The sequence below is a fragment of the Muscardinus avellanarius genome, assembly GCF_963383645.1.
Source record: "Muscardinus avellanarius genome assembly, chromosome: 11".
Taxonomy (NCBI): domain Eukaryota; kingdom Metazoa; phylum Chordata; class Mammalia; order Rodentia; family Gliridae; genus Muscardinus; species Muscardinus avellanarius.
In genome coordinates, this window is record NC_137797.1 from 96,812,741 (window position 1) to 96,884,829 (window position 72,089).

Here is a 72,089-nt window from a genome sequence, read left to right on the forward strand (position 1 = left end):
CATTATATATTTTATCTATGTCTTATATGTAAAAGGTGATTTTCTTGCTCGTGCTGTCTAGTCCGGTCTTGGTTTTTCTGCACTCTTATACCCTCTGGTTTTTAATTGGGTCATTTAGACATTTACATTTTGTTTAATTCCTCTGAGTTTAAATTTACCATCTTGCTACCAGTTTCTGTTTATTCCATCTGTTCTTTGTTTGCTTTTTTACTCTTTTCTGCCCTTTGAGTTAATTGAATAATTTGTATAATTCCATTTTATTACCATCATTGAGTTATTATGTATTCCTCTTGTTTTGAAGGAGTCACTTCAGTGTTTATAATATCCATCTTTAATTTTCACAAGCTACCTTACATAAAATTACATCTTTTCCTCTATAGTATAAGAAATATCCAATATCATACTTCTACTTCTCTCTCCTTTCTTTTGTGTTCCTGTTGTCATACATATTATTGCTATGTATTTTATTAACTTCCTGGTGTATTTTATTTTTGCTTTAAATATTCAATAACCTATATAGGAAATTTAAAAATATCAGAGAAGGTATCTTTTATACTTACCCACATATTTTCTATCTTCAGCACTCTTTGCTTCTTTTTATAGATCCGAATTTACATTTGTTATCGCCTTCCTTTTTGCCTGAAGAACTTCATAAGAGTTCTTTTCTTCTAGTGCAATTCTGCTGTGATGGATTCTTTTGGCTTTTAGTTTTCTGAAAAAAATTCCTATTTTGACTTTATCTTTCTGCCTTTTAAGAATTTTAAAGGAGCTCAACATAGAATCTACCCCTTAACAAATTTTTAAGTGTACAATATAACATTGTTCCTATAAGCACAACACGCTGCAGATCTCCAGAACTTAATTAGCTTGCATAACTGAAATTTTATACCTGTCAAACAGCCAGCCCTTTCTCCCTCCCCCGGCCTTTGGCGACCACCATTCTACTCTCTGCTTCTCTGTGTCTGACTGTTTAATACTTCGTGTATATGATATCATGCAGTATTTGTTTTTCAGGGCTATGCCTATTTCTGAAGATAATTTCTTCACGGTTTATCCATGTTATCACATACAGCAGGATTTTAAGGCAGAATAATACTCCATTACACACACACACACACACACACACACACACACACACACACACACCATATTTTCCTTTTTCACACATCCATCCATGAGCATTTAGGTTGTTTCCACATCTTGGCTGTTGTACTTTAATAAACATGAGAGTATGAACATCATTTTGAGATCCTGATTCCAATTCTTTTCATACTCAGATACTCAGAGGTGGGATTCCTGTACGATATGTTATCCCTATTTTATATGCTTGAAGAAACTTTATACTGTTTTTATAGAAGCTGCACTAGTTTGCATTTCCAACAATAGCATACATGGGTTCCAGTGTCTCCACATCCTAACATTATCTCCTCTTCTTCTTCTTCTCCTTCTCCTTCTCCTTCTCCTTCTCCTTCTCCTTCTCCTTCTCCTTCTCCTCCTTCTCCTCCTTCTTATTATTATTATTATTTTGGAAGTACTAGGGTTGAAACCCGGGGGAACTTTGCCTCTGAGCCCTATTTATTATTCTTTTATTTTGAAACAGGTCTCACTGAGTTGCGAAGGGCCTCACTAAGTAGCTGAGGCTGTCTGAAAACCCTGATCCTCCTGTCTCAGCCTCCCGAATGCTGGGATTACAAGCGTGTGCCACCATGCACGGCATTTATTTATTTATTTATTTATTTATTTATTTATTTATTTATTGCAGTACTAGGGATTGAACCCAGGGGCATTCTACCTCCGAGCTACACCCTCAGCCCTATTTAGTTTTAGTTGTTGTTTTTTTTTTTTTTAAATAGGGTCTCACTGAGTTGCGAAGGGCCTTACTAAGTAACTGAGGCTGTCTGCGAACCATGATCCTCCAGTCTCTGCCTCCCGAATGCTGGAATTACAAGCGTGCGCCACCACACCCAGCCTCCGTAATCCATTTTGAGTTGATGTTTTGATACAGGGTAAAGTAGAAACCCGATTTTGTTTTTTTGCACGTGGATATGTGGTCTTCCCAACATCTCTGTTGAAAAGATTATCCTTTTCCATTTGTGTATTCCTGACAAGGTTACTAAAGATCAGACTATGTATGCTTGAGCTTGTTCCTGGAGTTTCTATTCTGTTCCACTGTTCTGCATTTCTTTATTTTGTTGTTGTTGTTGTGATTGTTCCTGGGGATTGAACCCAGGGCCTCACACATGCTAGGCAAGTGCTCTATTACCAAGCCTCATTCCCAATCCTATTACTTCTGTCTTTACGCCAATATAATGGGTTGTTTTGTTTGAGACAAAGTTTTATGTTATTGTTCAACTTGCTCTTGAACTCCTGCGCTATCGTGATTCTCCCACCTCAGCCTCCCAAGGTGCATACTAATAGCATGTGCCTCCTTGCCTGGCTATCATACTGTTTTAATTACTGTGGATTTGTAAAATATTTTGATATCAAGAAGTATGATACCTCCAGCTTTTTATTTCTCAAGATTATTTTGGTTATGTGGGTACATCGTGACTGCATATGAATTTTAGAATTTCTTTCTACTGCTGTAAATAAAAATGCCGTGGGGATTTTGATGGAGCTAGCACTGAATGCACAAATTGCTTTGAGTAGTGTAGACATTTTAACAATTCTAAGTATTCTAATTTAAAAGCATAAGACATTATTCTGTATATTTGTGTCTCCTTTATTTCATTAATGTCTTATGTTTCTAGTATATAAGCCTTTTACCTCCTTAGTTAAATTTGCTCCTAGGCATTTTATTCAATTTGACAGCACTGTAAGTGAGATTTCTTAATTTCCCTTTTGGAAAGTGTGCTTCTAGGGTATAAAAATAGAACTGATTTTGCCCGGTGTGGTGGCATACACTTTGTAATCCCAGCACTTGGTAGGCTGAGACAGGAGGATCCGGGTTTGCAGACAGCCTCAGCTACTTAGGCCCTCCTCAACTTAGTGAGACCCTGTTTCAAAATAAAGAATAAAAAATTGGGCTATGGGTGTAGCTCAGAGGTAGTCCCTGGGCTCAATCCCAAGCACCACACACACACACACACACACACACACACACACACACACACACGTGTGTGTGTGTGTATAATTTTTATATGGAGACTTTCTATCTTGCAACTTTAATCCCTGTACTTGGGAGATTGAAACAGGAGCATCTCAGGTTCCAGGCCAGCCTCAATAACTCAGTGAGGCCCCCAGCAACTTAGTGAGACCCTGTTTCAAAATAAAAAAATAAATAAAATAAAATAGGTCTGGTATGTAGCTTGAAGGTAAAATGCCGTTTGATTTGTCCTGGGATATGGTTAAGTCCCTAGCAGTCATGGTTATTCCTTTAGAGCCTTTCTTCTCAGTTGATAGAATGGATCCAGAGGAAACCTCCACTAAAAAGGCACAACCCAAGCCGGGAGTGGTGGCCCACACTTGTAATCCCAGCGCTTGGGAGGCTGAGACAGGAGGACCGCACAGGTTCGAAGCCAGCCTCAGCTACTTAGTGAGGCTCTCAGCAGCTTAGTGAGACCCTGTTTCCAAATCAAGTATAAAATAGGGCTAGGAGTATAGCCTAGAGGTAGAAAAGCCTCTGGGTTCCACCCCCAATACCAAAAAAAAAGTAAAAAAATAAAAGGTACAACCCTTTTAAAACCTTTACTCACTGTCCTGTGTGTCACAGTTTTTCTTTTCCATTCTGGTTGCTGGACTAGGAACTATTCCCAGTCTTAAGTGAGATTTCGAATTACTTGACCTACTTCTTTTGGAAAATGATTTCCTCAGCCATGTGGAGTTTTTTTCCACATAAATGCAGATCTGTACTTACTTAGCCAAAAAATTGAGGAGATGCCTCCTGCAGTTGTCTGGAGCCTCTGCTTTGGGTAGCCACCTCCTCTTCGGCTCTCTGAACTGCAAATTCCAGAAGCCTCGCCTCCCTGAATTCTGTTCTCTGTCTCCAGGCCTTAATGAGACTGCTGAATTCCCTTACCACACTGCTGTCGCCCATCAACCACCTCTCGTCAGTAGGCTAGGGCAATCACAGGGCTCACCCCCTTTGTTTCTTTTCTTTCAGGGTATCACCATCTTGTACTGCCTGTATTCCGATGTCTTCTAATTGTTTGGTGCTGGAGGACAATGGCCAGGGCAGGTGATCTTACTTTATATGTCTTACACACACATGAATTCTCACGCTAGTCCACTGGAATAAATACTGTTATCATTAAGCTCATATATAGATAAGGAAACTGGACAGGGAGAGTGTATTAGCTTTTTGTTGTTGTTGTTATTGTTGTTGTTGTCATAGCCAAAATATTGGACAAAAACAACTTAGAGAAGGAAAGACTTACTTGGCTCACAGTTTCAGAGGTTCAGTCCATGGTCAGCTGCTACAAGGAAGAAGCATCATGGCGGTAGGAGATGGAGGAGGAAAGTTGTTCGGCTCATGGCAGTTGGGAAGCAAAGAGAGAGAGGAGGGGCCGGGATGAATGTGGTCCTCAAGGCCACGCCCCCGCCTCCGAACCTCGCCGCACTAGCGATCGCACATTCAATACTTGAGATTCGGGAGGACATTCTGGATCTAAACCATAACAAAGACGTTTAAAATTTCACCTGAAAACTTATGCCTCTGGAAAGTGAGTCAGGGTATGATCCCAGGAAATCTGGCCCATGCTTTTGAGCACTGTACTTAAATTGCCTCTCATGGAAGTCTTAGAAATTCAAAAGTCTCTAAAGCACACTCAGATAATTGAAAAAAGGAGTCAGATATAGACCTGATCTCAGATTTAAAGTGAAAAGCTATCAGCAATTGGGTAGGAGTTATTTTCATGCCTACAGAATGGTTTTGGCCTTGACTGAATGTAGACCAGGTGTGGGCTGGAGGGAGAGGGGGAAGATAGTCCATAAATACTAAGAGACACCACTGCCGGGGTAGGCGGGAGCTGAGGCATGCTTCCAATAGAGAAGAGTGCCCCTTGCACTGACCTTGACAGCATCGGCATTCCAAAGAGTGATGCGTTCAATTTGCCCAGCAAGGCCGAGAGTCAGCGGTTTGCAGGACAGACATGACTGTCCAGAGAGCAAATCAGAGAGGACACTTTGCAATTAGAGAGGCTGCTGTGGAGGCAAGAGAGTCAGCATCTATAGAAAAAGAAGTAACCGCTGACCCATTAGAATGGTTACTATCTCACAACTAAAGGTAACAGACCCAACTCCTGGCTCATTCTCCTTCCCCTTGAGGAAGCCGCATCTCACTGTGATCCTCTTAGGCCCAGCCCCTTCTGACAGTGGATGGGGGTCTTTGCAGTCCATCACACCTATTGCTTTGCCTCTAAAAACATCAGCCTTTGACTCTCCAGAAGTGCCAAGAGTTCAGGGGGTACATGTCATTTTGCATAGTCAATTTTTATCTCTACCCTTTCAAAATTAAGATCCCTATTGAGTGACCTACGTTTTCATAGCTGATTTTTTTTTTCTCTCAACTGCTTATGGGCTGAATTCCTCAGCTAAATATTCACTCTGTGCTGGGCACTTACTCAGCTGAAAACCTCTCAGCCTCCTGCATATTTTTCCACAATGGGCTTTGTAACACCTTGTCTGGCTTATCTCATGCCTTGGAGGCAGACTGCATTTTGTAGCTCTCTTCCAAGAGATGTGTTCATGTAAACCTATAGCGTCTAGGTGCCGGTGCCTCTCTTAGTCAATCTGTTTTCCTTTTGTGTGATGATGTTTTGGGCTTCTTTCCATCCTTGGGATGAAAAATATACTTTTCCATCTGTGCCAGTTATTAATTTATTGTCTTTCAGCTCCAAACCCACCTGCTTTATCCTGCTTTGTAAAACCGGAGCTGGACTCGGCAGGCCGTATTTCTCTCTTGCCAGCTGGCTCAGGGTGAGGTTTTGACAATAAGGAGTATGGAAGGGACAACGCAGGGCTGGGTGAGGAAAGCAGCCCTCCGCTCCCTCCAGCTTTCTGTTTTTCTGCGTAGTGGCAGGCCATCGGCATGCGGCTAGCCGAGCCAGGGCTCACAGCAGTGTCGGGCTGTCTTTTGCTGCGTGACAGTGGATGCCCTCAGCACCAGTTCCACAGGTAGCATGTGTCTCTGACAGCAGGAACGCTGAAGTCTGAACCCAGCCTTGAAGGGCCCTGGGCATCTAACTTCCTTGCTTCGTTTGTTGCTTCCTCTACGGTCCTCAGCAGCACCCCTCGCCCATCCTAATAGCCCGGCCAGGCAGCCTTTGGGGCAGGAGCAGTCCCTAGTTGAGTCAGAGTATGCATCTGACAGATGGGAGCTTATTCATAGACTAAGCATCAATCCATGAGGTATCCAGACAAGAGGACAGCTGTCCAATAAAAGTAATAGGAATTCACTAAGCCAATCAGAATAGAGGTTGGAGAAGAGCAAGGGAATGGATGAGTGAGGGCCCAAAGAAAGAAGAGCCAGTATGCAAGATGAGAAAATCTATCATGAGAGCCACTCTGAAGACTTACGTCTGTACCTGATGTTTCCTCGGCTCCAATTTTCGCGTAGTCTACGATAAACTTCTTTCTCTTGAGATAGTGACGGTAAACTGCTGTTTGCAAACAGAACGCACACATGTGCCATACACACAATCAAATAAATGAGAGATCCTACTCATCTAACAAATCAGGTGCCGGTGTGATTAGGGAAAACACAAGGCTGAGAAGTACCTGCTCTCCTAGAAGTCCCAGGGAATGCTGGGAGGGCTTGATATAGAGAAGAGGCGAAATATCGCTCAGATGTGCATATAGATAAGGAACAAAATATCACTCAGATGTGCATATAGATTAGGGACAATACATCACTCAAGAAATGGTCCCATGATGGTAAACTAATGAGACGGAGCAACTTTCTCCTTTTTTTTTACTTGCAGGTGTTGGACTCCACTTAACACTTGGCATAATATGAATGTTCTAGAGATTACAATCACAGAAAGGTAGAAGGAACACAGGAAGCAGAAAGTCATTAAAAGCAAGGCATTTAATTTTTAGGGCATTATGAGCACAAACACCGTGTTTTAAAAATATTTAAATGTGTAGTCTTTATGTCTGTGTGAAAGTGCACATACATACCATGTGCACATATATTAAAGACAATTAAAGACATACTGAAGCAAAATGGATCTGCCATATCTCTGTTTTGAAGACCACTGGCCAACTCCCTTTTGATGGATCACAGACTCCAGTTTTCCATTATTTCTACATATTGTGAATGGCTAAATTACACTTAACCAAAAGTTTGGGTCCCCATGAAAGAGGACAAAGGGTGCTGGAAGTGTAAGAAGTGGGCACCAGGAGATAAAAATACAATAGAAACCCCAAATCATAATTGGGACAATCAGCTAGAAGGCTTCCTAGAACAAACTTACTGGAAAGCATTCATTGGCTCAGGATCTGTCAATCTTAGTGCTAACAATAAGCTGAAGATTCACTGCGCCCCCTAGTGGAACTCAGTGGCTTCCTTACAAAATAGATTCACACATCCAATGGGTGGGCAGATGACAATTATTTCTCTTGTTTAAAGAATTCCCAGTGCCTTTTTCTCCTCCAAGGCCTCTAGCTCCCTATAAATATACACGACTGTATACAAGAATCCCTAACTGAGGAGAATAAGTATTGGCACAAGGATCTGCCCCAAAATATTTCACTCTCTCCTTGGTCATTCCAACTAGCTATGACTTTTATTTCCAGGCACACGCCTGCCTTTGCTGAGAAAAATATGAGTGACCTAGTGGTGATGTTACCATGAAGGGATTATTACAGGTGAGTAGTGGAATAGTGCTATTCATTCACAAATATTTTTTAAGCCTAGCAGGTGCTGGGCCCTGCGTTAAATATTTAGTACTTATAGCCTAGGTTGTGTCCTAAGCATTTCATAGCATTTCATACATACCACCTCCTTTAACCTTAGATAAAGGTGTTTTTGATGTGTAAACTGAAGTACAAAGGGGCCAGACAGCTGGCTAGTGCTAGAGGCAGAACTTTGGCTGCAGAGTCTATATTCCTATCCATGATACCAGGCTATGTTAGATACAAACACAGGGAATAGGCTTTATCCTCATAGAACGTAAAAGTCTAGTGAGTGTATTTTCAGAGTTTGTTATCCTTTAAAAATGGGGGCTCCGAGTTCCAGCTCCTTCTGCCCTATAATCCCTTAAACATGGAGATGGCAGTGTCTGGAACCAAGAGAAGAGCTACTGAAAACAAACCTGCCTTCCCTTGTCTGCTTCCTACTGCTGGACAGGCCGATGCAAACTCTAAATGATAACTGGACCGTATTCGTGGGCTTTGTAATAACCAAATTTCAGCTGGCGTCTGCTTTAGGGTTATTGATCCAAGAAAAGGATGTACAACCGAAGCCACACGTTCCCAGTGAATTACACTATAATTGCAAGGAGAATATTTATTACTTTCTGTAAAAGGAGTCTGGGCAGATGATTGCATGTCGTAGAAAGCAGGAGATTCACTGGGAGAAGTCAACACTGGAGGTCTGTGGACAGTGTGCACTACAGGTTTAAGTATTTGCTATGTCAAACACAGCAACTGAATACACACAGTACATCGTGGTCCTTTACATTCCAAGTCCGATTAAAATTTCTCCCACTGTGGGCTAATGGCCCAAGAGGAGAACAAAATGTGAGTGAAGATGTAGAAAATGGATTGTCAAACTATACTGTTGACAGATTAATCCTTTTTTCCAGCGGTTCGGATGCCAGAAAGAGAGAGATGCAAAGTAACTGCGGATGGATGGAAAGCAATGATCAGACTGGATGGAAAGCAATGATCAGACTGGATGGAAAGCAATGATCAGACTGGATGGAAAGCAATGATCAGACTGGATGGAAAGCAATGATCAGACTGGATGGAAAGCAATGATCAGACTCTAAGCATCTCAAGAGCTGCTGGCACCTGCAACCCGGCATCCCAGTAGACAACCTGGGGGACTGCCTGCATTTCATGGGCTCTAAGCAGCAATTGAGAGACGGATATGCAGGCTTGGGCAGCTGGGATCCCAGGGCTGATGCTGAATGTAGGTGGAGAGAGCAGTTCCTCCTACATTAATTTATGTCTTCCTCTTTCCAGGGAACAGAGCTCCCTGCCTCCCATTGGATATTAATGTCTTTGACTTCTCCTCTTCCTTGAAATAGTTTTTATGTTCCGGAGAGAAATCAGATGGTGCTGTCTTTTGGTATTGGGCTTTGGAATCAGACAGATGTGAGTGCATCTGCTTATTAGCTATTTGACCCTGGACTTAGCACAATCTAAGCTCTAGTTTGCTTGTGATGAAGATACATAGGCCATCAAACTAAAAGACTTTGCTGAAATAGTGTGTATAGTTCAGAGACATTATTCTGTTACTAGGAAGCCATATTCACTTATGACTTATAAGATCTGTGCTTCCGAAGGAAGCACATGAAAGGGTCTGGTGACAACACAAGTAAAGCCAGACCACTAAAATGTCAGAGCTGGAAGAGATTTTGAAGATCACCTGGCATAGAAAGGGTGCTTAAAAGAGGAAAAGGAGCCAGGAAGTACTTAGGAAAAGATTCAAATGGAATATCCAAAAATAAGTGGAAACTTCCAGAAACAATACGTTTTTAAATTGACAATGTCTCTGAGCAGCTTGATTAAATTTTGTGCCATCCTGCTCCGTCCCACCTGGTGTGTGAATCATTTCTTCATCCAGAGTATCCCCACTGTATATGTTACCAACTCATTAGTCATTTGGCAGCCATCTTGGTTATTACAGTATCACAGCGCTTTTGGTCAAGTAACCCTTATTTTACGTACATAATAATGGCCCCGGGGTACAAGAGAAATGATGCTGGCGATTTGTATAAGCCAAAGAGAAACCATGAAGAGCTTCCTTTCAGTGGAAAGGTGGAAGGAAAGGGGGAAAAAATAAATTCATATACTGAGGTTGCTAAGATCTACCATAAGAACAAACCTTCTATCTGTGAATTGTAAAGAAGGAAAAAGAAATCCCTGATAATTTTGATGTTGTGCCTCAGACTACAAAGCTGCAGACACAGTATGTCATACGTGCTTAGTTAAAATGGAAAGGGCATTAAATTTGTGGGCCAGAGACATGAACAGAAATCTGCTCCAAGTGATATCAAATCAGGTTCAGTACTATCTGTAGTCTCAAGCATCCACTGGGGCCTCAGAACACAGCCTCTGGGGATGGGGGTACTGTAGTTTAAATCCAATCCATCTTACTCTGTTCTTAATAAATGGAGAGCAGCTGGCTACTGTCTTCTGCATAATAACTCTCTCCAGGGATGGAAAACAGTACTAAGTTCCTCTTGAGCTCTGGACACATTATCCACTGCAGATTGACAAGAAAACAGCACGCAGACATTGTATTCGGTATTCGTGGCAAATGAGTTCCTGTGGGAATGCAGGGACATAGAGGACAGTACACAAGTTGCCTTTGGCCACAGAGAAGATGCTGGGGTGGGCGGCTCCGGGGTGGTCAGAGACTTCCTCCCAGGGACAGTAAGTAGAGAATATCGAAAATGGACTCTGCTGCTGTCTCCTAGGGAACATTTCAGCTCTATTAAAACCCATGGAGCCGGGCGTGGTGGCGCACACTTGTAATCCCCGCACTTGGGAGGCAGAGACAGGAGGATCGCGCAGGTTCAAAGCCAGCCGCGTGCGCTGGTTTAGGAGACCCTGTTTCCAAATAAAAATGTAAAAATAGGTCTGGGAGTGTAGCCCGGAGGTAGAAGGGCTTCCAGGAACCCCAGTACCACCAAAAATAAAATAAAATAAAATAAAATAAAGCATGGAAATTGATGCCAAAGCATCAGTGTTGGAGAACAAGGGAATTCTGCTACCCATCAGATGGTCAGTCACTTTCTTAAGGAGAATGGTAAATGAAAGATAAAGAGAGCCCATCAATAGGCGAATGGGTACAGAAGATGTGTCATACATACCAATCTGAAATTTTACACAGCCATAAAGAAGAACAAAACTAGCCAGGCTTGGTGGTGCATGCTTGTAATCCCAGTACTCGAGAGGCTGAGACAGGAGGATCGTGGTTCACGGACAGCCTTAGCTACTTAGTGAGGTCCTTTGCAACTCAGTGAGACCTTGTTTTAAAATAAGGAATAATAAAAAAAATAGAGCTGATAGTGTAGCTTGGAGGTAAAATGCCCCTGAGTTCCATCCCCAGTAATGAAAAAAAAAAAAAAAAAGAACAAAACTGTGTTATTTGCAGGAAAATGGCTGAAACAAAAGAATATTCTGCTAAGTGGGATCAATCAGTCTCAGAAAGTCAAGGCTCATAAGTTTTCTTTCATATGTGGAAGGTAGAGAGAAATTAGGAAGCACAAGATATTTTATTTATTTATTTATCTATTTATTTATTTTGAGGGCCTGGGGATGGAACCCAGGAGCATTTGACTCTGAACTACACCCCCTACCCTCTTTTTTATTCTTTATTTTGAAACAGGGTCTCACCGAGTTGCAGAGGGCCTCACTCAGTAGCTGAGGCTGTCCGCAAACCACGATCCTCTGGTCTCAGCCTCCCAAATTCTGGGATTACAAGCGCCACCACGCCTGGCTGCACAAGATATTTTAGATAAATGAGAAGAGAGACCAGTAGAATAGTGAAAGGGGGTTCAAGTAGGGAGAAAGTGAGGAAATAAAGAAGGACCGAGAAAAAAGCAGTTCAAATAATGCTCTGTCCATGTATGAAGGTATCACTACCAATCTCAGTAACATGTTTGGGAAGGGAGGAGAGTGCTGTGTGCACATGTTTGTATCATTTTGAACCTTGCTGTGATGTATAATTAGAATGCACCAATAAAAACATTAAGACACTGTATTTTAATTCAAGCCTAATTTAATCTCATACCTTCTGTTTAAAAAGACATACCTAAGAATGTCCCTGGATTAAATCCCCAGTACTGCCAGAAAAAATAATAATAAAATAAATAAATAATAAAAAGAAATACCTACTTATTTATGCTTTCTATTTTATTTATTATGTTATTATCCTTTATATTTTATTATATTATTTATGCTTTCTATTTTATGTATTTTTTGGTGCTTTGACTTCTTGGGAGCCTTGCTAGCCAAGGAGACTGTCCTTCCTGGAGCTAGCTAACTCTTAGAGAATCAAAGGACTTCCCTAAGCCTGCCTTTCATGTGCAGACCAGCCAATCTGAGGACCACATCTCCAACTGCCCCTTTCACTAACTCTGAGATGGCCAGCCAATATTTCCCTGGCACTAAATCACTCCAGGGCCAGATGCAAAACAACCAGAGACCACCCTTGTAGCCTGGAGCCTATTAAAGCTGTTCAGTCACTCACGGTGACCTCCTGGTCCCAGCTATTCCTTCTGTCCCATGGCACGGCATGTATTCTTCTCTTGGGATATGTTGGTACTAAAACTTCTTTCAGTGGCTTCTCCATGTCTGTCATCTTGTCTTACTGATTAAATCAGATCGTGAATATGATAGTCTGCTCTATGCTGCTGTAACAAAAATACCCGAAACTGAGTAATTTATAGAGAACAGGTGTTTATTTCTCACACTTCTGGAGGTTGTAAGTTAAAGTTCAAGGTGCCAGAAACTGATGTGGTGAGGGACTTCTTGCTCAATCCTCACAAAACAGAGGCAAAAGAGAATGAATCCACTTCCATAAACCCTTTTCATAGTGACATACAGATCTTCCCTCAGGACCTAAACACCTCCCATTAAGTCCCACCTTCTAGCACTGTTGCACGTGTTGGAGAACCATCATATGTGCTGGGTTAAGTTCCCAACACATGAAGTTTTAGAGGGTATAAAAAAAAACATTTAAATCAGAGCAGTGGCTAAAAATCTTGCAGTCATTTATTACCTCTTAAATCACTTGGCTACGCCTCAAATGATAGCAATCTTAAATTATAAAATACTGAATATTGTTGGGGTGCTGAGGTAGCAATTTGCAATTCAAAAAAAATGCTTTGTTATTTTAAAGTGTTGGCCAGCAAATGTCCTTGCGCCGTGTCATACTTCTTGATATTTGATAGATATCAGCTATAGAAGGAAACTCATTCATCATTTCTCTAATGGTGTTGAGACACATGAGTCTATTTTGTCCCTCAAGAACTCTGTGCAAAGAAACTGGATTTTTGTCAAGTACAAACAGTGTGCACATGGTATACAAGAGTATCATCCTTTAGTTATCATCAAAACAAAAAAAAAATTCATGAACATTGTTTCAGTCCGAGTTCTCACTGCTTTAATCCAAAATACCTGACGACCACAACTTAGAGGAAGGAAATTTATTTGCTCACAGTTCTGGAGATTTCAGTCCATGTAAAGCCAGGTGAAGTCGGCCATGTTCAGAGCAGGGCAGTGGGATGCAGAGAGAGCATGTGCAGAGGGACTTTGCTCTTACATCATGGAGGCCAGAAGCAGAGAGACAGAAGAAGAGGGACATATGTATAGAGTTTCCAAGACCATATCCCCAAAGACCCTTCCTTGGCAACCAAGCCCCACCTCCAACATGGCTGTCTTGTCTACGACATAAAGGTCTGGGGAACACTCTAAGTACAAACCATAACAGACATGCATCTCAATTTCTTCATCAGAATTTCCATCTTCCTCTCTTGCTTTTCCTCCTTATTTTCCACAGTGCATAGTCAGTATGCCTCAATTCCCACATGAGGTTCTTCCCAGGTCGTTAACATTTAAGATGAAAGAGGTTTGTCCTAATCTACTTTTATTCTCCTGCAGGGGAATCCAAAAGTGTCTCGCTGGTGTTATAGCTTGTCTTCTGAGATCAGACTTACATAAGGACCTTCACATAAAGCAAATCCCATTTTTCAAATGGGGGAAACAAGAGTCTGGTGAAACAAAGGACTTTTATGCTTTTATTGGTGTACTGTGATGATACATAATAGTGAGGTTCAGTGTGATACAAACACACGGAACTAGGTGTGTTTCCTTCCACATCCTGCCCCGCTCCCCTCACCAGTCTCTGTTTGGAAAGTTGGGTATCTTGGTTAAAATTATGCGCTGAAACACAAACTGAACTCAGGATTTTTGACATCTAAACAACCAGTGGGGATCCCAAACAATAACATTTATTACGGACAGAATGCATGTGCCCTCAGCAAACGCACATTGAAGTCCAAACCCTCAGTGAGATGGCACCTGATGAGACTTTGGGTAATTCGGTCATGAGTGTAAAGCCCTCATGAATGGGATTGGTGCACTCACAGGGTAGAAAGGACAGCTTGCTCGCTCTCTGTAATGTGAGGACATACCATGGCCATCTGTAAGTAAAGCTGGCACCATCTGGTGATCACTAGATCACTCGATCTGATGGCACCTTCATCTTGGACTTCTCCCTCTAGAACCCTGAGACATACGTTTCTGTCATTTAAACTACCCAGTCTGTGATATTTTACTATGGCAGCCAAAGCTGAGTAAGACAATGCTCTTTTTAAAAAGGGTAATATATTGCCGGGCGTGGTGGTGCACATTTGTAATCCCCGCGCTTGGGAGGCTGAGACAGGAGGATCGCACGGGTTCGAAGCCAGCCTCAGCTACTTAGTGAGGCTCTCAGCAACTTAGTGAGACCCTGTTTCCAAATAACATATTAAAAAAAATAGGTCTGGGAGTATAGCCCGGAGGTAGAAAGCCTCTGGGTTCCACACCCAGTACCACCAAAAAAAAAAAAAAAAAAAGGGTAATATAACACCAAGGCTAGCAAGAGGTGGAGAGCTGGAGGAAATCATCACTTACTTTTTTCTTCTTTTGGGTGCTGGGGATTGAACCTAGGGCTTTGCAAATGCTAAGCATATATTCTATAATTTATCTGTCTCACCAGTCCCTGAAATAATATTTCAATAGATAATAATAATTAGTAATTTTAAGGTGTGTGTGCGTGTGTGTGTGTGTGTGTGTGTGTGTGTGTGTTTACTGGGTATTGAACCCAGAGGCATTCTAATTCCCAGCTATACCCCCAGGCCTTTTTATTTGTCTTTGTTTTTTTTTTTTTTAAACAGGGTTTCACTAGGTTATTGAGGCTGATCTTGGAACCTGAAATCCTCCTATCTTAGTCTCCCAAGTACTAGGATTACAGGCATGCACCACTTTGCCTAGCTATAAGTCTTCCGATATGAATGTGTTTTCTAATAATGTACTATTATAAATTACATAGTGATTAAATAATACATCCAAGCAGGTCTGAGTTATCTGACCCCAAATGTAATGCATTCTTGAACAACTCCTGCAGTCCTCTCTTTGCCCAAGAGTACAAACACTTTTATCTCCTATCCGGCAGATCGATTTTTGGATGGCACACATGCATGAAGGATGGCTGGTAGACAGCAACAGAATTAAGATAAAAATGTTTCTCAAGGATGGAGGAGTGGATTAATACCAGTAAGATAAAATGTAACAGGAACACTACCTCCTGAGTCGCAGTCCATTTCCCAGTGGAAGGACTTTCAATAATTTATTACATATGGTTTAAACCCTGCATTTTCCAGCCGGGCGTGGTGGCGCACGCTTATAATCCCCGCGCTTGGGAGGCAGAGACAGGAGGATCACGCAGGTTCGAAGCCAGCCGCGCGCGCTGGCTTAGGAGACCCTGTTTCCAAATAAAAAAGTATAAAAAATAGGTCTGGGAGTGTAGCCCGGAGGTAGAAGGGCTTCCAGGAACCCCAGTACCACCAAAAATAAATAAATAAATAAAATAAAAAATAAAATAAAATAAACCCTGCATTTTCCTAAAAATGGGACAATGAACATTTTCTCATGTCATTAAAATATTCCTCTATCTGTGAAAGATCATTTTCACAGGTACATGATTATGTATCTCAAGTTTGTACTATGATATATCTAAGATTCCCCTATTTGTGTCTTGGCGTGATATTTCCAAATATTTACAAATACATTATGCTACAGTGGTCATTCTTTTGTATAAATAAATAGTGTATTACAGCCAAATGTAAATGCCTTTGCTTAGGCTCATCATGCCTAAACACTCATTGTAAGTATATATATTCTATTTTTTCTGGCTTTCTGGTGATTTCTAGAAAAACATTTGGAATTTGTGTGTGTGAGAGAGAGAGAGAGAGAGAGAGAGAGAGAGAGAGAGAGAGAGAGAGAGAGAGAGAGATGGCTATTTGCAAGGGCAATGTGTCCCAGCAGTGCAGCCATCATGGTGTTTGAATCAGGGAGACATTAGTTCCACCGAGAACTGTGATAGCAACATTACATCTGGATTCTGCATCTGTTCTGAATAGGGCTGGGGATGTAGCTCAGGGGGAGAATGCCCCTGGGTTCCATCCCCAGTACTGCAAAAGAGGAAATATCGTGAGCCCCAAACACACTTAATCCACCTACCCTCCTGAACATGCTAGCTTAGCGATCTGTACGCCGCAGAGCATCAGTGTCTTCCCTCATGGTCGTATAGTTGGCTGGGACCTGTGTCTTGCAGATCTTTAGCCTGGGAAAAGACCAAAACCCAAAATTCCAAGTATGGTTCCTACTGAGTGCCTATCACCTTCACACCATCGTTAAGTCAAAAATTTTAAGTCAGGGACCATCTGTAGTGTGCTCCTCCTCCTTCCTGTGACGATACAATGCTACGTGGTTAGGAGAAACGAGGTGAGTGATGTAGGCACTGTGGCACAGAGCTGGGCTACTAGATAAGGGCTACCTCAACATAGGCCCTGTGGTACCACAGCAGCCAATCTGATAACCAAGACTAACGGGCAGGTAAGGTATACAGAGTGGATACACTGAACAGAAGGACGAGTCATGTTCTGGAGAGAAGAGAGCATGGCGGTGTGAGATTTCACCCTGCTACTCAGAATGGTGTGCAACTTAAAACTTATAGAATATTTCAGGAATTTTCAATTTAATATTGTCAGACTGATGTTGACTATATGTAATGAAATTATAGAAAGTAATTAGGGGGTAGGGAGAAGGATTACTGTAATGCCCACCACACTCTGGTAATCTTATCTTCCCTTCCCTTCCCTTCCCTTCCCTTCCCTTCCCTTCCCTTCCCTTCCCTTCCCTTCCCTTCCCTTCCCTTCCCTTCTCTTCTCTCTCTCTCTCTCTCTCTCTCTCTCTCTCTCTCTCTCTCTCTCTCTCTCTCTCTCTCTGCAATACTTGAGATTAAACCCAGGGGCATTATATCTCTGGGCTACATCCCCAGCTCTATTTTATTTTTTATTTGGAAACAGAGTTACCACATTCTGCTGGCCTCAAACTTGTGATCCTCCTGTCTCAGCTTCCCAAGTCCTGGGATTACCTGCGAGCACCACCACTGGGATTACCTGCGAGCCCCACCATGCCTGGCTCTGTCTCCCGGGCTCTTAATCTCTCCAACAACTCTCTACTTACCTAGTCTTAACAAACTGTCCTAACTTCTTAAAAATGTTGGTCTGTTTCCAAAACAAAATCCAAACTCCTTAGATTAGAATATAGAGCCCTTCCCAACCTGGCCCCAGCCGGTCTTCCCAGCTCTGCCCCCCTCCAATTCTTGGGTCTCACTCCCCCCTCCCTCACAACCACACGCCATGGCTGCGCCTGTCCTTTGGGCACACAGACCCTTTTCCAAGCATAGCGTACTGCCAATCTTTCTTTGCTGGGATTGCATTGTCAGTTTTTACTTGTTACCTGGCCTTTTCCTTCAAGATTTATGTAGAACGTTACCCTGCTCTTTGGTTGGCAACATTCGACCCTGTCTCCCAGGGATATCTGATCTTTTGAGCTTCTGTGTCCCCACAATACTAAATTCCTACCGCTGACTGGCCCTTATAACATGGAATCTTTGTTTATTTGTTTACACCTCTGCCTCTTTGCTAAGCTAAGATCTTGAGGGCAAAGACCATACTTTGTTCCTCTGTGAAGTTAGGACTGCACAGCATCTGTCATACGCCTGCGAGAACACAGCGGAGGTCAATCAGGGCTTTTTGTTTATTTGTTTGTTTATTCTTGCGGTGCTGGGGATGGAACCCAGGGGCATTCTACCTCTGAGCTACACCCCCAGCCCTATTTTTTATTCTTTATTTTGAAACAGGGTCTCACTAAGTTGCAGAGGGCCTAAGTAGCTGAGGCTGGCTGGGAACCTGTGATTCTCCTGTCTCAGCCTCCCAAGTACTGGGATTACAATCGTGCGCCACCATGCCCAGCTATATATTTTTTGTTTTGAAGCAGGGTCAATAAACGTTTAATGGTCAAAGCAAGATCTAAAAATTCGACTGTTTAAGACTCATTCTTTGTGTGTGTGTGTGTGTGTGTGTGTGGTACTGGGGGTGGAACCTAGAGGCTTTCTACCTCCGGGTTATACTCCCAGGCCTTTTTAATATTTTATTTGTTAACAGGGTCTCACTAAGTTGCTGAGAGCCTCACTGAGTAGCTGAGGCTGGCTTCGAACCCGTGCGATCCTCCTGTCTCAGCCTCCCAAGAGCGGGGATTACAAGCGTGCGCCACCACGCCCAGCAGACTCATTCTGTAGTGTTAATAACTGAAACCACAAACTAACAAGCCTCCTTCCTTCCTTCTTTTCAGAATGAGAGTAGAATAAAGGATAATAAATATATTGATTTGGTTTGTGTCTGTCCAAAATACTTCAATTTTATCCAATGCTGTTATCACAGCACTTGACATCCAATATTGGAATATACTTATGAACATTTTTCACGGCTAAGTCAATCCAATAGGTAGATATATCTTGTCTTCCCTGGGTTTAAAAGTGTACACTACACCCCTGGCAAGTAAAGGAGCACCATATCCTTAGAACTGGTTTCATGTTAGACTTATTTGCTAGACTCCTCACATACGTGTTTTAAGTCATCAGTTTTCTCCCAATAATTAGTAATTTCAAGAGCAAAGACCCCAAACATTGTGAGGCTTGTAACAAATAAAAATTTTTGTTAAGAAACACACCTTTATCTATGAGTGACAGAACTTGTGTGTATGTTCAGCTCCATTCAGGATCACCCACTGCATCCTCTCCAGTGTGTCCTCACACGGCGGGTGAAGACGCCGGGTCTGTCCGCTGCCTCCTGCAGACCCAGCGGATTAGCCCTGACTTTTCTCGTCTAGTTGAGCCAACAACCACTTAGGCTGCCCTGCCCCACACATTTGGGAGCAATCTCACATTCTAAGCGTCCCTATGGGGGTGCTTTCTGCCTGCGGATGCTATTTAATCTATGAGGATGCATGAGGACAATGGAGAAGTGACCCTGGAACCTATGGCCCCTCTGGTATCATTCCTCCCATTGGGGTGGACTTTTCACAGGTCATCTTTCACAGGTCATCTGGCAGGAGGGAGGGTCAACTTCCTCTAAAGCAAGCCATGCTGCTCTGAAAACACCTTCCATCTCTGCCTCTGTATCCTTTGTTTTCATATATTTTGCATACTGTTTACTTTTTTGTCTATAATCCCTTTTATGGCCCAAGTTTGGAAGCACCGTGAACATACATTTTTTTTTTTACAACATTAGTATCTTATTTCCATTAGGAAGCATTGAGGACGTGTTTGGGGCAGAAGAAGCTGTTTATGACTGGAAGTCAGAGCTGGAAGGAACCTTGAGACCACCGCTCACCTTACAAATGTAGAATGTGGATGAGGAGCCGGGCGTGGTGGCGCACCCTTGTAATCCCCGCGCTTGGGAGGCAGAGACAGGAGGATCGCGCAGGTTCGAAGCCAGCCGCGCGCGCTGGCTTAGGAGACCCTGTTTCCAAATAAAAATATAAAAATGGGTCTGGGAGTGTAGCCCGGAGGTAGAAGGGCTTCCGGGAACCCCAGTACCACCAAGAAATAAAAAAATAAAAAAACAAATGTGGACAAGTAGGAGGAGGTAACCTGCCAAGTTGGTAGAAGAGCAGAGACTGGATTCTGGGTCAGCATAATTATATGTAAAAGCAACAGACATACATGGGTGTTGGAGGCACTGAGATAGCTCCCACCGTAGCCCAGGAGGACTTTGCAGAATCATGCTGGTGGGACACTTAGCTGGAGGCTATGGCAACCTAGATACTGCAGGAGCCCTAGGCAGCTCCTGTCGATCCTGTTGATGTCGGTAATGAAAAGGCACAAGGAGTATCTAACCTCACATTCTCCTTACCTATAACCCTGCCCGCCCCTCAGCACCCAGAAGGTCGTCTGGACTGGATGAGATGCAAGCCATTCTGGAAGCCAGGGCAATGGGCGTTACGGTCTCTGAATTACAGCCCTGTACTTGTTTGCGTGGCTTGGACCCGCTCTGGCTAGGTTTTCTCTCTTGAATCCCAAGTTCCGCATGTTTCCGGAGAGGTGATGGATGGTGGTGAGACCTGATACCACAGCAGTGTGGGGTGATGTGGGGTGGCTTCTCCCAGATCATCTGGGCTTTCCTTTGGCACAAGCCAGCTAGCAACCAGCATATGGCGGACATGGTTCTGACCACTTCGCACACTCACACGGTCCCGGGTCATTCTCACAACAGTATGTGGGAAATGGAGGAAACGGCAGTTTGGAGAAGCTAGTCAATTTCTCTGAAGGTATATTATATATATATTTTTTTAATGAACAGACATTAATGCCAAGATCTTGCATGAATGTCCACAGGGCAGCAGAGTGACATTGAAAGACACATCTCAGTGGACTAGGACCCGATGCATGGGGTCCATGCCTGGCTTGAATACTGAAACACGACCTCTGCATTCGGTTCTTCCTTTCCCACAAAGTGGCAAACTATCTGCTCTCACCTGTGTTTTGTAGGAATGGCATAAAAATCACACCTTTAAAAATGTGGAGTGTACCAGGTTCAATCCCTCAGAAACGTGATGTTGACACGTCCTAGGTTCCACTCGTAAGCTAAGTTGATGGCCCATCTTTTTTGAGGCACACCTTGTGAAGAGTACAAAGTACCACGTCTCAGAGTGCATACGGCGTTAGCATTGTGAGTGTGAGAACTTGATGATCTTGTGTGTAGTAAGGAGGCTGCTGGAACTTGGGGTCTCCGTAATCTGAGGGTGATGTATGGCACCGCCAGGAGGCAGCACCAAAGGCAGATCAGGAGTTGGGGGGATGGCAAGACCCTGGAGGGTGAGGGACTTTGCAGGGTGGTGGTGAAGAAGTAAGGCTTAAAGGGCGACACGTCAGTAAAGGTCTTTGTGTTCACGACTCAAAAAGTGCCCAACTTTTTTTTTTTTTTGCTGAATTAAATCAAATCTCATATGAAGAAAGAAAACAGAATTAGATTTTAGCATGTGATATGGTTATTTAGGAAGAACTCTAAACTGGCAAGATTCATTAGAGTGAGTAGCCGGGCATGGTGGCGCACGCTTGTAATCCCAGTGCTTGGGAGGCTGAGACAGGGGGATCGCGCAGGTTCGAAGCCAGCCTCAGCTACTTAGTGAGGCTCTCAGCAACTTAGTGAGACCCTGTTTCCAAATAAAATAGAAAATAGGGCTGGGAGTGTAGCCCAGAGGTAGAAAGCCCCTAGGTTTCATTCCCAGCACCAATAAATAAATAAATAAAACATAGCGTAGGTTACTATTGGGGAAAGGCCCACTTTTTTCTCACAGTTATTACAAATAGGATAAACACCTACCTAGGGAGCTCTGGCCAGGTGTTTTCCTCCTGATGATAGAAGAACGCACTAGATAATTGTTTATCCTGCTCTCCAAAATTCAGCTCCCAGGCACTGTGTTGGCCCAGCTGAGGTAAGATGCTGCCACCTAGTGGTTGCTGCTCTCATGTTCAATAATAGCCAGTTGTCTAGACACTGACCTAGGAAACCCACTATAATGTGTTCTTTGCCCTGGGACAAAAGAGACCCAAATAATAAAGCCAAATGGAAAATGCGGTCAACATTAAATTGTGTCTTGAATTAAAATATTCTTTTGAGAAGAATTCAGAAGCATAGGCTGTACAGCATTTATTTTTTATTTTATTTTTTGGTGGTACTGGGGGTAGAACCCAGAGGCTTTCTTCCTCCAGGCTACACTCCCAAATCTATTTTTTATTTTATTTGGAAACAGGGTCTCACTAAGTTGCTGAGAGCCTCACTCAGTAGCTGAGGCTGGCTTCGAACCCGCGCGATCCTCCTGTCTCAGCCTCCCAGGTGCGGGGATTACAAGCGTGCGCCACCGCGCCCGGCTATGTTCAGCATTTAAATGTGAGACTCTAGGGTTTGCTACAGCCTCCTGCGTGGACAGTGTAGAGGGAATATGCAGGCGGCATGTTCTGTGCGCTTTTAATGGACAGAATTGGTCTAAGTGTTAAAGATCTAGGCACAAATCAATTTTCTAACATTCATCACTGCCCATGGCAGGCAGGTATTTTCTGTCTTTGGAAATACCAGAAGACCCAGGCCAAAAGCTGAAGAAGACATCAAACTATCAAAATGGTTTATTGTAACAGACAATCTGTATATTTCTTTTCTTTTTCTTTTTCTTTTCTTTTTTTTTTTTTTTTTTGCAGTACTGGGCATGGAACCCAGGGGCATTCGACCTCTGAGCTATACCCTCTGCCCTATTTTTTATTCTTTATTTTGAAACAGGGTCTCACTGAGTTGCAGAGGGCCTCACTAAGTAGCTGAGGCTGTCCGTGAACCGCGATCCTCCGGTCTCAGCCTCCCAAATTCTGGGATTACACGCATGCGCCACCGCGCCCGGCTGTATATTTCTTTATCATATTCGACTCTGATTTCCTTGAAGGTGGGTTTCTTAAGTGTGTTCTATGGTTAGCATAGTGGTTACCTAGTAGATACAGAGGTCTTTTGCTGAATGAATGAATGAATGAATGAATGAATGAATGGAGAGATGGTTCAATAAATGAATGAGTGAATGGACATACTCACTCACACCTTCCATGGAGGATGAAAACCAGCTCAAATAAAAGTCAGATAAGTAGAAAAAGAAAACAACAACAACAAAAAAGAGACCAGCACAGACATATTAGAAGCTGTCCTGGAACCCACAGCTAAGCCGTGTTATTCTGCTGAATAATTCATACCCCAAACCAACCTGAGCTAAGGTTACTGAGACCACAAGAGAATGAGACAAAGCAAGGCCACTTCATAATTTTGTCTAAGAGCAGACAAAACTAAGGGTGCCGTGCCACCCACAGAATGCCAAGCACCCCTTCTCTCAGCCAAAGGGGCGGCGGCTTCTCCTTTACCAATTCCAGCTTGTCCTCAGCTCATCTCCTTTCTGCAGAGATTTATAGACACACCCAACCACAGAACTGCCCCTGCCGTCTGATACCACCCAGCTGCGAGGTCCCCGTTCCCCAGACCTTCCCCCAAATCACCAACCAAAGTGCAAACCCTATCAGGCCCAGTTCCTTCTAACACCCTTTGTACGGAACACCCCACGGGCTCTCTTGGTGTATGTTCTCTCTTGCTGCGGTGAGTAATAAGTCTAACTTACGTAACATGCAGGGTTGCTCCTGATGGTTTGGGGCTAAAAGCCATTGACCAAAGAGGGAAGAGGTGTTCTTGTAACTCCGAGCACGATATGCATCCCGTAAGAATCCTAACTTGGTGAGGGTTGTATTAGGTACAGAACTCTTCTGGAAGCAGGGTCCTAATACCCACTAATAACTGCTGAGGCTTGGGCCAGGTCTATGCTAAGTTTTGCTTCATGTCATTCTCATAATCTTCTGGAGTAGGCACTATTATTACCACAGAGAGGCCTAGGAACCTCCCCAAGGCAAGACAGCTGGTGAGCAGTGAAGCCAGGAATCCACCTGGGCGTCTAACTCCAGAGTCCATGTTTCCATAAAAAGTGTGTTCAAGGTAGAAGGACAGACTGCGTGTGTCCTGGTGGGAGGTAGAAAGGGATGGACTGAGGCACAGAGATGAGGAAGACTGAACCCTTCAACCCAACAAGCGTGTTGTCTTATACGAGGCAGAGGCATGTACCCAGTCCCTTCCCTCCATGTACCCCTCAGAGCTGGACTTGGTTCCCTTAAGGCTGACCCCACCACCACCACACCCACACCCCTTCCAGGACAGGTGCAGTACTCAGGGTGAGACATTTGTGTGGCGTTGACTCTGTTTCCCTGAGTTTTATTTTTATTTTATTTTATTGGTGGCACTGGGGTTCCTGGAAGCCCTTCTACCTCCAGGCTACACTCCCAGACCTATTTTTACATTTTTATTTGGAAACAGTGTCTCCTAAGCCAGCGCACACGGCTGGCTTTGAACCTGCGCGATCCTCCTGTCTCTGCCTCCCAAGCGCGGGGATTACAAGGGTGCGCCACCACGCCCGGCCTACCCTGAGTTTTAATGATAAAAAGGATGTTCCAACCTGCCTTTGCCCATAGCTCGCACTTCTAATTTTCCCAAAGCCTGATGTGTCACAGATGTGCGTGGCCAGGGGATGGACCATCCTTCACCTAAGAACACCCAGGAATTTTGCCATTCCACATCACTTGCGGGGGGGTCTTCCCTCCTTCCCTAGGACAGGCAAAATCCCTTCACCCCAGGCTCTTGGACGAGCTTCCTTTTGACAAACTTGTCAGTCCTACAGCCATTCAGTATGTCCTTCCTGCCAGACTTGCAGTTCCACGACAGCTGGGGCCACGTTTGACGAGTTCAGATGCCGTCTAGAAAAATCTAGCTGTGCTCTACCAGGTCGTTTTTTTCTGAAAAGAGTCTGGGTGGTCGGTCTTTTGTTAATTTTACCTCCCCATGGCAGTGAGTTATCCGAGGTCACACTGAGTTAAACGACAGAGCCAGAAATAAAATTCAGGTGAGCTGGTTCCCAGGATTTGGTGCTTGATTTTTTTTTTTTTTTTCTGGTCTGGGGATGGAACTCAGGGGTATTCGACCTCCAAGCTACACCCCCTGCCCTATTTTATTCTTTATTTGAAACAGGGTCTCACTAAGATGTGGAGAGTCTCACTAAGTAGCTGAGGCTGTCTGCGAACCCCGACTCTAGTCTCAGCCTCCGGAATGCTGGGATTACAAGTGTGCGCCACCACTCCCGGCTGTGCTTGATCTTCTTAAAGGAACCAGAGGAAAAGTGTCTCAAGGCTGAGAGTGTTCATCAAATGCAGGTCTAGAGCTGGGCACAGTGGAGCACACCTGTGGTCCCAGCTACTTGGGAGGCTGAGACGGGAAGGTCACTTGAACTCAGGAGTTTGCAGCCAGTCTGGTCAATATGGTGAGACTCCTGCCTCTAAACTAATGAATTGCATACATAAACAAAAACTCTGGAGGCTTATAATACCTGAAGCTTCTATATGCTATCTATGAGACATGATAGCCTAATGAGCCTTTCAGGAAAAGGTATTTGATAGAGGAACAGAAACACACAAGAAGCATAAGTTGGATTCATAATCACTGTTGCAAAAATGATGTGACCGTATTCTGGACTGTGACTGTCCTCAACTAGAACACCACAGCGACGTCTGCATAAGCCACAGAGCAAGGTGCGGCCTCATGAACAACCCCTTGGGAGCGGGTGCAGCCAAGCTAAGAAGCTGCAGGAAACACTCAGTTCTTCGATCTCATGAGAAACCACTTAAAAATGAATCAGGCCAATGCTGGGTTCTTGGATATACAGCCACACAGCCAGAGACCTCCACGGAGAGCCAAGCACATGGCCTGCAGTGCTGGAGAAAGACAGCCGAGCACTCAGAGCTGAGAAAGGGATGACGTCATCGCAGAGCAGGAGACTCAGACCAGCTATGGCAAGGGCGTCACCGTCTGGGTGTTAGGTGTAACTAAGCCAGCTTTTTACCTGGGGTAAAGTTCAGTACAGGAGGGTACACGGGAAAGAGACCACACGAGTTCTCAGACCCCTGACTAGATCCAGAGACACGAGGAATCTACCTTTCAAAAAGTGGAGGTGAGAAAACTGAGCTTTGAACTAATGTCCTAGGTGTTTCGGGCTTGCCTCTCCCTGTGCCTACCGCCCACCCTAGCCACGCAGCCCCACGTTGTTTCCACTTCTTTGAAATGTTCATTTCTTCCATCGCGTCGCACCAAGCAACACCGTCCACTTCCTCACCGGGAAGTGAGGCAGGCTATCTGTTTCACCGAAACTCTTTCTGTACCTACTGCAAAAGGGTAAGGATTGATAAAACCACTTTGCCCAAGTTTCTAATAACAAATATTTGGGGTTTTTTGTTTTGTTTTGTTTTGCTTTGCAGGGCATGGCGATGTTGCACCCGCAGTCCCAGATACTTGGCGGCTTGTCCAGAAGGATCCCTTGATCCCTGGAGCTGGAGATCAGCCCGAGCTACACCTGAGACCCTGTCTCCTCTTTTTGTAATACTGGGGGTTGAACCCAGGGTTTCACACTTGCTAGGAAAGCACTCTACTCCAGCCTGTCTTTTTTTCTTTTTTGTAGTACTGGAGATTAAACCCTGAGGTGGTTTACCAATGAGCTACATCTCCAGTCTGTACATTAATTAATTAGTTAGCTAATTAATTAATTTGAGATAGAGTATAGCCAAGTTGCCCAAGCAGGTCTTGAATTTAGGGTGCTCCTGCCTCGGCCTCCCAAACTGCTGGGATTATAGGTATGTGCCACCAGGGCTAGCTGGTCTCCTCCTCCCCTCCCTCCTCCTTCTAGATTGAACCAAGGGCCATTCTACCTGAGCTCCAACCCCAGCACTTTTTATTTTGAATCAGTTGATGTGGCTGTTTTTTTTTTTTTAAACGATCCTTGTCTCCACCTCTTAAAAAAGTAAAAAGACTCTATTGATAATGATTTTGTTTTTCTTTCTTTGCTAGTTTTCATTACCTTTTATTTTTCTCTTTTACAAGTACAGAATGTAAAATTTCATCTAGAAATTGACTTTTTGTTTTAAACCAAAGAAAATATTTATTTATTTATTTTTATTTTTTGCGGTTCTGGGGATGGATCCCAGAGGCATTTGACCTCCGAGCTATAACCCCTGCCCAATTTTTTATTCTTTAATTTGAAACAGGGTTTCACTGAGTTGCGGAGGGCCTCACTAAGTAGCTGAGGCTGTCTGTGAACCGCGATCCTCTGGTCTCAGCCTCCCGAGTGCTGGGATTATAAGCATGCGCCACCATTCCCGGCTGAAAATATTTATTTAAAAGTAAACAAAAAGTCTCTCCCCAAAGAGAGAGGAAAATTCAGCAACCCAAAGCCCCCACTGGGGCAACTGTGAGACTGTTCCTAGCAAGCTGGCAGGTGACTCCAATAACCTGAGTGACTGGGAACGAGATTTGTAAAGATGTCCCACTGATCATCAAACAAGCCTCCATCAAATGTCCATCACAGTGAGACTTAATAATTCCTTCAACGTTTAGACATGCTGAGACGTGATTTTAGACAGTGGGAAACTTGACTTGTGCCCACAGGTCAGCCTTACTCAGCCTGTCTGTAATGTCTCTCAGCTCTAAGGGTATTAGAATATCCTTTGAGGTCTTCTTTTTTTGCCAAGAGAAGCTTAGAGGTTAAATGGAATGTTTAACTCATCACATCATTAAGAATGAGGCAGTGAGACACACGGGAATGGCTGGCGGTTGGAAGGACTGCAGGAAGCGCGCTCCTTGGGTGAAAGGAGCGACCCCCAGAACTGCTCCTCTGAGCTGGGGGTACCCGGGGTAAAGACGCTGCAGGTTCCTGGTCTTGATCTGTCTGGGAATTCTCAACAGGAGAGAGCAAATTATTTTCTCTGCTGGCTATTGCTCATCTGTTGCTTGTGATGATTGGAACTAGTAACAAGAGCTCGCCCATCTGTAAGCGGGGTACATAAGAGCCTACTACTACGAAGGCTCCCAAAGTGGGTAATACCGCCCCCTTGTTGGGTGCGGGGATGAAATATAGATTCATACAAGAAAGCCAATTTGTCACTGCATGACGATCTCTGTTTTTAAAATGTATTCTTTCTAAATATTCATAAACTGTTAAATCACTGAAAGAAGGTCAATTTCCAGGGGCTGCTGAACGAGTTTTCTTTCTTTCTTTTTTTTTTTTTTTCTGAAAGGAGGCGGGGGAGAGTAAGCCATGTGACACTGGGAACCCCTGAACAGGCAATAAACTCCGCGAGAGTCCATTAAATTTGAGCTGGAAATTTAGGATTAAATAAAGCAAGCTGGAGATGAGAAATCACAGAAACAAATATATGGTATACACATACGACCAAGACCTGCTACAGAATGCTTTAATCACCAAATGTAAAAACAACAGAGTCACGTATTAAAAATGGCTCCAAGTTCTCCATCACCATCACCACCACCAGTCTAGACATGAAATGTACGCTAATACAAAAGCTTCCTGAGCATTAACATGAAATTGTTTTTTATGAACACATTTCTGTTCACCCTGAGGCAGGTATCACCAAAGTGAAAAAGAAGTCACAAGCAGTTGGAATTTATTCAAAGCAGAATTTTAAGAGCTATTTGTCATTAATCTGGAATGTCTTCTCTTCACTCTCCCCGCCCATGGGGTGACGGCTGGAGGAGACGGTGACAAACAGGGTGAGTCCAGCCAGATTAGCACAGACCTTACGGTGATCAGCCCGACTTACAGACCAAAGACACAAAATTGTACCATCCATGAACTCTAGCGGATTTTAAAATACTTATCACAATCAGGACTTTCTTATAAAAGGGGAGTTGGCAGCACATTCTCAGACGAGCACACAGCATGGTATTTTCTTACAGCGCCTACTGCGGTGGACCCTCCTCACCTCATATAAAACCACGAGGTAGGCTCAGAGTTCCCGCAGATACTCTTGTAACTACTTAACTCAGGGCTCTTAAATCACCTTGGAGATAAGATCTACACACGGCTAAGTGAAAAACAACACAAACCCTGCAAGTTATTCCACTCAGGTGCTGAGAGGGGTATGCATGTTGAAGGAGGGACTATTTCAGGATTTTAAGTATGTAAATAAATAAGTAAATAAATGGAACAAACCTTCAAAATGTGAATTTCTAACATCTCAAGCTTGTGTGTGTGTGTGTGTGTGTGTGTGTGTGTGTGTGTGTGTGTGAGAGAGAGTTAGTCTAGAGCCAAGGTGTGCTGTCGCCCCACTGATTTCCATGATAATCCCTGCATGTTTTTTAAAATGTGTTCTTTCTAAATATTTACAGCGCTTCATCTAAACCAGTGTGAATCTGCACATCTGTGTCAGGAAATCTTCATTGCCGTGTTGTGTCAAAGTATTGTGTATGCAATTTCCTGTGCACTACTTATATTCTTTACACTGCACAATTATGTATTTTCTGGGCTATAATAAAAATCTGCTGACATAATCAAAGAATTGCCATCCCTAATCCTTTTTCATAGTCTAGTTTTGTTATTTCTAGATGCCTATCCAACTCAAATGATTGAAGAGAACATCATAGGCATGGATATTTACTGGAAGTTAAATTGTGTTCACTAGCTCTCAGACAAAACCGGGTGAAGATAATGGAGAGAGTATTCCATGATACGAAATTAGAAAAATGTTTTCCTGGAAAGGCTTTTGAGTGCTCTCTTTTTCAGGGATAATCATGGAAAGATCAATGCTGGGAAGACTCTTAACAATCATAGGGTTGCTTCCTCATCCTATACTCAAACTGCACAGCAAACTGTAGAACTGCTGTCCAGCTTCTGCTGTAACACCTACCGGTGGGAAGCCAATCCAACGTTACTTCCTTACAACAGGATGGCAAAACAGATGAAACTGGTAAACAAACTTCCCCTAAACACAATTACATTCAAAAGAGTCCAGATGTAATCCATTGCCACTCAAAAGGACAAACCAGATTTGTACCAAGCATCACCCCCGGCTTTCTGCAATCATTCGAAATGGAGAGACACCAGTTATAAACGTGAATTTTAGCGATCATTGTTGAACAGCTGTATGTTACAGGAAACACACACTTGAGAGGAGATCACCATGGGAACTTTAAGACAGAGGGGAAAATCAATGTTTTACACAATAAATAAAAGTAGCACTTTGAAGACAGCAAGTCTTGATTCAAGAATTCAAGAGGTGGGCGGTCTATAGGCTAATGACGGTCTGCAGCAACGTCAACGCAGGTGTAGGAGACGGAGGGAAGGACGGGTGCATGTGTGAGGCCGCAGCCTGCTCTCCAAAGACAACAGGAAGCAGGGTGCTCTGTCTCCATGTTCTCCTTCTGGCTTGTTTAGAAGCACTGCAAATTACGCTCTTGGGTCTTCTTTCTCTTGAAGTGCCCTGACTCTTTCAATATTTTGAATCCCTCCTTCAGAATACCACCAAGCAATATATTGAAAGTGGACAATAATACCAGAATTCAACTTACAAAGGTTCAGCTCCTCTAAAGGGACACAGTTATCTCTGCCTCTACTTTTGAACATGAGTAAGTCCATCTGTACTGAAACTGTTTATCGTCATCATATACATGTAAACTTGAAAGACTCTGCATGACCGTGGTGATGCAGATTCAGCTGATTCAATTGTGAATGGAAACTCTCATCCTGTGTGTTAAAATAGTAAGGACATTAATTTTTAACAAACAAGACTATGAGTAGCAGACAAGAACAAAACAACAGAAAACCAACCTTCTAGTCAGTATGCGTTTTTATATGGAGGCCACTGTTTCTCGTATCTGCTTCCAAAGTATCCGATAATTAACATTTAGTGGCTAGATGACAGGAGAGCAATCCTCCTGCAAAACAGAGCTTCTTCAACCACCGCCATTAGACGTGAAGTCAATGGAAGTCTATCAGGTACTCAGGATAGATTTGGTTGGCGTCAAAAACCACAAAGATCTTTGGATTCCAGGTATCATCCACACAGCTGTCATATAAATTCACATAGCTCCCGTCTTTGGAAGGAGGTCGCATGTATTTGGAGTCTCCGTTAATGTAATCTCCAATTAGCACTCGAGCGAGAAACATAGATTTATATGCTCTAAATAGATGCCGCTGCTGCAAGCTGACACCATGAATCTGGAACGTGTTTCCATGCTTTATATCGTCTTTGCAGAAGCGACTGGAGTAAGCGGCGTCTCTAGCGAAATAGGTTCCTTGAACAAAGGACGGGAAGGAGCCAAGATTACTCCTAAGAATATATTAAACACAAGCAGAAGCATACTAATTGTCAGGAAAATAGACACATGGAATTGTATGACAAAAATAGATGTGGAAGCTTCTCATCTGCAGATCCTTAAGAAAAGAATAGAAACCCATCTGTTGGGCACAGCTGCGATGCAGACTGCCAGAGGTGTGGCTTTCCTGGTGTGGACAGGACGCACTGACACACACCCCACACACCCCCGCCAAACTGCAGATACTTCTGTTTTCAAAAGAAATCGTACAAAGAAGCCCAGTAAGTAATCAGATTAAAAACTGTGTCTATGATTGGAAGCGTGGCAGGACTTGAATGTTTTCGGCGTATACCTTCTTCCCATTACTACTTCCTCCTACCAGTCTTCTCCCCCAGCAAAGCTCTGGAGAGCACAGAAAAACCAGTCTACAGATGAGGTCAAACCCCAGGGAGCCGCATTTCTATGACATGGGGTAACAATCCAATAGTAATTCTGAAAACAACAGAACTTTATATCCAAGGGAAAATTTCTGAGAGTATGTAAAGCTATTTATGGTTTGATTCTTATTTATTTATTTATTTATTTATTTATTTATTTATTTAGGGAGTACTGGGGATTGAATCCAGGGGCATTCTACCTCCATGCTACGCCTCCAGCCCTATATTTTATTCTTTATTTTTGAAACAGGGTCTCACTAAGTTGCAGAGGGTCTCACTAAGTAGCTGAGGCTGCCTACAAACCTGCGATCCTCCTGTCTCAGTTTCCCAAGTACTGGGTTTACAAGTGTGAGCTACCTACCATGCCTGGCCAGCTTGGATATTAAATGTCCTCTAAAGGCCATGTGTTGAAGGCTTGGTCCCCAGCTCAGTACTGCTGGGAGGTGGTGGGACCCGTAAGAGGTAGGACCTGTGGGAAGTCTAAGGTCTCCGGCAGAATGCCCTCAAAAGGAACTCTGGGACCCTGGGCCCTCTTTTCCCCTCTCATTTTCATCTGTCATGAGGTGAGCAATTTTGTTCCAACAGGATGTGCTGCCTCAACACAGGCCCCAAAACAACAGGGGACAACTGACTGTGGACCCAAACCTCCAAAACTGCGAGCCTGAATGAACTTTCCTCCTTTGAGTTGATTCCCTCGGGTATTTTGCTACAGTAAAGGAAAGCCGACTAATAGCCATCCAAGTGTGAGCATCCCAGAACAGCTTCGATGGCTTGTGGCCTAGACGTGAAAGTTCAGTAAAGCAGATGGATCTTTAGAAAGCGCAGACAGGGGAGAATGACGTCATTTAGGGAATACTTGTAAACATAATTTGGAAACAAATCGCAAAATCTCATATCCGCCCAATACTGACGGGATTTGTGTCAGACTTTTCTGATCCTCTTATAGTTGAGTAAGCAGGATGGCTTTTTCTGTAGTTGTTTTAAAATTAATTTACTTTTTCAAAATGTGGCATATCCTAAGCCAGGCGTGGTGGCGCACGCTTGTAATCCCCGCGCTCGGGAGGCTGAGACAGGAGGATCGCACGGGTTCGAAGCCAGCCTCAGCTGCTTAGTGAGGCTCTCAGCAACTTAGTGAGAGCCTGTTTCCAAATAAAAAATATTAAAAAAAAAAAAGGTTTGGGAATATAGCCCGGAGGTAGAAAGCCTCTGGGTTCCACCCCCAGTACCACCAAAAAAAAAAAAAAAAAAAAAGTGCCATATCCTGATTGTACTTGGGAAGAAGGCCTCCTGTTGGAGGTAAGACATGAAATAAGGGCTGGAATAATAAATGTCCATCCCTTACTTTTTCCCTCATTACTTTCCTTAATTTGCTTGGGTAGTGGACATAAATTGGCAACTTGATCTTTCACAACTTAGAGATAAGGTGGAGTTCCCCCCATTACTCCTAACTCCCCATTGATATTCTTATCTATCATTTTCTAAAAAAACAAAAAATAAAAATAAAAACACTAACACCCATACTAGTGTACAATATAATTAACTTGTTTTATCGTTCTCTGTAGACTTTCCATGTAGTTTAGTGTATAGGTGTTTAAGTAGAAAGGACTTATACGTGGAAATTATATGTGATGCAGAAGTTATTTAATACAGACACAATGCCTGCTCTGGAAGGCTGGGACGAGGGAGCTAGTTCTGGACACATACGAGAGTATCACTTCCATCCTGTGTATGTAAAAAGGGACTTTCCTTTGGCTGAAACTTTTCCCTGTGCCCGGAACCCAGTATAACAACTTTTAACTTAACTGCCGTCAGTACCCTGAATTACAAACACTGTCAACTAAATATAAAGAGAAAAGATTCTCCTAATACTCGACACGGACCTGGGTGTCTAATAATTACCTTTGCCAAAGAGCGCACCGTGTATGCCATTGATTCTCCAGTCGAAGTTATGGATACAGATGGCCTCCACGAACTCACCGCGGGTGCCGTGGAACAGCATTTGCTCGTTGATCTGGGGGACGCCCCTCTTTTTCTTGAGCTGAGCCTTTTTCCTAAGACATGGACATGGAGTCCACACAGAAGTACACTGTAAGTGGTATTTATTGAGTGCTCAGAGAGCAAAGTTCAGTAGAAAAGATGAGACAAAAATATATCTTTAAATATAAATCCTAAAGGGACAAAAAGTTCTGGAAAAAGAATAATTTTCAGAGTCCTTGAATACATCTGTCATCTCACCAAATGTATTAGTTGACATTGAGGCTGAAATTGTAACAATGAGGGCCGGGGATGTGGCTCAGTGTTAAACCACTGCCTGCTTCTATTTCCAGTACCACAGTAAAGAAACTAACCAAAAACATAAGAAAAAAGAAAATCTTTTGAAAACTATAGAAATCCCAGACTATGTGCTATTATAGCAAACCAGACTGCCTAAAACAGTAAGCTTTATGAATGCCTACAAATTCGAGTTGAAACAACCTAAAGTTTATAGAGTCTTTAGATTTTTTGAGCTGGGACCACATTTTATTCTTTTTATTCCCAAAGATTAGACTATTTGGTTGAACTGAATTGAATTTTGAATATGATGGCTGAATATTAAGCCATCTAGTTTATTTAACCGTCTTTCCAATGAACACATCTTTTCTAGGGTACAAAAAAAAAAATGTAGGATTGATTTTAACTGAAAAGACAAAAACCAAAAGTCTAAAACCCTTTCACAGAAAAATAATTTTTATAAAACTATATTTTTCATATAAAAGTTAAAAGTAATGAACTAGACTGATAAAAACTTGGAAAACAATGTTGGATGTAAAAGAATGCTTCAAAAGTAGATTTATTTTTCAACATAATATTGTGTTATATAGATAGATACACACATATATGCAGTAAAAAGATAAAAATATGGACAAGAAGACATCAAAGTAACTTCAGTGAAGAGAACGTAATACAAAATACAAACACTTCAGTTATATCTGTAATGTTTTATATCTTTAAAAAAACAACAAACAGCTGGGCATGGTGATATACACTCATAATCCCAGTACTGGGAGGCTGAGACAGGAGGACTGCAAATTTGAGAATAGCCTCAATGACATAGTGACTCTCTCATCAACCTAGGAAGATCCTGTTTCAAAACAAGAAAGAAGGCCGGGCGTGTGGCGCACACTTGTAATCCCCGCGCTTGGGAGGCTGAGACAGGAGGATCGCACAGGTTCCAAGCCAGCCTCTGAGGCTCTCTGCAACTTAGTGAGACCCTATTTCCAAATGAATTATTTAAAAAAAAAAATAGGTCTTGGAGTATATCCCTGGGTTCCACCCCCAGTACCACCAAAAAAAAAAAAAAAAAAAAAAAAAAAAAAAAAAAAAAGAAAGAAAGAAAGAAAGAAAGAAAAGAGTCTGAGGTTGTAGCTTGGAGGTAGAATTACCCTAGGTCCCTAGGTTCAATCCTTAGCAACAAACACACACACACACACACACACACACACACACACACCACACACACACACACACACACACACACACTGCAACGATTTAAAAAATCGTGACAAGCTTTAAAATGTTAAATCTGATTGGTACACATACAGGCATCTGTAAACTATCTGCTGTATTTCATTTTTGAAATATTTCATTAAAAGGATACTTCAAAAACAATCCCTCCCTAGCAGTGCACACTTAGAATCTCAGTACCTTGGAGGCTGAGATGGGAAGATTACAGGTTCAAGGCCAGCATATGGTAATTTAGCGAAACCCTGTTTCAAGATTAAAAGGACTGGGGGTATAGCTGAAAGGCTGAGCCTTCCACGTTTTCATCCCAGTTCCTGATAAAACTGCTGAAGGACTCCAGAGGGGAGGGTGCACGCATTCGAGTTAGTCCTTGTGTAAGACTTCTAACTCATAGTAATTGTTCTCTCTACTGTCACCTGCACACGTGTCCCCATCATGGGAACCTTTAACTACTTTACAGAAATCACGTTAGGCTGTCTGAGGGCCTGCTTGCCCACCACCATGGCAATCCCGTTTGTTTGGCTTTCACAAATCCATGCCATTTTAAAAGTTTAAGTAAAAATTTTAGTGCACATCCTTCTAAGGTCAAGCTCCAGGACTGTGAGGACTAGAGTCCACTCTGAAAGTCAACAGGTTCACCTGTCAGTACATTTTGAGCACAGATTAAAGTGACTAGGGGTTTGAAAATTCACTTGATTTGCTCTTAGACATTATAAATAAACCGTGAGTTAAAGACCCTGGAGTGCGGGCACTGGGAGGCAATGAGACCCTACTGGGTTCCTGGATTGGATGGCAAATGTATCTAGTGCAGGCGGAGCTTAGTGGGTGGCTAACGCTCTGTGTCTCACAGAAAGGTACCGCAGTGACCGCGACTAAGGAACCAAGAAACGTGGAGTCGCAGACTCTGCCTTTGGTGTTCAGAAAGCCTAAAGCTGAGTTTCTGGGCCTCCTGACTACACTACAGCCTTCACTACCCCACCTGTGTGCCCGACCCACACTTGGCTCTGAACTTACTGCACTGGGGCAGGAATGCTTCCTGCTCTGCACGGAAGTCAGTTTATCTAGGTGCACACCAGTGGTCCTCCGTCCTGGAAGAGCATCAGAAGCACCCGTAGACCTTTCTAAAGATAGAGTGCCACAACACAGAGGTTCTGATTCGGTGGGCCTAGGGTAGGTGTAGGATCTGCAGCTGGGTTTGAGGCTCTCTCTGGTCTATCTACATCCACATTCTGAAGGACATGGCAACCTTCACTGCTCGTTTCTCCCCGTGGCCTGTATCTCCCAAGCCTGGATCCTCCAGCCATATCCCCATCCACTCTTACACTGTGTGCCGCTAAAGTAAATCATATCCAACTCCCCATAGCTTCCACTAGAAATCCACATGCTCAACTCCAGCAAACCTCAGTGCTGGTGGAGATCCTGACTCCCAAGTTAGCTCTCTCGCCCACTCCCCACAGTGGCCCTGTCAAGTCTCCCCTTCTCTTTCTCCTTCTTCTATCCACAACTCCCTAACACTCCACTGTGCGTGTGTGGGGGGACCTCACTTCTTATTTCTCTATAGAAACTGGAGGTACTGGTTAAGAAGGGTAGAACCCAGCCCCTTGCCTCATCCCCTACCTCTGCTTACCCATGGCCCCAAATGGATCCTCCCACCTCCTGTCTCACGGAGGATAAAATGCCACCCTGCCACACCTCTTGGGGAGCCTTTTTACCTATTACACTCCCCCCCTCTTGTCTCCTAAATTATCCTCTATTGTATAACTTGTAATCATAACACTCAGGGTCTCTCTCTTCCTTAGATTAAAAAACACAACATGGCAAAACAAGGCAAAAGCACTCCTGCCCACACACGCTCCGTCTTCTCACAGCCCTCACCCTCGTCACTGCCAAGAATCTCAAGGGAGTTTGCCTACATTTGCTTGGATACGGAACACAGCATGTACCACAGTGCCTTGGTTAAGGTTACTAATGGCCTTTTATCTCCCAAATCCAGAGTACACTGTCAGTATCTATCTTACTCGGCGGCCCTTCAGTGTCGGACCCTGCTTGTAGAAGCCACTTTCTTCCGTGAGCACCTGCAACTCCATATTCTACTGGTTTTCTTCTGCTTTCTAGGGTTTTGACTTCTCTCTTTCCCCCTTGGCTCTTCTTTCCTCTTTCCACCCCTTTCAGAGTTTGGTGTCTGGTCCTTTTTCTTAAAGTTCCCACATTTTCTGGTCATCATATTCATTCCTATCGTTTTTGTTACCCTGGATTTCCTGGCAACTCCAAAGCCTTTGTGTCTGGTTTAAACCACGCACCTGTGCTTCTGCCTTGGACTCCCTCCCCATTGTCCCTACGAAGACCCAGACCTGTTCCTACCCAATATTCTCTAACTCAAAGTTGCGAGTTGCCCTTCCTGCCTCCCTTCCCCACCCCATCGCACACATTCAATCAAGCACCAGACTCTGCTGTTCTACATCCTTAATAGCTCAAAACTCTCCTCTTTGTGCTAATGTAAGAGATAGCATTTTGGTCCAAGTCACCCAGTGTGTCTCAGTTTAATCACTGAAACAATTTGCTAAATCGACCCCCCTCCTTCAAACGTGACTCCTCTCCATGAGACCTTCTAGACCTTGGAGCTCTGGGTATTAGGGGCTAGATAACTGTAGAGGGAGGCTGCTCCGAGTACTGTAGGCTGCTTAGCATTCTCAGCCTCTATCTAGTAGATGCAGTAGCACCGTCCAGCCCAACATGCAATTCAAGTGCCTTCAGTCATTACTAGATGTCCCTTCAGAGGCAAAGGCAGTCTCAGCTGAGGCCACGTTCTGAGACCTTCCCCATAGTATAGCTTCTTTTCTAAAATTCAATCACTTTCTTACTTCAAGTATTACAAGAGCTTCCTACCATTTAATGAAGAAAAAAAAAAGCAAACCTTTTAGTCTAGCTCACAAAGCCCCGCATGGTCTCACAGCCGCCCCCTCCTGCGCTCTGGGCAGTGCACTTCGGCCAGGGCTGCTGAGGACCACGCACAACCACTTGGAGATCCTCCACAGACTCCGCGGCTCTGCCTCCCGACTGCCTCCCCAGCCGTTCCTCTCACCCTTCATCCTGATTTTCTGACCCATTTCCCATGTCCCCTCTTGAATGCAAACTCCGGTCCATGCTGCTCCAGATGCCTGAGAGCCCTAGACACCCCTGTGCCTACCGTGACACCCACCTTGGGAAGGGTCACTTAACAACCCCCAAGCTTACGTTTTCAGTGAGGGTGAACAAATTCCCTCCTGTGGAGCTCCCATGATGCCTTGGGCTCGCCCCTTATTTCTGGGCAGGAGTGGCCTGGCTCCTTGTCTAACCTACAATCCTGCACACCAGTATATCCCGAGGGCCTGGAATAGCGTCACAAGGCCGGTGCTAAAACACTTGCTGGAAGAAAGGAAGGAAGGAAGAAGGCCCAGGCAAAGTGGGGACTGATTCCTGATGGGCTGACACAGGTCTATGGGCATGGCGAGTCACCGGTTATGTGACAATGAGCTCCACTGAGTTATTTTAGTTCTGCAGCGAGATGTCAGTACGACAGGCCGCCCTTGCATTGAGCCTCAGTAGTTGGCGCTGTCATGGCAGGTGACAGGTTCATTTACCATCACTGATTCCCACAGGCTGGCATTACAGAAACTCATGAAGAACATTGCCATGTAAAACTGTTTCCAGCGAGGGTCTTAGTATCAAATGTTTTAGGAATTCTGTGGCACATTTGCACCGCTGAACATTTCATTGGGTTTTCACTGAGAACTCAAATGACGAAGGAAACCAATATAAAGTCCATTTCAGAAACTAGGTTAAAAATAATAAATCAAATTTTCGTCAACCAATTTTAGAAAATCCTATCTTTTATTTACTCAGAAAATAAAATCAAAGAGGCTGAGGTTTTTATCTTCCTCTATAAGAGAATCCTCCAAACATGAATCAAATAAACCTTTCTAAGGTCACTTAAACTCAGTTATTGTCAGAAATAAAATCTAGTTTGGTCCAAAGACTCAAGACTATAAAAAAAAAACATAAGTAGAAAGGCCTTATTTTACTATAAACAGAGCCTGGAATGTACTCAGGCCATGTTAACTGATCAGTCAGAACCATGAAGGAATTCCAAGTGCCATTACCAATCAAAAGTTTCCCAAGTATATGAGAATGACATGAGTTACAGTCTAGGATTTTATTTATTTAAAATACTTTATCAACAATAACAAAAAAGAAATAGATAGTGTGTGGAAATCTTGATAAATGTTCAATCACAATGGTGAAAACATTAAATGAGATTCATTAAATTAGACTTTGTGTGTGTGTGTGTGTTTGTGGTACTGGGGTTCCTGGAAGCCCTTCTACCTCCAGACTACACTCCCAGACCTATTTTTTAATATATATTTTTATTTGGAAACAGGGTCTCCTAAGCCAGCACGGCTGGCTTTGAACCTGCGCGATCCTCCTGTCTCCGGCTCCCAAGCGCGGGGATTACAAGTGTGTGCCACCACACCCGGCTTAAATTAGACTATTTTTGTATCTATTTGAAATTTTTCTGAAAACTATTAAAAGGAACTTATAGTAAAAACGATTAAAAGTTAATCTCATTACAAACAAAAATTAAAATATTTCAGAAAATGACTTATTTTAGGTAATATTTGTTGTAAAAAAAATACAGCACAACAGATTAATCTGGCCAATACCTGTAAGTGTATACTGCAATGGGTTTTATTTTTTAGGTTAAGGGCATACTGAGCTATCCAACAGGCCATTTCCAATCAAAGACTAGTAATGAACTGAAAATTTTAAGTCTACAACATAAACCGTAAGCTAAGAAGAAAATCTGAAGGTATGTTTTATAGTATTTTTTCAGTGGCTATAGGTAAGATAATGTTATTGTTTTAAAAATAAGTTGGACAATGTTTCCAGAGATATCTAATTCAACATAAAAGGCTCTGCAGGACAAAGTCCTATCAACAAAGCTGAAGAGGCCCTGAGACCCATTATGTAATGTCCATTCCAGCCAGGAGGCCCAGTGCTATGCCTTTGAAGGAGAGAGAGGGCTGCGAGGCCAGGTCAAAATATGGCAGAGAAAAGCAACATACCTATACCACTGAAAACTGATGCAATTACACATTTGTGCTTAGCTGTCTCTAACACTACAAAAGTCCTAGTGACAAGGACATGGTTCAGATCAGAAGTCATCTTACCTGCAAAAGAACTCCCATAAGTCTAAGTTCTGAATTCTCTGAATTCTTTTAATTCGGTTGCGATCCATTGTTTTCCCAAAGAGACTGGCAACTTCATTATATTCATGTGTTTGACTGTGCAGAGAAATAAGCTGTGAACAGAAGTGTGCATAGTTTCATTCCGGGCCTTTCCAGGTTCTTGCCCAGGACGGTGAGGCAGCCCTGCTCTTACCTGATACGGCATCTCAGTATTCACATTCTCCCAGTGTGACGGCATGGGGATGGACTCATTTTCACAGATGTAACTTCAAACAGTAAGAGATAAGACCGAACGTTAGGAGCAGATTACAATTATTGCCAGTGATTAAGCCTTTCCTCCAAAGCTGAAGTTTCATTTTCAGGGTATTATAACAAATGCCCTTCATCTCTTTACTTTCAAATATGTTTTGAATGTCTACCATGTGCTACATTTTTAGGTGCTGAAATGTGAATTTGGATGGAAAAAATCCAACCCTATACATCATCAGAATTTCAAAATGAATTGCTTAGTCCTGTCTTGATTTTTTTCCTGAAATTTCCAAATTTTCTTTAAATTATAAAGATGATTTTAGCTAAAGAAAAGGAATTTCTAAAAGAAAGAAAATAAACTCACAAAAAGCCAAATCTCTTACTTATACTGCCCACTAAATAAAAGCTAAACCCCAGAAGCTGTACTTTACTTAGTGCGGGTATTCAGCAACCCCTTTACAAATTATCTAACAGGTTCAAGTCACTGGACGTGAACACAGAAAGACGGTGATGATGGGGATGGGGCTGGCAGCAAAAACTAGAGATGAATCCGTCAACCCTCCCTGGTGACTGTAAGCTAAGGAGAAAATCAACACATCCCGAACCTATCCTTACCTTCACACTCATTTGACTTTTGCAAAACATAAACCTAAGATTACAGGTGAATGTATATGAAGGAGTGTGCGGTGGGAAGTCTTCCTCCTCCTCCAGCCCTTGTTCTGTCCAGTTCTTACTTCTTGCCCCAACTCCAGGTTATCACTGATTTTAGTCTCTTGGGTATTCTTTCAGAATTTCTTTAGGTTAATACAAGCCAAGTCCGTCCCCCATGGAAACAGCAGCACAAAATGTACAGTTTTGGCACCTGTTTAGTTTTTTCGTTTAATCTGTTCTTATAGGGATCTTTCCATAGTAGCACACAGTGTCCTCATTCCCAGGACCTACCACAGAGCCTAGCATGGCAGACGCCGTAACACTGGATGAATGAATAAATGTGTTATATTTTAGACACACAGAATTCCACTTTATGAATACATCATCATTTATTTACCCAGACCCCTACTGAAGATATTTAGCTTGTCTTCAGCTTTTTGCTTGTGTATCAAGAATGCTACAAAAAACAGGCTTGTCTATTTGTCATTTTACATGTTCACTAGTCTATCTGTAGAACAGTATCTCTGAAATGAAATTTCTGGGTCAAAGTATACATTTATTCATGATTTTGACAGACATTGCTCAAATGCTATCTTTGCAGGTTGCCCTTAATAAAATTCTCACCAGAAATACAGAAAATGTCTACTTTCCCAAAACTTCTCCCAAAAGGTGTGTTATTAAACTTTTGAATTTTTGTCATTTCGATAATAAAGAGTCTAGTATTAACTGGTATTTCTCCTATAATGAGTACAGTTGTATAAATGTTCAAATTGATTGCTCGTGTTGATCTTAGAGTATTCTATATCAATATCAAATACTACAAGAATTAGCCCTTCAACTATAAGAGTGAGTAAAAAAAAATTTCAAATTTTTTTCTCGCTTTTCCTTAAGTATCTTTTAGCTATGGGAAAAGCTTGATTTTTTTAATGTAGCCCATATCCTTAACTGATTTGCCAATAAGAAGCTTGAAATGAATGTTCAATGTATTAATAAACATTTCTATGTCAAAGCCCATTAACCTTCATCGTTCTATTTCTTCCTACTTGACTACTGCTCTCCTTTTATGGTTATTTTGCTAACTCTTCTCCGTTCTTAATTCACTGCATCTCCTGGTTTGTACAGTCTGGGACAGAACAAAGTGCTTGACCCCCACTTGTGCTTCTTACCCCCACCAAAGGAACACCAGATAAAACAACATACAACAGTATTACAACAATTTTACATTACCACAATATTTTTCATTATTATGTCTCATTTTTTTCTCCCAGATTATATACTCTTGGAAGATAAGTAATTCCTTTACCATATTCCTAATACTGATAAGTGTGGATATGATGTAGCTGGTAGGAAAATATTTTCTATGTTCCATAGATGTATTAGAGCATTCATTATGTAAATACTTGAATAACTTTTAAATCATGATGCTAAAATATAAGCTAAAAATCCTAAGAACCAAGCTGATAGAAACTTAAAATAATAATTTTTCCTCTACTCCTTTCGATTTCTTTCTTTTGCTCTAATCCTTCTAAAAGCTCTCCCTGGAAGGAGCAAAAGCATTCGCTGTAATTCACATGCTACCATTTTTTTCCACTTTCATTTAAAAATTTTGAATAGAAGACATTTCATTATTGTTTTGAGGAGTCATGCTGAAAAACAGGAGACATGTTCTAAGATTTTCCTTCCAATTCCTTTCATATGGATAGCAGATATTCATTCTCTTCTGGCATTTACTATAGTCTACATGAGGCCAGAGAGACCAAGAAAGAAGATCTGCAGCCCAGCTCCAGGATACAGGAGCTCTCCTGTGGACCATCCTTCTTAGGTCTCCTTGAGTCACTACAGACTTGAAACACTTCTAGGAGCTGCCCAATGAGAACTGACGGAGGCGCAGATGACGTGGCCCAGAAGCTATCTTGGCATTTCCACTAAAAATTCAAATTTATCTCAGTGGGTTATTTTAAAGGATTACAACAGAGACCATAAGGCATTTTGTAACTAACATGTGCATTGCTCTAAAGAATGAAAAAATATAAATATACAAAAAAGGAAAAAGAACAGCAGGAAAGGAAATAATAATAAAATTTGCTATTTTATCAACAAATGAGAGATTTAATAGTTAAAACATCAATATGAAGATCACTAAATGACTACCAAAATATCGCCAAGTCTATTTGTTTTTCTATCAAACAGTGAAACACATTTTCTGCTCCATTTTCTTTTTAATACCTGAAAGCGCTGATAGAAAAAGGAGCCCTTTTTATTAAGCGCTGTTTTCCAGTGGTGAGATTCATCTGCTTCATTTCTGTACACAAAGACAAAGATATTAAATAAGCCACAGAAACATACTGAGCCATGAAGTTTCATGAAGATCAGTAGCCACACGACATGACGATCAAGAATCACGGAGCTTTGGATGTTACAGCAGGACGCTTCACCACGCCTCTGCTCGGCATGCAGGTGCTCTGCAGAGGAGCCCAGCTTCACTGCTTGATCTAAGCTCACACCTAAGATGCTAAGGTCAAACGCTGCGCAGGGGGCAGGTGCCACTCCTTTCTGGGTCACACTTAAGGTAAACTGCCAATAAAGTATCAGAGTTTTAAGCTTAGGAAAGTTACAAGTACTAGAAAGAGGAATAAATGATCATGCTAAATCTTCTCTTTGGTTTATTAAGTGGCAAATGTACTTTGATTTCTCCAAACATTTTGAGAATGAGAAAAGGGATACATCAACATTATAAAATTTGCACAAGTCAGAGAATTTTAAAAATCTATACATTTCCTACTATCTCTTTAAACTGGATACCTAAACCACAATAACAACAATAAAACAGAAAATCTGGAAGAGCCAACACATACTTACATAACTGATTCTCATGATAAAAAACTGATTAATAACTACAGGCATCATTTTCTCTCTTAGCTATGCCCCAGTCACGGCGATACTTAAAAGGTCCATTTCTTTACTCCCACCAAGTAAATAGAAGGTCTTCATGTAAGATCCTAGCCAGGTCGTCTTGTCTGTTTGACACTACTTCATTCCTCACCAAAGGGATTCACCGACCCAGGCAAATGCCCGTGTGGAGCGGGTTCTGCCCTTCCTGCATTCTGGCCTTGCGCACGCTGGCACTTGGGAAGATGCAAGAGTGTGTCAGCACATGGCGCAAAGCCTGTGGCACCATTTCCTTAAACCATCTCATTTAGAGTTTATTTTTTACCATGTTTAGAGAGCAAAACTAAGTCAGCTAGTGGCAGGCAGAATGACTGCGGCTACTAACTTTTGGAAATAGTATATGTGAAGTGCTAGTTACTGCACCTTTGAGACAGTATCATTTTATAGAGGATTGGGGAACTTATTAGTATACATGACTCATGTAAAGATACATATATCTTTAGCAAATATATAATACACACACACACACACACACACACACACACACACACACACACACGCATCATGGTACTGAGGATTGAGCCCAGGGGTGCTTGACCACTGAGCTCTATCTCCAGCCCTTTTAATTTTTGAAAAAGGGTCTTGCTAAATCGCCGAGACTGGCCTCAGATTTGTGATCCTGTTCCTTAGCTTCCCCTGAGGCTGGGATTACAGATGTGAGTGACTGCGCCCACCAACATTTTGGTTTTTTTGTTTTTGTTTTTTGGTTCTGGGGATTAAACCCTGGGACATTCTGCCTCCCAGCAATACCACCAACCCTTTTAATTTTGAAACAGGGTCTTGCTAAGTTACGTTAATGAGAGTTTCACGACTTGCTGAGGCTGCCCTGGAATCTGCAATCCTGTCTCAGTCTCCCAAGTACTGGGATTACAGGCATTGCCACCACATCTGGCTCCCAGCAATATAGTCTTTTTTTTTTTTTTTTTATAAACTGCAGCTTCTGACAGGACGCTTCCAGAAAATGTAGCTTACAAAGTTAATATTGTTTTATAAACATGTGGCTTGCTGAATATCTATCAGCAAGTTTAACAAACTTCGCTCTTTTCATGAAGATTGAAGTCTGTGTATATCATTCTATTTCAGTCTTGCTTCCAAAGCAGCACTGTTCCTAGAAAATGTCTGCCCGACAACTTCTGCTTAGACTTCAGCAGAAAGACAAATGTCAGGATCCCCTTAAAGGCAGCCTATTTGCCCAATGTCACTTTAAAAATGTCATGGTTCTTCAGGGTTAAGAACTGAATGGTTCTGACTCTTGATAACTAAAAAACAGCAAGAAACACAACTTGAGTGGGGGCAGTGATTAGTTATTTGGTTTCTTCTAGATAAATCCCCTTCACAATTTCTAGCCCTGATTCATCCAAGGAAAGTTCTCAAGGTTTTTCCATCCTGCCCAACCACAACACACTCTAACATGGTCAGAAAGACACTACTCACGGAATTTGGGAAAGAACAGAGGACTAAGCTGTGTCACAACGAAAATGCACTTTCATTAAAAAAGACTCCCTATCCAGGTCTTGTTTGCCTCTAAGCAATAAATAGCAGATGCTAGCAGCTTGAAACATAAGGCGCTAAGTCCAGCAAGTTTACCAAAAAACATGCCAATGTATCATGAATAAAATAGAAAGTATGACTGATTTCCAGATTAGGCTAATCAACAAAAGAATCAATGAAATCAGAAAGTGGCGGAAGGCAATGTCCATTAAAGAAATAGTTTTCTAGTACTTGGGAGTCGGAGACAGGAGGATTGCGGGATCAAAAACAACCTTGTAAATTTAGCAAAACCCTATTTCAAAATAATATGGCTGGGGTCTAGCTCTGACATAACATGCCTGAGTTCTAGCCTATGTACAAAAAACAAAACAACCAAAGAAATTGTTTTCTGGCAAAGATATAAAGAGAAAGAGAAGTACCATTTGGCTAAACTTTGGTTGTGAGACTTACTAGTCACCTCTAACTTTCTCACTTAACATTGACTTGATCTTTAAAATTAAAAAGTCCCTGCCAGACGCACTGGTGCACACCTATAACCCCAATATTTGGGAGGCTGAGACTGTAGGATCACAGGTTTGAGACCAACCTCAGCAACTGAGAGAAACTCTCAACAACTTAGCAAGACACTGTTTCAAAATAAATTAAAAAAAAAATTACAAGAAAAGCTGGGTGTAGCCTGAAGGTAGAATGCCCCTTGATTCAATTCCAGGTGGTCTCTCCAAGAAAGTTTCTATCTGAAACCTTTTCCCAGACCTATGTTATGACGAAGAAAGCAAGAGTTAGGAGCTGTGTGTGGCGGAGTAAGCCTGCGGTCCCAACCACGCATCGGCCGGAGCAGGAGGATCCGCTTGAGCCAGGGGCTGAGGCCAGCTGGGCAACACAGCTAAGACTTTCATCTCAAAAACAAAACGAGAGACCTCTAAGAGGTAATAAGCATTGTGTGTTCCCTAGAGGATAAGCATCACATGAACTCAAATGACAATCTCTACATATATGAGTATATGTAAGCATATGAACATGTCATTATAAGAAGCATGCAGCTGGGTATGATGGCACACACCTGTAATCCCAGTACATGGGAGGCTGAAACAGGAGGATTGCAGAGTTGAGGACAGTCTCAGCAATTTAGTGAGAGTCTCCACAACCTAGCAAGAACATGTTTCAAAACAAAAAAATAAATAAATAAAATGAAATATAAAAAGGGCTTGAGTGTAGCTCTGAGGTAGAATGCCCGTAGGTTCAATCCCTAATAACTAATAACACACACACACACACACACACACACACACACACACACTCAAGATTTAAAACCTTGAGCAGCACTGCTGTGTGTGGGTGGGGGGGGGTACTGGGGATTATGGAACCCAGGGGTATTCTAGCTCTGAGCTACACCCCCAGCCCTAATTTTATTCTTTATTTGGAAACAGGGTCTCATTGAGTTGCAAAGGGCTTCATTAAGTAGTACCTGAGGCTGTCCACGAACCGCAATCCTCCTGTCTCAGCCTCCCAAATGCTGGGATTACAAGCGTGCGCCACCACGCCCGGCTTAAATCTTGAATTTTTATAGAGCTCTTTTTACATATGACAAAATAAATGGACTTCACTGTTGGCAAATATAATAACTAATCCTCATCTTCAGAGCTGCAGACTGCACCAGCCATATCAACACACTAAAACCACACGAGTATTAGAGAAAAGACATACCTGCAAAGTTTATCTTGTAGCTGAATTTGGAAGTAGTAAAACTAATGGAGCCACAAGGGTTCGCTTTGAAGCTCTTTTCGATATCTTCACTGCCTACTGAACACTGAATGTTGGTATCCGGCTTTAAGACAAACGAGAAAGTTTCATTTACTAGTTGTGCACATTACAGAGTGGCTACAGAGGAGTCACGGCGACGAGGACGGAGGGGTGAGGGAAACCCACTAACCAGTGCTCTCGTTCCCGGCACACGGGGACGATCACAACTCAGCCAGCACACTGGGGGCAGCCAGGGATTCCAGCAAAGAAACCACAACTGGTTACGGTCCCGTCAACACCAGCTAGCGTCCCTTCTGACAAGTGACTCCAATAACTGCACCAAGTAGCTCGGATTACATCTTTTTTAAATAGCATGTTAAGGTTAAAACATAATAAAACAAACAAACAGCAACAGAACACCAGAGAGACCGTGGGTTTTGGAGTATGGGTTCAAATCTCAACTAAACTCTCTCTCTGTGACCATGGACAAGTTTCGGCAACTTTTCAGAGTTTCACTTTCTTCGACTCTAAGACATGATGTTAACATCTGACTCATAATTGTTGAGATGACGAGAGAAAGTAGAGGTGCGTGACTCCTAACAGAACACCCGGCACACAGAGGTGCCAATTAAAGCCTTATCTTCCCCCACCCTTCTCTGTTCACCAAGTCACTGGAGTTGCTCTGTGTACAACTGCACAACTCTCAACAGACTGGCTCTGAGTACACAGTACACAGACACTGTTTCTTCTTAATCAACTTCTGTGAAAACCTGAGGAAAACAGAAGAATGAGGAGAACTTCCGAGTTTTCTTCTAGTTAAGCCACTTGATTTCCTCGGGGCTCAATGTCCTTCCTGCTCAGCATTTCTACTGATTTTATGGTCAGCAGGATGTAAGTGAATCGACGCACTTCCGCCGGGCTCAGGGAGGGAGGTACCTGGAACATGTGCCACTTCCCGCACTCTGCCAGGTAGAACCAGCCCCACTGGGTGTCCGACGTGTCCATCTCCTCCATTTCACTGGGCGCCGTTTTGGAAAAGGGTTCTTCTGGTTTGTGAAACATCTCCTGAAAGAAGAAATCATTCTATTAATAGTCGATGAGCCTTCATTACTGTACTTCCTCAAAGTGCCGCTTTAAAAGCAGCCTTCTACCTTGCATATTGGCTCTGAAGAGCACTGTTCAATGTTGTGTATAATTTCTTAACAAAACAGGCAAATAGTCCTCATCTGAGGCAGGATGTGCGGTGTGCCGAGTCCTTTATGTCACGTGAGCTGCATCAGCATCGGGGGCACTTCAGGTTCTCAGTACAGTCCCAGGAAACTTTCATCCTATGTTCCTGGTTGCTCAAAAGGATTCCTGCCGTCGCATAAGATTCCTACAGAAGACTAAGTGTATCCAGTTTTTGTTTTAAGTACTCCTTATTTCACTTGTATTATGGAAAGATGTTCCTAAGACATCATATTGTATACAAAAGGTTTTAAAAACCAGGAAAAGCCAGAGGTAGTGGCACATGCCTGTAATCCCAGTACTTGGGAGGCTGAGACAGAAGGAGTGCAGGTTCCAGGCCAGCCTCAGCAATTTAGTGAGGCCCTCTGCAATGTAAAGAGATCCTGTTTCAAAATAAAATAAAACAAAATAAAATTGGGCTGGGGGTGTAGCTCAGAGGTAGCATGCCCCTGGGTTCAATCCCCAGTACAACAAAACAAAACAAAATAAAATAAAAAACAAAAACCAGGAACAGTATAATACAATTTTAATAAAAAATATGTCTGTATTTACCCACATGAAGGTCTATGTATGTGTTTGTATAAACATACACATACATGGAAAAATCTGCTAAGTGCGACAACCTGTCATAGTTTCCTCTAAGTATTAAAATGATGATGGCCAACCCTTACACAGCTATTACAATCTGTGTAACAGAGTGAACAGGTGCTGTTCTAAGGACTGTATAGATATTAGTCCTTTTTAGGTCTAACAACAGCCTCTATAAGATCAGTACCCTTGGTATAAATGAGGAAACAGGCAGAGGGCCATACACTGGGGAAGGCAAGAGTCAACCCAGGCAGACTGCTTCAGGATCTGTGCACTCAACCACCATGTTATATTGCCTTATAACTCATTATCAAAGATTTTATAATGTTAACTACATCAATTAACACATGTATACATTATCTTTGAAAAGTTTAAAATATTATTGTATAGATACTGTGATGAAGAAGATCACTAGAAGCCGGGCGTGGTGGCGCACACTTGTAATCCCAGTACTTGGGAGGCTGAGGCAGGAGGATCGTGGTTTGCGGACAGCTTCAGCTACTTAGTGAGGCCCTCTGCAACTCAGTGAGCCCCGTTTCAAAATAAAATAAAAAAAATATGGCTGGGGTGTAGCTCAGAGGTAGAATGTCCCTGGGTCCAATCCTCGGTACCACAAAAGAAATCACTAGAAATGGAACAAACTGGTTGGTAAAAGAAGCTTAAACTTTATCTGGAGTTCCGCTTTCTGCTCTTGTGCTGAAAAAGTTCTTAAACGTGAATTTATCCAGGTATAGTGGCATGCCCTTGTAAACCCAGGACTTGGGAAGATCGAGACAGGTTCAAGAGCAGCCTCAGAAACTTGGCAAGACCCTACTTCCAAAACAATTTTTTTAAATGGCTGGGTGTGTATCTTCGAGGTAGAATCCCCCTGGGTTTAATCCCTATAACCACAAGCACACACCAAAATTTTGTTATTTTAAATGTGTAAACTAATACATAAGACATTCCCTTTGCAAAAAAAATCAGAACATTATAAATAAAGCTAGAAGCTTGCTTGACCAGCATCTCCACTCCTGGTACCTTCTCGCCGCCTCCAGAGTAACCAGAGCTATCAATTTACCATGTATGTTTCAGATGTGTGTGAATGTGTAATCACATACACACATGCAAACATACACAGTTACTGATTTGCTAAAAGTTTAATTTCCTAGCTGGGCATGGAGGTACACACCGGTAATCCTAGTACACTTGAGAGGCTGAAATAGAAGGCCAAAGTTTGAGGCCAGCCTTCGCATCTGAACAAGACCCTCACCAACTGAGGAAGAAAGACCCTGTTTCAAAGTAAAAAGTGACAGGACAGGGGTTGTCACTGAATGGGGAGGCAGTACTAGGGACTGAACCCAGTACTCTCCCCCCAGGTTTATTTCCTACATCTTTGATTTGTTTTTACAAATCAAATATATTGAAAAATAGTGGGTTTTAATTTCATTAAATAAATGTCCATCCAGGTTCTAGAGGCTGGGTAACCAAGAGCAAGCTCCCGCTATTTTGCCTCGGTTTTCTCTCCAGAAGGCAGAACGTTACAGATTCCTTCGTCTTCAGATGGTTGTTGGAACGAGAACGAGATGACGCAGTGAAGGACCAAGGACCAAGTACAGTACCTGAGCTCAGTGAGGGGCGCGCTAGTTTTTTATTGATGCTTGCAAACTCTTGCCAAGGAATGCTTCATCACGATTTCCTGATTTTTATTCCTTCATGTTTTAAAGTTGATTGGTTGCTAAGAAGTGAAAATAGGACCCCCATGATCAATAGCTTCAGGGTTAGAACCCGCTATCTATCTCTTCTATTTTAAGCAGGTAAAAATGGCAAAGACTTCAAATTCAAGATCAATTCCCAGTTGATAATTCACTCTGCTTTTTTTATTCCTGGTGCTGAGGATTGAGCCCAGGACCTCAACACGCCCGGCAAGCATTCTGCCACTGCGCTACACCCCAGCTACCTGAATATATCCACTCACGACTCCTCTCCCCATTCACATCATTTGGTATTTCAGAGAGAGAGAGAGAGAGAGAGAGAGAGAGAGAGAGAGAGAGAGAGAGAGAATATGAATGAATATGAATGAATATGACCTAAATTTAGTTTTTCTCCTGAAAACAACCAGAAATTTTTAGAACAATAACCTTAAAACTAATAGTTAAGGTAAATATTTGGCTTTTGAGTTCTATGTGTTTTTTTTTTTTATTATAAAAGAGAATGGAAAATAGAAAAGTACACTTTAAGTGGCATACAATGCAGTGTGTGCTCTGGCACCTAACACTGTACCTACAGTCTCTGGTTATAGGTGAAAGTGCTCTAATGAGTCAGGTGTGATTGTGTGGGCCTATGTCCGAAGTACATGGGAGGCTGAGGCAGGAGGATCACCTGAGACTAGGAGTTTGAGGCCAGCCCAAGCAACACAGTGAGACTCCAACTCAAAAAAAGAATTAAAAGTTTGAACCAAGTCCTTTCAGAACTCCGTATAATAGATAGCCCTGACTGGCAAGGCTCGCTCTTATATTATCCCTGTTGTAGAGAGGACAGAACTATAAGCAAGTAGCGCTGTATTGTACACTCCTAAAACACTTTTCACAAAACTCTTGGTTAATTTACCTTGTTTTTTCTTCCTCAACCCGATGTGCAGGAGAGAGACAGATTATTATTTTCCAATTGAAATCAGGAAGAAAAAACAAAGCAGAGAATAATATGATTATTTTGTCTGGAATTAGAGTTAGCAACACCAAGAAGATTAAAGAAACACCACGGCCGGTGAGCATCGCTAGTGCCTGAGTTAGCAAGCCCACTGCCCCAGCTGCACACGGTTCCTCCTCTCCCTTCTGTAGCCAAAGCTTAATTTGTTTAACTTCACAGATATGCTGGCTTCCTTTCAAAAGACTAATTTCATAAAAAAAAAACTTAGAATTTCCACTACAAATTTTCTCTGCAAAGGAATTTTGTGCAATTAAGACTCCACAAGAAACTCGGGTTTAAATTAATAAATTAAAATGCCGTAACCATAGTGATGGCTCTATTTAGAAGACATTTATAGATAATAAAAAGAACATGTGCAAGTTATCAGTCATGGAGTGGGCGTTTAATAAATGTTAGATGAATGAGGTACTTTAGTCACAATGCCATATTCTGCCAGATTTTCCTGCTTTTAATTGGAAAATAATGATACTTCCCACATGGAGGCTGTAAAGAAAAAGGGCTAGCATTAAGTGCAAAGCACGTTGTAAATTTTCAGATGCACTGGGTGCGCTGGTGGAACCTGTGTGCGGTGTTATCTATTGCAAGGACGGTATTTCAGAGCTGAGAACAGCCAATCTGGATCACTGCACTGAAATGTGGACGCTGAGTCTAACATCCAAACCCTGGTGTGTGTAGGAAGAATGACGCTGCTTTCCAGGCCTACCACAAACTTCTGATGACATTTTTAGAACAAAGCTTAATTTGTTTTGTCAGTAGTATCTTGAGGAAACCACGCTTGGTAGTGTCAAACTCTCCTTGCCTCTATATAAAGATCCAAACCCTGTTATCAAAGGCCGTAAAGTGGGGCAGGGCTTCTAGAAGCCAATGGAAGGAACACAGTGGATCCCCCCAGCAAATCTACCTTAACTGGTGAAAAGTATTTTAGCAAATAACCATTTGGAGTCATACAACCATTTGGGGGCATACAATAAATGGAAAAACATCCATTCAATAAATGGAAAAACATCCATTCTAAGACACGAACTAAATCCCAGCACAAGTGAACACCTGGCATCACACACTCAACCAGCCCTGCTCCAGGCCCCACCCCCAGAGTGCAGCCAGGCCAGGGCGCCTCGCCCCGCGCCCATGCTGGGAGAGTTGCTACAGTAGATTATCTGAAATATCCCGTTTTCAACAAAAATTCATAACACATGCAAAAATGATGAAATAGGATCAACACAGAGAGGAAAGTAGTCAAGAGAAGCTGCCCAGATGGTGGGCTAGGCAGACAAAATTTTCAAAGAAGTTATTAGAAATATGTTCAAAGAACTAAGTAAGACCATGCCTAAACGATTCAGGGAAATTAATGATGACAATGTCCCACCACGTACACAATATCATTAAAGTGACAGAAATTATTTAGGTGAACTGAATGGAAATCAACCAAGTTCAAACTGTAATAGCAAAGTTAACAACTCATGGAAGTCCATTAAGCATGGATTTAAGCTATCGGGAGGAGGAACTCGCAAGCTTGAGGATATATCAAGAGGTGTTCTGCAATCGGTATACAGCTACCCACTCATCAGTGGCGGGGGTGCTTCTGAGAATGTGTCCTCAGGCCATTTTATCATTGTGTGAACATCAGCGTACACTTACACAATTCTATATGGCATAAACCAATCATTTGACGTTGCCTCTCGATACAATTAAAAGACACACTAAACATGAAGTGTATTTGGTTGCTACTGGTGTCACAAAGCATACTGTTTCACGGTGAACTTTTCTTACAAGTTGGAGAATGTCTAGTAATGGTAGAGGTGCAGCACAAGAAACACCTTAAACAGCGACACGGTTGCTTGTTATGGAGTGCTATGCACTATGCATAGTTGTACTGCTACACTTTTAAGTCTGCCTGAGTAAAGGCCTGTTCACGGGAGCATTACCACAAACATGAGTGATGTGTTGTGCTCTGCTATTAAAAAGGCCTCAACATTAGTAGGTGAAAGAAATTTTTCAAATCTGTTATAATTTTATGGGACTACCATCATTTATGTGGTTTACTGTAGACCAAAACATTACTATGCAAGACATGAATATAATATATACAACAATAACAGCATTAAAAGGTAGGGAGGGAATAGAATTACCTAGGAGTAAAATTCCTTTATGTCACTAAAACTTAGTATAAATCTGAGGAACAGTCTAATAAGTTAAAATGTATATTTTAAGTCCTAGAGCAACTACTAAGATTATACACACACACACACACACACACACACACACACACACACATATATATATTCCCCCCCCCCCCGGTGGTACTGGTACTGGGGATGGAACCCAGGGGCCTTCTACCTCTGGGCTACACTCCCAGACCTATTTTATTATTTTATATTTTATTTGGAAACAGGATCTCTTAAGCCAGCTGAGGCTGGCTTCGAACATGTGCAATCCTCCTGTCTCAGCCTCCCAAGCGCGGGGATTACAGCTGTGTGCCACCATGCCCGGCTCAAAATATATTTTTAAAAATTAATAAAAGGAATCAAAATGTTATACCAGAATTCACTTAATATTAAAAGGTCATATAGAAGAAATGGAGGAACAAAATAACATAAAAAATACAGAAAACAAAAAGCAAAATTTCAGGTATAAATACTAATTGTGCCGGTACTGAAAAATTGCTTTGGTATTAATTTCAAAATATAAAAAGTAGTCAGGGGCTGGGCGTGGTGGTGCACACTTGCAATCCCAGCACTTGGGAGGCTGAGACAGGAGGATCACACAGGTTCTAAGCCAGCCTCAGCTACTTAGTGAGGCTCTCAGCAACTTAGTGAGACCCTGTTTCCAAATAAAGTATAAAATAGGTCTGGGAGTATAGCCCAGAGGTAGAAAAGCCTCTGGGTTCCATCACCAGTAACACACACACACACACACACACACACACACACACACACACACACACAAAATGTAGTCAGGGCCTGGATGCTGCACAGGCACTCAGGCAGGGAGGGGAAGCAGCTGTTACAATGTAGAGTTCCCCTCACCAGAAATGATTACCAAGTAAGCAAAAGAGTTGTAGCCCAGGGCCTTCATATTAAAGACAAGTTTCCATAATAAATAACTTCTAGCAGATAGGTGAAAGCTCCCCAAGGACTGAGGAGGAAGGAGGATGGTACAGACCATGTTACCCCGACTTCATTAACAGAGTAACACTTCTTGGTCAATAACAAAGGCTAGCACCTTGTTATGCAAAGATGGGCAGGCCCATACCTACATCAGGTCAGGGACAGACACAAAGACTTTGGTCAAGAAAGACAGTAGATAGTGAATCCTTATAATCATACCAAAGGCTTGCACCAGAGATAATGGGCTGACCTACGCCTGCATCAGGTCAGGGGTAGATAGACTAGTGGTTAAACAGGATAGAAGATAATGAATCCTTATAATAACTATTCTATATTCAAAAAACTTCAGTGTCTTATTTTCAAGGCACTCCACTGCGTCCTTCTGATACAGTGCTTTATTATTCTGTCCCTTCTTTCTACCTTTGTAATAACGAAATTTGCTTAAGCTAGGAGTATAGTTCCGGCTATTTTTTCTACACTAGCTAAGAACAAGAACCCATGTGGACATCTCAAATCGTTACACTAATATAATATGCAAATAAATAACAGCATTAAATGTGACTGAATTAAATGAGCCAATTTAAAGACACATTTCAAATGAGATTTCCAACTATAAGCCACCTACAGGTTTAAGATATAAAGTTAACTTAATAATTTTGATCTTAACATGCAGGTAGAAAGTGAAAGGGTAAAAAATTATACACCATGCAAACAACAATCATAAAAAAAACTAGAGTAAGCTGGGCATGGTTGCACATACCTGTAATCTCAGTATTTGGGAGGATGAGACAGGAGGATCACAGGATTCAGGCCAGAATGAGGTAACTTAGTGAGACCCTGTTTCAAAATAAAAAGGGTTAGAGGTGTAGCTCAGTGGTAGGACACCTCTGGGTGCTATCTCCAGTAACCAACTCCCTCCCTCCCCCCTCACACTAGAGCAGCTATACTGATATCAGATAAGACAGAATTTAAAAAGGAGTCAGGCCAGGCATGGTGGCGCACTCTTGTAATCCCAGTATTCGGGAGGCAGAGACCGGAGGATCACGGTTCGCGGACAGCCTCAGCTACTTAGTGCATTAGCCCTTTGCAACTCACTGAGACCCTGTTTCAAAAATAAAGAATAAAAAATTAGGGCTGGGGGTGTCGCTCAGAGGAAAAATGCTCCTAGTTTCCATCTCCATTACTGCAATAAATTAATTAATTAATTAAGGAGTTACTGGAGTAAACAGGGACATTTCATTATAATAAAAGGGTCAACCCACCATAAAGATATAACAATATAAATACCTACGTACCTAACAACACAAAGACAAACTACATAAAACTAAAAACTGAGATAATTTAAGAGAAATATGTAATTAAGAGTAATATATTCTAAAGCCAACAGAAGCCCCCTGGAAAAATGGCCTGATACTTTTCACTTATAGCTTTCTTGAGTCTGCAGTACAATGTCACTTTCAACTAGGGAGGTTGGCATGTGCCTAAAATCCCAGTACCAGGGAAGCAGAGGCAGGTAGGTCAGTTGAGTGCAAAAACTGGAGATCAGCCTGGGCAACTTAACAAAACCACAACTCAAAAAAACTGTGTGTGTATATATATATATATATATATATATATATATATTTATATATATAAATATATATAGTATATAAAATATATACATATATACATACAGATAATATATATACACACATATACATATACATATTATTATATATGTATATATGTATATATGTGTATGTGTGTGTGTATATATGACTTTCTGACAGGCTCAGGAATGTCAGAATGTTTTGGGAACCTCAGAGAAAGAATTCACCAAAGTACTACAGGTGACACCTGGTGGTGAGTCCTCAACTTGGCTTCCTAACTAGCTTGAGAGGCTTTTTGAAAAGTTTAATGTGAGACTCCTTATTAAAAATTCTAGCGCAGAAAATCTCAAAAGAACCTATAGTCAATCACTTCTTGCTGCATTTTATACAGATAAATCAGATATAATGAGATTAAAATTATTTTACAAACATTAGTCCTATGTGGTTATCTCTGATAAAATTTGGGGATCTAGAGAAAAATTATTTCAGAAAAAAAGATAAAATGCACTGTGGCTAGATTCTAGCCTACACTCAGACTAGTTTAGAGCCAGGCATGGTGGTGCACGCTTGTAATCCCAGTACTTGGGAGGATGAGACAAAAGGATCGTAGGTTCGAAGCTAGCCTCAGCAATTTAGTGAGGCCCTCTGCAACTTAGTGAGACCATGTTTCAAAATTAAAGAATAAAACAGGGATGAGGGTATAGGTCAGAGGTAAATGCTTCTGGGTTCCATCTAGCTTTATAAGGACTCCCAAAAAAAGAACAGAAAGGGACACTTCTCAACTAATTCTGAGATTATTACCCCTTATGACTATGGGTGGGGAATCCTCAACAAACTGAATCCAGCAACATATAATAGAAGTGCACATCACAAACAAATAAGACTGGCAAGTCTTTTTGTATTTTATCATACAAAAGACCAATGATATACTGCTACAGACTTGTTCCCCTGAATCCTTACGTTGAAATTCTAACCCCAATGTGATGGTATTTAAAGGTTGGGCCTTTGAGAGGTGACAGTTATGAGGGCTTCCCCTCATGAATGAGATCAGTCCTCTTATAAGAGACTCCAGAATGCCCCCTTGGCCCCTCTGCCATGTCAGGACACAGTAAGAAGATAGCCATCAGTATACCAGGAAGCGGGCCCTCACGGCACACCAAATACACAGGGGCCTTGGTCTTGGACAACAGTCTCTAGAACTGTGAGAACTACATGATTGTTTTCTGTTTTGTGGCACTAGGGATAGAACCCTGGAGCATTCTACCTCCAAGCTACACCCCCAGCACATTTTTTTATTATTTTATTTGGAAATAAGGTCTCACTGAGTTGTAGAGGGTCTCACTAAGTTGCTGAGGCTGGCCACCAACCTGCAATCCTTCTGTCTGAGCCTTCCAAGTACTGGGATTAGAAGCATGCACCACCATGCCCGGCTATGATTGTTATTTATAAACTACCTAGTCTATAAGTATTCCATTAGAGCAGCCCAAGTGGACTAAGACAGTTGCATGTAACCCTTGAGAATATATTTTTTAAATAAATTGCATAATTTAAGTGGGTGAATGGTATGGTATGCCAACTATATCACCAATAAAGCTAGCTAGCTTTCTTCCTTTCTTCTTTATTTTTTTGTAGTGAGGTTTTAACTGAGGAACATTTTATTTCTTAGCTATATCTTCAGCCCTTTTTATTTTGAAATGGGATCATGTTAAGTTGCTGAGGATATTGATGAATTGCTGAGGCTGGCCTCAAACTTGAAATTCTCCTGTCTCAAGTACTGAGATTATAGGTGTGTGCCACCATGTTCAGTTAAGCTATTTCTTTTAAAAGCAAGAATTTGGCTTTTAAAAGTCAAGAATTTGAGCCGGGCGTGGTGGTGCACACTTGTAATCCCCGTGTTTGGGAGGTGGAGACAGGAGGATTGCACTGGTTCGAAGCCAGCCCCGCTGGCTTAAGAGACCCTGTTTCCAAAAAAAAAGTATAAAATAGGTCTGGGAGTATAGCCTGGAGATAGAAGGGTTTCCAGGAACCCCAAAAAGAAAAAAAAAGTCAAGAATTTCACTTTTATAATGAAGGGTAAAATGTAAATTATTCTAAAAAGATGCTTTAAAAAAGGCAAATTCTCAAGGAAACAACAAAGAAATCCTAGAAAAGCTTAGATGTCTGAATAGAGATAATTGATCAAAACTGCTACACAATTATGAATACATTACTTGAAGGGTAGTTCAGAGCAAAAAAGCAGATCTATATGTAAGATCTCTAGAAAAAAAAGTCAGAGTACATGTCTCATACATTCTCTAATATCTGTTCAGTTCTGCCAGGAATGTACCTCCATTTGAGAGCACAGAATCTTTTACTTAGCCCCAAAGACCATGAAGGGTGTTACTAAGTTTTACTTTCTAGCCTTAAACAAAATAGGTGCCCTTTTTATGTTTGATTTTAAAATAACTTTCTGCTATCTATAAATTATACTTCTGGTTGGAGTATAATTGATGATATGCTGTGCATATTTTAAGTGTACGTTTAATACATTTTGACATGTGTAAAACCTATTGAAACCATCGTCAGGTATTCTTCACTGCCAGGTTCCTTCATGTCCCCCTCCTGCCTCCAGGCAACCACAAGAATCTGCTTCCTCTCACTAGAGATTAGCTTGCATATTGTAGAGATTTATATAAGGCATGTGTATCTACAGTATATATCTTTTTCTTTGTGGCTTCCTTAACTTCAGGATTATTTTGAGGCTCACCCATGCTACTGTATCAAGAGTTCATCTGTTTTACTGCTGAGTAGCATTCCATTGACTAGCTCATAGTGGTCCCATTCATCTGTTGATGGACATCCCTGCTGCCTCACTATTACAAGTAAAGCTGCTGTCATACTTATGTGCAAGTCCTTGTATAGACCTATGCTCTTTCTTGAGTTAATAACCAGGAACTTGGTAACTGGATCATATGAATGGTGTGTTTATGTACTTAAGAACTGGATAAACTTTTATAATCTGGATGTATTGTTTTATATTCCTACAAGCAGTGTATGACCCTTCTAGATGCTCCACAGCCTCATAAGGTTTTGATATGAGGCTGTCTTTTCAGTGTTAGCCAGCCTATTGGATAGATATGTAGCAGTATCTCACTGTGGTTTTTATTTGCATTTCCATAATGACTAATAATGTTGAGCATCTTTTCGTGTACTTTTTTCCCCCATCTGCTTGTCTTTTCTGGAGCAGTGTCTGTTCGTACTATTAACTTTTTTTATTTAATTGGGTTGTTCTCTTTTTCTTGCAAGTTCTTAATATATGCTGGGTTCCAGATACACACACACACACACACACACACACACACACACAACACAACCATATGTGTTTTGTTTTGTGTGTGTGTGTGTGTGTGTGTGTGTGTGTGTGTGTGTGTGTGTGTGTGTGTTTCAGAACTGGGGATTGAACTCAGGAGCATTCTACATCTGAGCTACACCCCCAGCCCTATTTTTTATTCTTTATTTTGAAACAGGGTCTCACTAAGTTGCAGAGGACCTCACTAACTAACTGAGACTGGCCTCGGACCAGCACTCCTTCTGTCTCAGCCTCCAAAACACTGGAATGACGAGCGTGCACCACCATGTACGGCTAACCGTGTGGTTTCAATGGCATCGCTATTAGTTTTGATGGAGTTTAAGTTATCAATTTTTTTCTTTTTATGCATCATGTTTCTTATAACTAAGAAACCATTATCCATGTTACAAAGATTTTTACCTTAGAAATTTGTACTTTTAGAATATTTAGTTCTATTTTTCATTTTTAGTTAATTTTTATATGGCACAAAGCATGAAATTCTTATTTTGCATATCTGTACCCAGTTGTCCCGCAAACATTTGTTCAAACAACTGTCTTTTTCCCATTGAATCTTACTCTTTAGAGTCAATTATTGATATGTTCAGGAGTTCATTTATTGACAATTCTGTTCCATTAGTCAATTTTTTATCTTGATGCCAATATTGTACTGTTCTCATTGTCACAGTTTCATAATGAATCTTTAAATCTGGTGGTACTAGCTCTGCGAATTTGTTCTTCTTTTTCAGAACTGCTTTAGCTCTTCAGGCCTTTGGATTCTGATGGGATTGCATGAACCTATCGATCTATCTGAAGACAGACAGTCAACAATACCGAGCACTTCAACTCATGAATGAATTGTACCTCCTGACCTATTTAGGTGCCTTTTTTCAGTAGTTTTGTAGTTCTCAAGTGTATAAATCTTACACATATTTCATGTGAGATTCATACTTAAGTATTTCATATTTTATATTATAAATGGCAATTTCTGATTTATGTTGGAAGCATATAGAACTATAATGATTCTGTATAATGATCCTGCATCCAGAAACACTAAATTCATTTATTAATTCTAGAAACTTTTGGAGATTCCATCAGATTTTTCTATATAGGCATCATATCATCTCAATAAAGATAATTTTACTTTTTTCTTTGAGCATCTAAATGGCCCTAGGTCAATAATTTACTAGAAGGACTCAGAGGACTCAGACGTTTAGTTTGATGCTTGTAGTTTATTACAATAAAAAGATACAGAGTAAAATCAACAAAGAAAAAAACAAAAACCGCATGTAGTGAAATCTGGAGAAAATCATGTACAAGCTTCCACATGGTCCTTCCCTGTGGAGTCACATAGACACACTTAATTCTCCTGGCAAACACTGTGATAACTCGTGCAAAGTGTTGCCAACTCTGAAAGCTCACCTGAGCCTAGGTGTCCAGGATTTTTACTGAGAATCAGACACACGGGCATAAGTATGATTAAATGTTGCTGAAGCCCTAGATCCCCAAGAGGACAAACAAAGGTCATCATAAATCACACTGCAAGGATAAACTCTCTGGACAAACTGGGATAACATGGCTCAATCTCAGGCATGCAAATAAACTTTTAACAGAGAAAACATTTCAAGAGCCTCGTTCCCTGGAGCTGGACAAAAGATAATCATGACACAAGCTTTTCTTGGGAATGTGTACAGTTTAGGCAACTCTGGCCTGCCAACACCCTGTGTACACCTTTTGTCAGGTTGAGAAAATCCCTTCTAGGTTGCAGAAATTTTTAATCAGAAGTGGATATTAGATTTTATCAAGTGCTTTTCTGTATGTATTAAAATGATCACTTTTTAAATTTTTAGTTCATTTATATATTGAATTGCACTGATTGCTATTCAAATATTAAACCATCCTTGCACTCTTGGAACAGAAAGCACTGGTCGTAATGGGTTAATCCTTTTATATACTGTTACATTCAATTTGATAAACATTTGCTTAAAACTTTAGCACCTATGTTTTATGCAGGATGTTGGTATGTAGTTTTAGTTGGCTGATTTTGTTATCAGAGAAATGACAGCTTTAAAGGATGAGTTATATTAACTACTTTTTAATTTTCTGGAACTTTTTATAGAATTATTATTTTATTTCTTAAATATTTGGTAGAATTTATAAGTGAAATCTTCTGGCCCTGAAGATTTCTCTGAGAATAAGTTTTTCTTACAATTTTAAAGTCTTTAATAGATAAGAGGCTATTCATATTAAAGATTTCTTCTTGAATGAACTTTGGTAGTTTGTGTCTTCCTAGAATGTGTCCATTTCATCTAACCTGTCATACTGGTTGACAAAGTAATTTTGTTTATAACATATCTCTATGATCCTTTTAACATCTTCAGAATATGTGCATTACTGCCTCTATTATTCTTATAGTGGTGGTTTGTTTTCTTTTTTTCCTGATATGTATGGATAGAAGTTCTTTGATAGACCTGATGTTCTTCAAATAACCAGCTTATGATTTCATCTACTTTTACTGTTGTTCTCTTTTGATGATCCTCAACTATAATCTTTACTATATCCTTGACCTTGCTTGAGTTTAATTCATTCTTCTTTTTCTAGTTTCTTAAAAAGTGAGTTTTCATCATTTGATTTGTGACATTCTTTTCTAATATGTGCCCTGATTTGACTCTACGGTTTCTTCAAACACTGTCTTCACACCATTGGGCAAATATGATATGCTGTTTTTGTAGGATTTCTCCTTTTTACTTGATTCATGAGTTAAAATGTGTTATTTATTTACCAAATATGTGGAAACTTTACAAATACAATACTGATTTATAAATTAATTCAATTTTTATCCAAAAGCACATCTTATATGACTGTGGATTCTTTTAAACCTGAAACATGTTTTATGGACTTTGATATGGTCTATCTTGTTAAATGTTTTCTGTGTAATTGAAAACATACTCAGTTGTGGGTGGTCAGAATATTTTACAAATATTAGGACACGCAGCTTGACAGGACTTGTCTTCTATAGCGTTTCTAATTTTTAGCCATTTATTCCATAAATTACCAAGAAATAACAATACAATTGAAATCTCCTACTGAAGTTTTGTAATTTTGTATTGCTATTCTATTTGCTCTGTTTCACATACTTTGAAACCCTTTATTAGGCATATAAATGTTTAGGATTGTTACCTGACCTCTATATCAGTAGGACATTATATTCTTTATCCCTGATATCATTATTTCTGAAATCTAATAGTAATATGCCACTCAGATTTCCTCTTGAGCAATGTTAGCACCACGTATCTCTCTGTTTAGCTTTACCGTATTTATGTCTTCGTACTCAAATGATGTTCCTGTAAACAACTTACACTTGGGTCTTGGTTCGTTTGCGTCTGTTTTGACTGGGTTCGAGTTCATCATTCTGCTACCTGCTTTCTCATGTGCTGCCTGTTCTTTGTTCCCCTTCTCATCTTTTTCTGTCTTCTTTCGGATTGAGCACTTTTAAGACTCCGTTTTGTCTTCTTTGGTGGCTCAGTAGCCATAACTCTTTTTGGGCTATATGCACTAAGTCTATTTCTTCTCTTTCTATGTGCTCTGGCATCCATTTCAACCTAACTTTTCTAACTTCTTGCCGCCCAACACCACTTAAAATTGAAACAAGTAAACAAGCATGCTTGCTTGTCAGCATCTATAATGAGCTTCATGCCGCTAAGTCCTAAACACATTTTCCACCCTTCTCCTTATTCTCTCGGTAGCATTTCACATGTAGCTTCTGTCCTGGATTATTATTCTTTTCGTTCCTATGATGACATGCTCTCCACATTATCTTATATTTTTGTCCACAAATTCCCAATTTCCTTTGTATCTTGACTTCTGCTTAGCCCGTGATGCTTAGAGTTCCTCAAGGCTCAGATCTAGTCCCTCTTCTTTTCTTTCTCAGCATTCTTAAAACATAGCCCTCAGGATTACAAAATAATTCACCAGCATCTTCAGATGCAAAAATAATGAAAGAAATCTATTCACATACACTTAATGAAGTTGAAATGTAAAATTAATGATAATGAACTGTTACTCAGTTCATTTCACCAAGCATTCACTAAACAAGTAAATTTTCATATCATTTTCACACAATGCCCCAAATCTATTTGCTTTCTTGATAAGGATGAGAAGAGACCAAGATAAAAGTCATTCCTCAGCTAAAACAGGAAAGTCCAGATACTGCCAAGAAGGATGTGGATCCAAATTTAATAACAAATTTAATTCCTCAGGAAAAAAACAAGGTGTTAGCAAAAATTTTTATTAAATGATTCTGTTGGATATCATGTACTGTCAAAGGCACATGATGTGGAAGAACAATTACAATCACATGAGTATTTCAGAATGTATTTTGTTTACCAATTAGACAACATGTGGAGAGAAAAATATGAGCCGGTCTTTGACATATGTATAGTACTGATGAGGTAAAAGGACCCAGCGACTTTGCCATTTATCAGTGAAAATTCATTGTATAAGGGAAGACAGTTTTCGTTTAGACAATGATATGCTTTTGTGAGCTATGACACAGGCTGAAAAGGTCCAACACATTCAAAACTAACAGAGCGTAAGCTAAACAGATAGCAAGAGAGGTGCTGTTATGACTAAAGATTCTTTAAACATACGGAACAGTTATGAAGCGGCAATGTGCCTCCTGACTAGATGAATGTTAAAGGAAATAATGGGAATTGAGTATCATCACATCTTGACGACTCAGAGTGTACGTGCTCAGACGTGGAAATGGCAGTGTTTGCAAGATTATTCTTCCTACTTCAGTTTGCTGGCTGTCAAGGATAACAGTGCTGATAGGGCTTCTGAAACGAAGGGTAAGATAAAAACATTCCTGCATGGGCCAATAATAACAACAAAGTCACCGTATGATTTCCAGAGGCTTGCTTACGTGGAGTATAACAGATATATTTGGAACTGTAAATAACCTGGGTCTACTAGTTCAAGGCCAAAATACTCCGCTTCTTAGTGCTGAGAATGAGAGATCATATTTTCAAAGTCACTGAACTGCAATGCAAATGGTTCCACTGCTAAGGTGTGCTCTCTTTCCAAACTTGATGGTTTTCCTCACTCATCAGAGAGGAAGACTGATGATACTACTGCAGACTTATAAAGAACACATCCAAATGCTACAACAAAATATGAGAAAACACTTTCCAGAAAATGAAGTAGTCAAAAAAATGACTGGAGAATCCATTTGCTCCTGCCTTCCAAACACTCAGGCTTGCTGAAACATTCACACCAATCATTTAACATTACAAGCCGGTCGATTTGGACATTAGAGAGCACTGGAAATAGGCTCCAGGGAGATATCTTCCTATAATTTCTCAGGATCTGTCTGATCTTGCTGAGCCAAACATCTCACCAAGACAGCAAACACAAATTATAAACCTTGACAACCTACAACTGTGGCATGAGAAATATAGGGTAAAATCAAAGTGTCTGGGTCCAACCTACATCTCAAGCTTTCTATAATCAAATTAGATACAAGTACTTTATAAGAGGCTATAAAAATCACCTTTGTCAATGATAATTTTTTTTTGCAGGTCTGGGTATGGAACCCAGAGGCATTCGACCTCTGAGCTACACTCCTTGCCCTGTTTTTTATTCTTTATTTTGAGACAGGGTCTTAATAAGTTGCAGAGGGCCTCACTAAGTAGCTGAGGCTGTCTGCAAACCACAATCCTCCAGTCTCAGACTTCCAAATGCTGGAATTACAAGCATGTGCCACCACAGCTGGCCATGATAATAATTTTTAAAACATTGCTTTATTTAAAATTTATAGTCTGTAGCCAGGCGTGGTGGTGCATACTTGTAATCCCAGCATTTAGGAGGCTGAGAGAGGAGGATGTCAGTTCGTGGACAGCCTCAGCTACTTAGCGAGGCCCTTTGCAACTCAGTGAGACCCTGCTTCAAAATAAAGAATAAAAAATAGGGCTGAAGGTGTAGCTTGGAGGCAGAATGCCCCTGGGTTCCATTCCCCAGTACCACACACACACACAAAAAAAAAAAGTCTGTATAGGTTCTGAATGTTTGAAAAACACCTTCCTAGGAACCTCATCTACACCCATGGCTTTACAGGCCCAAATTTTAATTTTTGGTCCAGGCTTCTCCATTTATCTACCTATCTAATCACCTCTCTGACTTTCCTACTTGATGCTTCATGGGCATATATATGTATGTATACTAGGCAGCTTCTTGTCACTACAACAAAATACCTGACACAGGCTGTTGATAAGGAAAAAAATCTCACAGTTCCGCAAGCGCAGGGGCAGGGCCCCCGCAGCAGCTCAATCCTGGTGAGGGCCTCGTCTCCAGCAGTGGGCGGCGGCGGGCACGGTGAGTGTGCTGAGAGCGAACAACTATATCTCGAGAGGGAAGAGGGCTAGGCTTGCTCCTGTTACACCAACTCGCGTGCAAGAACGTACAGGGCTGCACGGGAACTACCGTGTGCCCCACTGACCTAAGGACCACCCACTACGCCCCACCTCCTAGGGTACACTACCTCCCTACAGTGCCACCTGAGGCCCAGGCGTTAACACAGGAGCCTTTGGGAGACACAAGAAGCCATGTTCAAACCATGCTAGCACGCTAATCCTATCGAGGCCAAAGCCAGGCTCTTGATAGCCTCCATCTCTCTTCCCTTTGTCCAGGATCTCTCCTGTCAGTGAAAGCCTCTCCCTGGCTGCGTAGGCCAGAAGCCTGGCATTCATCACTCCAAGGGCAGCTCAGTGCCCCCTTTCCTCACTTGTCTTTCCGCAGACTATCCTGCCCCTCTATAACAGTTTTCTATTGCTGCTGCAACAAACTACCACAATATTAGTAGCTTAAAATGACAAAATCTTTTAACTTTGGAAGCGTGTTGGCCCTCTTCCAAAGCCAGCAGCGCCCCATCTCTCTGACAGCTTTCTATACTTACGGCACTTCTTTGACATCGCCTGCTTTTAGGGACCTCCCACCCGTAATCTAAAGTGGGCTCCCTAGCTTATGGTAGGCTGATCAGCTGTTGAATTCTCCTTTGCTAGAAAGTTAAAAACCCTCAGCACAAGCCGGGTGTGGTGGCGCACGCTTGTAATCCCCGCGCTTGGGAGGCAGAGACAGGAGGATCACGCAGGTTCAAAGCCAGCCGCGCTGGCTTAAGAGACCCTGTTTCCAAATTTTAAAAAGTATAAAAATAGGTCTGGGAGTGTAGCTCGGAGGCCGAGGGTTTCCAGGAACCCCAGTGCCACCAAAAAAATAAAAAAATAAAAAATCCTCAGCACATGCGGCAGAGCCCGCCTGGCCCGGGTCCCACCTCCTGGGCGAGCTGCGCCCTGGCCCCGCTCAGTGCTCCGAATGCACAGGCTTCTTTTGGTCTCGACACGGAGCTCCTTTTCAGCCTCGGGGGCTCTGCACACACTATTTCTACTATCATAACAGCCCTCCCCACCTCCTGGCAACCTCTACCTGCCTAAATCTTGAGCACCCCTTTAGATCTCTGTGAAGGCTACTTTCGTGGGGTGGACTTCCCTTATCTCCCAGCCTATCCTAACTCCTTCTACATTTTCACTGTATTCTTTCGTAGCTTTTCCACAAATGGAGGTATATTACACTTATTTGTGTAACTGCCGTCTAATGTCTGACTGCAAACCTGTAAAAGCTGGGTCCTAATCTGTTCTGTTCACCACTTTAAAGCCCAGGACTTAGCGCCAACTGGCTTGCAATACACGTGCAGTAGCTATGTGAGCGGCAGCGCCAGCAGACGTTAGTACAACAGCAGGTGTGACTCCTGGGAGGTGAGCTGCACCAAGGTCTTAATCTTGGCCTCAGTACTTTAGACCAATTGATTACACTCAGCCAATACACCCCCCTACACACACACACACACACACACACACACACACACACACTCCTTCAAGCCTTAACTACAAACATGAAGCTTCAGCCTATTATCCCAAATTCTGTTATTCTACTTGGTAATGAAAACTATTAGGCTCATTCCTGACCTTGCACTAGATCTGCTAAGCCAATCCCAGGGACAGATACGTTTTAACACAGGTACCACATGGAAGTCGTGATTTTTTTTTTTTTTTTGTTACAGTTTAAGAGCCCCTTTTAATCTCTTCCTAGGATTTTCATTACACAGCCTTTTCTACTGACTGCATATCTTATATCCTATGTTAGACTAGAAAGAGTAGGTATTCTAGAGCCAGAAAGTTCTAGATTTGAAACCTGACTCTGTCCTTATTTGGAAAGTTCACCAAACTTTGAGCCTTGGTATTGTCACTAAAAGATGAGGATAATAATTTAACAATCCTTTCATTTCAAAAGCATTAGATAATCCCAGCACAGGCATACCTTATTTAGAGCTGCTCAAGCCACCCAGTGCTTCGCTCCCATGTGGGCGCTCTTCTGCTATTAACATCCTATTTTCCTAGTTTCTGTTTCCAAAAGGTTTCTGTTTCTGAGAAGTTTCTATTTCTCAGCCAATAGTTTATTGTTTTGAGCCTCAGATAAGTTTCTGTTTCCCAGAAAGTAATCTGATTGTTTTGAGCCTCAAAACAGGTCATACCCTAAACTTAGCTAATCACTGTTAGAACAATTACAAAGAACGCCAAAAACAAAGATAGCATTAAATGAACCCTTGATTGTATCCTCGGTAATAAATTACACTGCCGAGAACACATCTTTGTAGACACTATATTCTCTGTAGAACTTTCATTTCCAGGAACGCGCCCCACCTCTACTGTCACTCCAGCCCGTGTGTATTTATAAAAGCGTGCTGGACTTAGAGGCTCGGTGGCGTGTCTGTCCACGCTCCTGCACCTTCACCCTCTGAAGATGCCCATACAAGAACTTACTCACCTCACATACACTTCCTCTGCTTCCCTCCTTTATTCAAACTGTCCTTGCCATCCACTCTCTCTCCTCACAGGCTTTGGTCATTTTGGTTCCTGGCACTTTCCCACAGCGTGATCCTGTAACTTGAAGACCTGGCTCAAATGGAACTTCCTTCAGTAAATATTCCCAACCTCCAAGCACCCTCGGATGTCACATTCTTCCCCAAAGCTACACGCAAGCCTCCTGAGGGCTGGGCTCTGATTTGATCCATGGTTGTACTCCCCTTCCTGATGTCCATAATGGTGTTCATTTTTCATGTACTGGGTATTTACTATTTGCTGACTGGAATGAAATAATCACTGAGTGCGTTTTATTGATACATACTACGTTTGCACTATCAAAGGGACAACCAGAGAGCTGTCTACCACCCAGCTCAGGAGAGGAGTGAGGACTAAAGACACTCCCTTGGCGTGGCAGGCATACTCGCTGCATGCAATGTCTTCAAGTTTGGAGCGCACCCAAAGAGAAAAAAAAAGGATGGAAGGTAGAGCATTACAGGCGCTGGGAAACTAAAACAGAATGATAATCAAAGACAGATCACAGAAAGAAGAAATCAAAAGGAGAAGAGTTCCAGGGACAACAAAAAGAGTTGTGGGAAAAACCCTTAATGGCACCAAAGTTGCTGGAGAATAGAAGAGGCTGAAGGCATGTAGGTTGTCACTCTATGTGGTGACTCAAGGTTCTTGTGAACTCTCATCCTGCAGAGGGTTAGGGGTAAATCTGGGCTGAAGAAGCCAAGGTACGAAATAGGAAATTATAGGACAAAATTATAGGATTATTCTTTCAAGCAACTTGACCTAAATAAAAGGGGGGGGGACAGACAGACAGACACACACACACACATGCACACACACGCACACACACACTGAGAGAGAGAATATGAATGAATAAGAACGAATGACTATAATCATAGCTCCAAGGGACTTGGGAAACAGCTATGAATATATAGAAACAGAAAAGGGTGGCTCCACTAATAGAGAGATGTTATTCTCACTACCAGCAAAGGGTCAGGATAAAGTAGAAAGAGGACTCAGCATTAATCTAATTATGCTACTTACTGTGTGATCTTGGGGAAGTCATTTTTCTTTTTCCTTAGCAAACTTGTCGAATCACTCTAATAATATGAGTTAATTTAAATGGAAAAGATCCTTGAACGCGTTCGGCACTTTCTACAAAGTAAGCTGTTATTTCTGCAATAGGCATTTGTGCTGTGGAACACATGTTTGTCGTTTTTCAGTTCTCTTCATCAGCGTGACAGATCAAAGCTGAAACTCTTTGTTAATACGATTCTGGAAACTACTTACTCCTGAGAGGTAAGACAAGGGCAAGTAGGTGGTGGGGGAAAGAGGAGACAGAGACAGGAAGAAGAGAAACAGAGTCGGAGTATGTACAGCCAAACCAGTGATGGCCACCGCCCACCTTCTTCCCACAGACGCGCACTTTCCTAAGCTGGTGGATGTCAGCCATGGGCTCCCTCCACAAAGAGGCTGGACAAACACCAAAGCTCACATGAGAACCTCCTGCTGCTCTGTCACTCTGACCTGCCTTGACAGAAACCTTATGCTTACCTCAAAGTTCCTGATCAACAAACACAAGAGCAGAAGCCTTAACACCTTCTATCTGTCTTCAAAACTAAAATAAGATTGTGGACAGAGATGTTTATCTTACCTTGGCTACCTTGTTTTAGCACCAGCCCCACCCCAGGAAATGTTGCAAGGTTGGTGGTGATTTTCTACATTCAAACCTTTTCCTGGAGACCTTTCCTGTGAGTGGGAGGCTGCTTCTTAGGACGGCTGTGGCCAGGTGTCAGTGTAACAGTGTCCTCAAAACACTTGTAAGAGTGCAATGCAATATCACACAGTAGGTATATTTGCAAATGCTGGATAGGTATATTTTCAGGTCATAGATAGCACATTAAAGTCATGGGTATCAAATTATACAGGGAGAAACTAGGCAAAATTCTTCATTTCAAGCAGTTAACAGCCAGGTATGATAGCACATACCTGTAATTCCAGTACTTGGGAGGCTGAGACAGGAGGATTGCAGGTAAGTAGTGACAAGTAGCAAGTAGTGAGACTCTTTAACAATCTAGCAAAAACCTGTTTCAAAATATATATATATATAAATAGGGCTGAGAGTGTAGCTCAGAGGTAGAATGCCCTTGGGTTCAATCCTCAGTACAAAAACAAACAAACAAAAAAAGTTAATAGCAGCCTCCCTTCACAAAATCAAATTTATCTTATTCAATCGAAAGAAATGGTGAATAGTTACTTAAATATTGGTTGGCAATGTAAAAGTCATCTGCATTTCATCATTATGGTTTTGTTTTGATGAGTTTTGAAACAATTTTAAATCTTCTCAACTGTATATAGCTTAGGGTAACATTAATTTTTATTCCATGAGCTCAACTAGATAAGACTATCCAGATGCCCCTTCTACTAAAAAAAAAGCCAGGTGTGGTGGTGCACACTTGCAATGCCAGTACTTGGGAGACTTAGACAGGAGGATCACAGGTTTGCAGCCAGCCTAGGTACGTAGTGAGGCCCTCTGAAACTTAGTGAGACCCTATTTCAAAAGAAAGAATAAAAAATAGGGCTGGGGGTTTAGCTCAGAGGTAGAATGCTCCTGGGTTCAATTCCTAGTACAGAAAAAAAAAACTTATGAGAGAAAGCTAAAAGTAAAACTTCTTTTTAAAAAAACCAAATAAATAAAACAAAAAGTAAATTGTGCTTATTGACAGCATTCATATCCTCCCAGGAAGAAAAAAAAGTATTCATAGGTAGTAAACCAAGGTAGCATCAAGCCACCAGCAGGTTGGCATATGTGGAAAATTCACTAATATTAACAAAGTCAATTTAAAAAGGTGATAAATATAAAAAAACTCATCAGGGCAAGTTCAAAGAAAAGTGAGCATTTCTTATGAATAAGTAGGATAATGATATTATAAACCAAAATATATGAGACATTCACTAATGCCTTTATCATTCTCAAGCATACAACTGACTTAACAGCAAATTCTGATGTGAAAAAACAAAGAACAGGGAAAGTAAGTAACTCTCCAGTACAGTACTCACCCATCACCACCATGAGTTCAAGTATTTATTAGGTGCCAGGATCTATTCTCTAGATGAAGGTACTATAGTAAACATAACCAACAAAAACCCATGCTCCTGGGGGGGCTTCTAATATAGCAAAGGATTTAAAATATGTGATCCTGAGCAAGACGGGCACATGGGTGACTAAATGGTGTGTTATGGAAGAATCAAGAACAAAAAGCTAATAAAAACATGTATGTGCATATAGTATATCCAATTTTTATTATACACACATATAGATAATATACAGACATAAAATGAAGATTGTTGATAACAGTGAAACTATATAAATAAGCATATA

General features: G+C 41.7%; 1 protein-coding gene across 1 annotated transcript; it reads right to left on the bottom strand.

Annotated features, from left to right (window-relative positions):
* Window positions 1-30,675: 30,675 nt before the first annotated feature.
* On the bottom strand, window positions 30,676-48,318 carry PARP11 (poly(ADP-ribose) polymerase family member 11; the record flags this gene model as incomplete). The annotated part of the gene is made up of 7 exons (XM_080705964.1): window positions 30,676-30,992; window positions 33,350-33,501; window positions 40,159-40,289; window positions 40,370-40,442; window positions 43,303-43,378; window positions 47,221-47,341; window positions 48,193-48,318. The coding sequence occupies 7 exons, from the start codon at window positions 48,316-48,318 to the stop codon at window positions 30,676-30,678; spliced, it is 996 nt and encodes a 331-aa protein (XP_080562090.1).
* Window positions 48,319-72,089: the final 23,771 nt, after the last annotated feature.